Raw genomic sequence first — 62,693 nt, 5'->3', positions numbered from 1 at the left:
TTGGTAATACAACTTGTTGGGCGTACATTTTACCAGTGACCAAAGTTATTGCATTGTGTGTGTACCTGTGAGCATGACCTGTTTTGTCTATAATTAGCTGGACGAGGAAATTTCAGCCAGCCTTGACAGTGCAAATACTCAGTAAGTGTACTCAACAGTCTGCACTCATGGAGCTGGTTTCATTAAGGATATAGATAGGGAAGCAGAGGAAGCTACTTCAGCCTTGAGATAAAGTAGTGTTCTCCAATCAAGCTCTAAGAGAGCATTGGGCATGATGAAAAGTAGCATTGTATTTGTCATATGGCTGCTAATCCATTTTGTTTACAGCTTCCCCAATAGAATGGAACAGCATGAGCAGGTGTAAGAACCAAAGCCCAGCCCCATAACCCTCATAAGCTCCTACCATTCTCTAGCATTCAGTTCAAGACTGCCCCTTCCCTCATGCAGGTTATGTTAGGTTGCCCTTACCTGAGGTGCCATTTCTCCTTATGCAGAATTTGCATTACTTGTCATGTTCATATTTTAATTTGACACTTCCTTCCAATAGCCAGTGAACCTCTTTAGAAAAGGGAAAAGAAAGGTCCTCCATTCAATATGTTGACATATAGCAGGATCTCAATCAATATTTGTGTAACAAATTAACAACTTATATACATTACAAATTTTAAGGACATATGGATGCCTGTGTGTTAGGTGTGCCGTGTGAGTGCAACACTCGCCTGCCCCTCCCCCATTCTTTCAACACAAATAGTCAAAACCTAGATAAGGATTTTAAGGTTATACTTCAACTTTAGCAGTTAAGGTATAAAAGTTATTACTCAAATTATGTAGAAAACTTTGTGATAATTATTTATTTAAATAAATATTAAATTATTTATTAATATAATTAAACATTAATATATTGTAATAAATCTTAATATCAGATATTGTCTAATAACTTTATCGATATTATTAATAAACATTTTATTAAATATTTACTTTATAAATAATATATTTATATATTTATTTATATATAATAAAAGTTTTTATTTATCAATAATGAATTGATTTCACGAAACAAAGGTTCTTCTAATTGAAGAATGAACATTTTGAACTCATAAGTTGATAAATAATTATAAAATAACAGGTTTGACATTTCAAAAATCAATTTTTAAAGCCTCTATATTAAATTATTATTAATGCTGCCAAAAAGCAAGACTAAAATTTGGGCACTATTATTCCAAATATGTAATGTACTATAGATATCATAGTACAATGAACAGTAACTATCTAGGAATCACACATAAAAATATTTACTTATATACTTTCATCATCAGTATTGAGTTTGGTTTCCAGTTCTGTAATCTTGTGTCTTATTTTAAGCACTGAGAGTTGCACTATATCGCTATTACTGAACACATTTAGTTGATTATGATTCAATTAAAAATAACATGAAAAGAATAACACATGGTAACTCACTACTTCAGAAACACCATACTATGAAATATCACTCACTGATGGTCTGGTTGAGAACAAGGAATCAAGAAAAAAACACAGGCTTCTGATAACCTGGGTCCAGAAGGACACTCAAATGCACTAAAGCTCAAAGCTCTCCATGTAACCACTTAACACTCTTTATTCTTAAAGTTGACCCCAAAAAGTCTGACAGTTTTTGGTTATCTGGTTTCTCAAAGCCCAACAAATGAGCTGCAAATTACTACAGAAAGGAATAGCTAGGACAACAGGTAACAACTGGCAACCTGATATAAACAGAAAAAAAGAAGCACTAAAAAAAAAAATACATACGTAACACTACAGAGATAATCTATTTAGGACATCAATAAGCATAGTAGTTCTCAAAATATAATAGAATCATTTATTCAATACATATTTTTGAATGCCTATTATGTTAGAGGCATTGTGATAAGTGCTGAAGATATACCCAGTAAGAAGAGCTATATGCAGCAGCCAACTTCCACTGAATGTTTATCACAAGCCAATGCTGAGTGTTAAAAACATTTCATTTAGTCCTGGTAACAACCACATGATGTGTGAGATAAACATTTCTACTACAGTCTTAGATTTGAGAATACTGCAGCTTAGAGGTTCATTAACTTGCCCAAGATCATGTAGTTGCTGAGTGAATAGTGCTGGGATTTGAATTTGTGCAGGATTCCTCTAAAGTACTGGTACCTATACTCTACTGTTTCAGGGACTACAGAACCTGTCCTCAGAGGGCTTACAGCTTATTGTCAGACCAAGAATTGACTGAGCATCTAAAAGAGTGTGTTTGGAGCTGTTAACAGTGGAAACCAAAGGAAGCTATAAAGACCACTGCTTCCACACAGACGGGTCTACCCTCCTGTGGCCTACTGGTGGGGACAGGGGAACCTTAAAAAACAAAACAAAACAAAAGCTGCTTAAAATGTTCCAAAGTTTTAGTAAGAATGCTTATATGGAGTATTTTAAGAAGTATATATATAGGAGGGGCTTCATTTTTACAAAATGTCACCAATTCTTAAGTGCTTCTAAAGGGATGAACGGAGAAGGCAATGGCACCCCACTCCAGTGCTCTTGCCTGGAAAATCCCAAGGACGGAGGAGCCTGGTGGGCTGCAGTCCATGGGGTCGCTAAGAGTCGGATAGGACTGAGCGACTTCACTTTCACTTTTCACTTTCATACGTTGGAGAAGGAAATGGCAACTCACTCCAGTATTCTTGCCTGGAGAATTCCAGGGATGAGGGAGCCTGGTGGGCTGCCATCTATGGGGTCGCACAGAGTCGGACACGACTGAAGCGACTTAGCAGCAGCAAAGGGATGAAACAGCAGTATAATAACTGAACAAAATGTCTGGCAATTGAAACAGAAAACCTGAACCTACTGGAACACCAAAAGTGCACACACACATTTTAGCATTAGAGCATATGCACATAGTACACTCCATTTGACTTGATCCTGAAGGCAGTTCAAAACCTGCCTCTTTGTAACACCAAATGTACCAGGTCAATGAATCTGTACTGCTTTCAGATGTCACCAGCTCTGCCAGGGTATCAGTGACCCTGCAGCTGTCACATCGGCCTCAGGGGCTTCGACCTTGAGCCCTGGACCACCACCCCCTAGACTCCGGACTTCGCGTTGGTGGCGTGGCTGTGACCCCCACACCCGGCGGGAGCGCGCGCTGGTCTCCAACTCACTTCCGGTAACTCCAATTTAAGAGGGTCGGTGCTCACACTGTCAAAGTTGTCGCCTCTTCCTTCCAACATAGCGTCAGCTCAGAGGCCACCCACGCCCTGCCCTCACACAGCTGACACTAGACCTGAGGGGACACTCAGAAGCCGGGTGAGGGGCTCTCACAGCCGTTGTCGGCGGAACGGCCTCGCGTCGCGGCCAGGCTCCTCCTTGTGACGTCACAGGGCGGCGCCGCCGGGCTGGGTCTCAGTGCGGTTCACAGGTGTTAGAGGGCCAGTGCTGGAAGTTTCGAATTGAATTGTTTAAACAGAACGTGATGTAGTGGCATGTTAGACGGATAGGGTGTTTAGTGTCCGAAAGAACCATCCTGGGTTGTGGGCCAAAGATAATTGGCAGCATTTTGAGGCATCAATTCAATTAAATGCAATTGAAGGCTTATTTTGTACAAAGTGATGTGTAAGATACAAGTACGTGCACTGGCTTCCAAGAATCTAGTTTAACTGAAAAGTACAAAAGAACTCTCCTCACAGCATGTCAATAGTCATATGGTATGGCAAATTTAGTACTCCTAACTTCTGTGCCCAACCTGAGGCAGGGTGTGGGGAGCGAGGTGCTGGTCACCTCTCAGACACGCACCAGTGTCTGTTCTGTCTTGGTGGCTTCCCTTCTGGTCCTTAGCCACTGTTCTTAGTTCTTTTATAGACTGGGGAGGTGGGGGTGAGAGTGAGCTGGATGGTCGAGAGATAGTCACATATTTTCCCAAATCTGATTCACACATAAATTCATAGCTTTTGAAATGTCAAAAGCTAAGAACTGATGGGTTTATTCTCTCGTTTGTCTATAGAACTCCTGCTCCTTTGTGGGTCAGGAGAGTCAGAAATCCTCTCTGCCTCTAATGCTGCTTCCAGCATCACTACACGCTTCCATCTTCATGTAAAAACCCACTCCTCTGATACGCCATCTTGGGTGTGACACCATCCACTTTTCCCCTTGCTTCACCCAGACTTACTAGTCACAACATGTCTCCTTACTGACTAAAAAGGTAATCTTTCCACTGTCAGTCTTTCTTCACCCTTCAGTTTGCAACTCCCAGCACTTTAATTTCCACCCCACTTCCACAGTTACAGACTGAATCCTGTCATCAGTGTGGTTTTAGTTCAAAAGCCTTAATTTAAAAACTGCTGTTGATCTGAAACAGCAACCCACAAACAAGTGAACAGAGTAGAATGAAGTGAAAGGGACAAGTAGGTTTCTGTTGCTGACCTGTGCTCTAAGATAATTTTTTAAACTCCAGGCTCCATTAATTGTCATTCCATTTCTTAAATAAGGCAGAGACTGACTGAAAGCTATTTACTAATTCGACTTTATTTCCATTTCAACTAGAACATTATCCTTGGCCCTAGGAAAAGGCTCTGATTCTGTGTTCCTGAAATACAAGCCCATGAATACATTTGAGGCCAAGTAAAGCAGAGGCAGTTTATTCACAAAGTGCACTCTTTAGCTTCAAATAAAGTCTAAAAGTAAATAGCAATTGGAGATTCAGAAATATCAGAAAGGACTATAGTATGAAAACCAATGCCAATCTTTTAAAATCAAGAAACAAAAATAAAATGCCATTAGCTATTTTAATAACATGTTTGTAGCTTACAGGTCTGTGAATATGTCTTCTGCCAAAGTGGACACCATTATGCCATTCACGATGGATAAATGCCTAAAGTCTTCACATTCTTTACCTGAATTATGAATAAAATCTTTCTAATAATTTAATTCATTGGCTTTTTAGTATATACAATTTTAATGACTGAATCCCAAAATAAAAATTATTTACCACACATTAACTCAACTGTTTATATTTTAGTTTTCACTAAATTTTAGCCTTTTGGAAAAACTTACAGTAGAAGTGATTACATTTTTGTCCAACTGAGCTGATAATAATCACTTTGTATTGTTACAATACCAACCACAGTCTGAAATTTTCTAGGCTCCTAATAGATCAGTAACAGTATAAATCTAGAAGACTTAATTCTAGAAGACTTAAAAATCTGTTTGTAATCATTTAAAATCAAAAAGACTGTCCCATTTTCTAACAAAGAGATAAGCTACCAATAATTTTTATAGAAACTCATTTTAATTTTCATGATTAGTCTATTCCTTGTTTTGAAAAAGTCTTTTAAATGTTATGCAAGAATTCTTTTCATTTAGGATCACAGTTTTTGTTTAGCTTACATACTGACAATTCTGACAAGCACCCTAAAAAAAAGTCCACAATTAGTGCAAAAAGAGGAAACAACATTTTAAGTCATTCCTTCCCAGTACACATAGAACTAAGGTTACTAAGTGCCAATTTTATGTATATGTGAATATATATAATATAATGATTTCCTACTTCACTTTCTGAACGACAGCAAATACAAAAATAGTTTAACATTAGGTTTAATGAGGTTTATAGCACATCTATTATTAGTCTTATTTTAACTGCAAAAATATTTTAGCCACATTTAGAAAAAAATAAATTCACAGAGAATGTTAACTATATTTCTAAAGATCAGATGCAAGAATACTGATTCTTTTCCACAGAAGTAGAATACATGACATAAAGCTTATGAAATAGTCACTTTGTAGGAATGAATACATTTTAAAAATCCTGGTTAACCTGTGAGGATTATCACATTAGCCTATTTAACAAAACTGCATCCGTCTGTAAGGCTTTGGTATAGGCAATGCATAGCACTTCCATCACTTATCTTTCTTCTTTGCCCCGTTCTTCTCTGGCCCCTCTTTCTGCTCATCTTTCTCCCCTTTCAGGTTTGCACTTGCTCCTCCTCCTGGATTTTCCCCCTTAGAATTATCAATGATTTTATAGTCCTCAAGCAGTGTGTGTCCTGTTTGTTTTGCAGTTTTCTTCACCATTGCTTTGATGCCGATGTTGTCAATATTATAGGCAGTTACACCAACATTGATGGCAGAATCTACTGCGTTGTGCGTAGCTTCTCCTGCAGTATGCCCATATCTTTGAAAGAAAGATTAGAGAAAGCACAACAAAATTACAAATACAAATCAAAGTTTTCTGAATTAGTGTTAAATAGCTCACATGATTAGTATGTTATCCTTAGAAGCAAAATCAAAGATTATGTTTCAATTTAATGAATAACATAAAACACAGTAAAGAATAAAATCACACTGTGCACACACTCTATTTTCTCCTTCAGTAAAAATACTATGAAAATAAACTGAGGCTGAGATTAATGCAATGAAGACTGTTTATGCTGAAGAACAGAATGTAAATTTTAATAAAGGTTGTTAATCAGTCATTTCCTGTTTTGTCTCTTTCTGGAAATATAAGAGAATTTTAACTGAAACAACTATCAGTTCAGTCGCTCAGTCGTGTCCGACTCTTTGCGACCCCATGAATCACAGCTCGCCAGGCCTCCCTGTCCATCACCAACTCCCGGAGTTTACCCAAACTCATGTCCATCGAGTCAGTGATGCCATCCAGCCATTTCATCCTCTGTTGTCCCCTTCTCCTACTGCCCCCAATCCCTCCCAGCATCAGACTCTTTCCCAATGAGTCAACTCTTCGCATGAGGTAGCCAAAGTATTGGAGTTTCATTCAGCTTTAGCATCAGTCTTTTCAATGAATACCCAGGACTGATTTCCTTTAGGATGGACTGGTTGGACCTCCTTGCAGTCCAAGGGACTCTCAAGAGTCTTCTCCAACACCACAGTTCAAAAGCATCAATTCTTCAGTGCTCAGCTTTCTTCACAGTCCAACTCTCACATCCATACATGACCACAGGAAAAACCATAGCCTTGACTAGATGGGACTTCATTGGCAAAGTAATGTCTCTGCTTTTCAATAAGCTATCTAGGTTGGTCATAACTTTTCTTCCAAGGAGTCTTTTAATTTCATGGCTACAATCACCATCTGCAGTGATTTTGGAGCCCCCAAAAATAAAGTCTGACACTGTTTCCTCATCTATCTGCCATGAAGTAATGGGACCAGATGCCATGATCTTCGTTTTCTGAGTGTTGAGCTTTAAGCCAACTTTTTCACTCTCCTCTTTCACTTTCATCAAGAGGCTTTTTAGTTCCTCTTCACTTTCTGCCATACGGGTGGTGTCATCTCCATATCTGAGGTTACTGATATTTCTCCCAGCAATCTTGATTCCAGATTGTGCTTCTTCCAGCCCAGCATTTCTCATGATGTACTCTGCACAGAAGTTAAATAAGCAGGGTGACAATATACAGCCTTGATGTACTCCTTTTCCTATTTGGAACCAGTCTGTTCTTCCATGTCCAGTTCTAACTGTTGCTTCCTGACCTACATATAGGTTTCTCAAGAGGCAGGTCAGGTGGTCTGGCATTCCCATCTCTTTCAGAATTTTCCACAGTTTATTGTGATCCACACAGTCAAAGGCTTTGGCATAGTCAATAAAGCAGAAATAGATGCTTTTCTGGAACTCTCTTGCTTTTTCTATGATCCAGAGGACGTTGGCAATTTGATCTCTGGTTCCTCTGCCTTTTCTAAAACCAGCTTGAACATCTGGAAGTTCACGGTTCACGTATTGCTGAAGCCTGGCTTGGAGAATTTTGAGCATTACTTTACTATCATGTGGGATGAGTGCAATTGTGCGGTAGTTTGAGCACTCTTTGGCATTGCCTTTCTTTGGGATTGGAATGAAAACTGACCTTTTCCAGTCCTGTGGCCACTGCTGAGTTTTCCAAATTTGCTGGCATATTGAGTGCAACACTTTCACAGCATCATCTTTCCGGATTAGAAATAGCTCAGCTGGAATTCCATCACCTCCACTAGCTTTGTTCGTAGTGATGCTTTCTAAGGCCCACTTGACTTCACATTCCAGGATGTGTGGCTCTAGGTCAGTGATCACACCATCGTGATTATCTGGGTCGTGAAGATCTTTTTTGTACCGTTCTTCTGTGTATTCTGGCCATCTCTTCTTAATATCTTCTGCTTCTGTTAGGTCCATACCATTTCTGTCCTTTATCGAGCCCATCTTTGCATGAAATATTCCCTTGGTATCTCTAGTTTTCTTGAAGAGATCTCTAGTCTTTCCCATTCTGTTGTTTTCCTGTATTTCCTTGCATTGATAGCTGAAGAAAGCTTTCTTATCTCTCCTTGCTATTCTTTGGAACTCTGCATTCAGATGGGTGTATCTTTCCTTTTCTCCTTTGCTTTTGGCTTCTCTTCTTTTCACAGCTATTTTTAAGGCCTCCTCAGACAGCCATTTTGCTTTTTTGCATTTCTTTTCCATGAGAATGGTCTTGATCCCTGTCTCCTGTACAATGTCACGAACCTCCGTCCATAGTTCTTCAGGCACTCTATTAGATCTAGTCCCTTAAATCTGTTTCTCACTTCCACTGTATAATCATAAGGGATTGATTTAGGTCATACCTGAATGGTCTAGTGGTTTTCCCTACCTTCTTCAATTTAAGTCTGAATTTGGCAATAAGGAGTTCATGATCTGAGCCACAGTCAGCTCCCGGTCTTACAACTATAGGTCACTATAAGTGGTTTTGAGTTCTAACTTTACTAGACTCTAGTTAAGCCTTTCAAACTACTGGAATCTGAGTTTGTCTCTAAACAGAGATTCTACAACTTTCTCTCTCACTCCACTCCACACTACTGCAGACTCAATGGCCTTCCTGCTGTTCTTTGAACCCACCAAGCACACATGTAGTGGCCCGATGACCTTCGTACTGGCTGGTAACCACTTAAGACTACTCTCACCCCAGGTATCCACATGGCTAACGGCCTCACCTTCTTCAAGTCAGGTATAATCCTCTTAGCATTTAACCTATTTTAATTGCCTCATGCCACAGCCAATCAATCCTCCCTTAACAGCTCTTTCTTCTCTAACTTAATGCCTGTTTCTTCTACAGAACTGACTCACTGGAAAAGACCCTGATGCTGCGAAAGATTGCAGGTAGAAGAAGGGGATGACAGAGAATGAAATGGCTGGATGGCATCACCGACTCGATGAACAGGAGTTTGAGCAAGCTCTGGAAGCTGGTGATGGAAAGGGAAAACTGGCGTGCTACAGTCACAAAGAGTCGGACATGACTGAGTGACTGAACTGACAACTACAGAACAACTTTCTAAACACCAAAGCAAAAACGCCCACTGTTTTTGTTTTGCTTGTCTCACTAGAATATAAACCCCATTATAAAAGGATCTCTTTGCTTTGTTCATTAATGTATCTTAAGTACTTAGAACAGTGCCTAATACCTAATATTTGTTGAATGAATAAAATAAGTAAGCCCTGCCCTAGCCATCTAAGAGTTTCCTGGGTTCTCAAGTAGAGCAAAGGACTTGGGAAATTGTAAAACATCACACAAAGCAGTTACTTCTGACCATAATCAATACAATTGATGGTGTTTAATACCATTTCCATAAGAAAATACAACTTTGGGCGTACACAAGGACACTAAACCTTATTCTACTTTGTTTTACTCTACCTTTTTCTAAGTACCAGGCTTTAAAATCTTTTCCTGTCCATAGGTTTCCCCAAAGAGAGGACTGCTTAAACAACAAACAAGAACAAAAAGGCAAAATTCTACAGTCTTTTTTCCAGAACATAATGAAGTTTCCTAGATGCTTTGTGACCAGTATCTGGACATTTTTTCTTACACTGGATCAGATCTCCAAATTAACAAGTCCTCTATTAGGATCAGTCTGGCCTTCTGTGGTTTGCGAAGCTACTGGTTTATTCATGTTTTTTGTTTTTTTTCAACTTCAGTGCTAGAAATATGCAATAATCTTATAATGCTTCTGAATATTCCATTCACAATGTTAGTCAGAACCAGAGCACAGCAGAGCCTACAATCTGTCAAACCTTATGTCTATACCACTCTTGACTGGGGTTTTCACAACAGTTACCCAATGGAAAAGCTCCTGACTGCTTTTTGCCAGTTCCTGCTGCTTTGCAACCCCTCGGAATTCAACAGAATTGCTGATGTTGCAAAAGACATGGGGCCTTCTCACAGTCAATTAAGCCCCGGTCACAAATACAGTCATCACGTGGCAATGGCTCAGGGTCAATGAGAGGAAAGGGGCGGAGGCAGTTTCAGCACTGGAAGGGTGCCCCAAACTCCTGGTTGAGCAGGTCCCTCTCAGGGCTTCTCTCTCCAGGCCTGGGTTAACTGCAGTCAAGTGACATGATGACTGAAGAATGTGGCCATGTTAGTGTTTGGAGAAAACTACTAAACTGGGAGTCAGAAAATTAAGATTCTAATACCAAATGGGCCAACAATTAGCCATGTGACCCAGGTGAAGTCCCCACCTCTTTGTACCTCATAAAATTTCCTCTCCTTTATGAGACGTGTATGTGAAAGCACTTTGAAAATTCCATAGGACTAAATATATTTTTAAAGACCCTACAGAACAGTTTTTCAGAAGTTGTGTTTATTTTTTAAATATCTTCTCACTCATCACCTTTGCTTCCCAACATGCCCAGGAGCCAGGATTCCTGGCAGACATCCCTTTCTCCTCTCTTGCCTTAATAACTGTTCAGTTCTTCTCTTTATTCAGACTCAAACTACACTGTTAAAGACTCCTAGAAAGCCTATCTCTGGCCAAAAAAAAAAAAGCTTATTTTTTATTCTTCCTTTTAAAAAAGTTAACTATAATTAGCTAATTGAATTACATCTTACATACTGAATACTACCAATTTAAGAACAATAAAAAATGAATATAAAGAATGTTCTAAATAAGTCAATGGGATTCAGATGTCAATTTGAATGACACTTTTCAGGAATTTCTCCAGTGCATTCAGTAACATATAGCAAAATAGCACCCTGGCAGTGATTCCAGATTTCACTCATTATAGCAAAATTTCATCACAACTTTCTAATAAATCTGCCTAAAATTCAATTTACATGCAACCTTCAAAGTTATTCTTAGAAATATTAACCTTAAATATTTAAAACAGAAATAGCTTCTTAATAGTTCTCAAACACAGATGGGTTACAAGCAACCTTATAGGTGAAGCTAAGGAGTTTAAACTTTATCTTGAAATCAGTAGGAACGGTATGACCAAATTTGTATTTCAGAAGGATCTATCACAGGTTGCATTGTGAACTGTAAGGGTTTAACACTGAGGACCAGTTAGGAAACAAGTTTTGAGCTGGATGAAAAATGATGAAAATATATTCTAAGGTAATGCTCATGAGGCTGGAGCTAAAGGGATCAATTAAAAAAAAAAAAGACCTGTGGACTGAATGGGTGCAGTGGTATGCAGTTGGGATGTATGAGCCTGTAGATTAAAAGTTAAAAGGAAATATAGATCTAAGAGCTGCTGAGATATAGGTGATAATTGTGGCCACAGATGTGTGTGTGTGTGTGTGTGTGTATATATATATATATGATATCCACAAAGAGCAGAAAAGGGAGTACAGAGTAAAACCATACACAAAACCAATATTTAAGAAATGGGTGTGGAAGACAACCACCCTAAGAAGTATCTGTAAGACAAAACTGAAAGGTGGGAAAAGACAATACTGTTAGGAGATGTGTAAACAGCTGACCCACCAGTCTCAATAAGTATTAAATCTTGGATAAAGATCAATTAGGAAGAAAGGCTACAGTAAGCATGTGATTTGACTTTATCCACACACACACACACACACAAAAAAACCTGTGGAAAAAATCTTAAGATGTAAGAAAGACACGTCTTTCAACCTACAGGTAACTCAAAATGTAAGGCTAACATGGCACACATCAAAATCTGAAGCCAAAATGATAGAATTAATGATGGGTCAAAATCAAAATCAACAAAGTACAATTAAGCCAGAATAAACATAAAGTTTTATTTAGGTACAAATATCAACCGTCTAAAAATAAGACAAAGGTTCAGATTGTAAAGCAATTATAATTCAGTTAAGAAAAACAAGTTTGATATGGGTCAATAAAGTAACAGTTACTATAAAGACATACCCTTTGTCTTCTATTCCATATTTATCACATGCTAAATATGATCAAAACAAGGGAGACAACCCCACTGTATTCAATCTGGTTACAATACCTCTAGAATATTAGATTCAAGTCTGGGTTCCATATTTTGAGAACATTCATGAAGGAAAGATCTGGAAACCATACTATATATGAATTGTTAAACTGGGAGTATTTAGTAGAAAAGAAAAAATAAGCAAAAGACATAATGATCATATTTAAATATTTGTACAGTTACCATATTGAAAAGACCAAGACTGATCCTATACAACTCCTGAGTAGATGTGATATAGAGTTTTATGGATAATATGACATCTGCTAAAGGGGATACCCTCAAATGGATTTGAATTTCTCCCTTCACCCAGTGAAAATTTAAGGGAAACTTTAATTAAAATTTACTAAATAAACCAGTTAAATATTAGACCTTAAAAGAGTTAATTTGCTACAGGAAAATATTTTTACTAAGCTTATTCTTCACAAATATATGTTCTAAGATAAAATATTACTGAGGGGGAAACAAAAATGTACCTAACTTACTAAAGTTATATTATTTCCCTCTAAACAATTTAAAGTGGAAAAAAGGAACTTAAAGGTGAAAGTTAGAAGCTATGTAGAAGAGTGATGAATTATTTAGTAGACACTATACTGCAATCAGGTATAGTATGTTTAAAGTTACTCAATTGCTTTTTCCTTATTCCTGTAGGTCTTCTTGCTCCTAAATCTATATAACAAAAGTAGTAATATAACTGACAAAAATAAAGTCTTAACAAATCTTTCTTATACATTTACCTCAAAAACTTAGAAGGAGTCTATTTAATTATATAGGTCATTAGGTAAGTCATTCATAATGAACGAACACAGTCCTGAATTAGAATCAAAACCATAAAAGGCATGGAGAATATACTTATCTAATACAACCTGCCTTTAAATATACCTAAATTAAAAAAATAATAATTCTTTGTATTTGCTTATACTACAAGAAACTCGATATGGAAATTTATGTAACATATTTTTCTCTTAGGCATAGTGCAAATAATCAAGGCAGATTTGAAACAACTACTTGGGAGAGTAATTTCTCATAGGCAATAGAATACACATGTTCAAAAAATAGTAGTTTTCTTCATTATACCATCATCAGTTGGATTAGAGTAGAAAAATACAAATGTTACATCTGTATCAAATAGCTTTCATAGTCTAAATAGGTATAAATTCATAAATATAAACAAATATAAATTTATGTCAATTATGGAGAACTAAAATTCTTCAGTGATAAATATCACTGAATTATTACTGGTTTAATACCTTCAGTTTCTTCTCCTAAAAAGCAATTTCTACTTCTGGGCAAGATTATTCATAAGTGAGAAAATAGTATTACTTGGACAAAACCTGTTATTTCCACTGTCCTTCCTGTCTTTCCAAGTTTCTAATTAAGTTACTGCTAACACTAAGGTATCCTGATAATTGGAATCACAAATCTAATTAACTAAATCCTCACCTGCTTCTTTTCTGAAAAAAAGAACTGAATCTTTGGAGGAAAGGATAAAACTAGCAATATACACCATAACAGAAATAAATTAGCTCCAAATCACAGTAAAAATACTCTAATATCACATTAAGTTCTCCTCCCTAAGGACAAAAAATACAAAATCTACACTAAAACCTTGTACTTCCTAGTTGGGTAAATTTCAAACTTTTTAAAAGACTCAACTTAATTCAAGTACTTAGGTACATTTTTTTTTTTAAGGAGTAGGAAATGGACAAATCCAATAAAGCACTTCCTACTTACTCATGTGACCACCTATTTACCCAAGCTAGCACATAATAATCTAAAAATAATCCACTTTTGGTCTAAAAGACACTTCTGACTTTTTCCTGTGCTTGCAACAAAAAAAGAAACCATTTTTCTAATGACGACTAATCCATCAAAGTAACCTAAAAGGCATAACAAAAAGAGTATTAGATTAGAGGTCAATGCCAAGAGTAGCAAGAAGTCAGCTGGGAGACTTGGGTTTTACATTTCCATCAAAATTTCAGATCTACTCTGCATCTGCTTTTCCAAATCCTCTGGTAAAACTGACACTCTTGATGATAGGCCATGTTACTTTTACTCAAAGGTATGTTTGCCCCAGACTGAGCAGACCAAACCAACTTAGGCTGGAAATTAAGTTAGTAATTTACTAGTTAGCTAATTTACTATGATGGGAGGGAGTCTAAACGTACTGATGTAGTGCTGGAAAAGAATTCCAGATACTAAACTCACACAGATATCCCGTCAAGGAGAGCGGTGGCCCGGCACTGTTCCCTGACACTGCACGACAAAGACCTGGCTTACATCTCAGCTCTACCCCTTACTAGGGTCCAATTTTTAATCAGGTATTTAATGCTCTATGCTCTTGGTTTCTTCATCTATAAAATGGAGATAACAGCATTAAAAATTAAACACTACATATGGAAAGCAGTGAACACAATGTCTGATGCAGAAGTATGAACTCAAACGCTGTCAGTGAGTAAATAATTAACACATATAACCAAGAGCTGAGAACACGATTTTTTCTTCTAAATAAACATTAACTATTAAGCTCTAAACAAACTCAAAGTTAAAAAAAGCAACTCAAGTCCTTATACTAAATTTGAGTTTAGCCTTCTAGTACTTATAAAGACAGAATAAAAAGCTAAAATCCTGTTTTTAAGTCTCATCTTTAACACCACTTATCAGATGAGCTTGGATAAATAATTCAGTTCTATGTTTGTTCATTTCTTAATGGCATGTCTTATACCATCTGTCTGTTCCAATACATATGCACAGTGGTACATTCAAATAAGATGTGAAAATTTAATATTCTTCGTATATAGAAGGGACTAGTACTAACAAAGTGTAATACTTTAAATATAATTCAAGTTTTCCCCACCAAAATCACAGATAAATAAACATCACTCACAAGAACATGAAGGCATATAGAAACTCCAGGCATTAAAAATAATACGAATCTATTCTTTCCATTAATGATGAACAAATGTAACAATTAATAATACAAGGCAAAGTCACAGTAATACTATTGATTTCTAGAATCTTTACTCTTCTCCCTATTTAGAAATAGCAAGTGAAAAAAACTGTTTTACCAGATATTTAATAAAAAATAGATATACAATCATTTTAATTGTCCCCAGAGTTAAACAAATGCTATGAGATCTCATTATTAAAATGATAAAATTCAACTTACTTGTATCTGACAGTTTGTACAGTTTCTGCTGAAACATTGTTAACAATGCATTTAGCTGCACATTCCAATCCTTGCCAGACAGTTGAGAATCCTGAAAATACAATCAAAAGTAAATAAAATCAACCCTTGGCAAACAGACCTTCCTAAGTTTTCAGAGTTTTATGTTACCTTGAACGCTACTTGCTGCTACAACCATAGCGCCATCCAGGGTAGACTTTCCATTTCGGTCTTTTTTAAGAGATTCTGGAACAAGTTTGCTTCCGTGCTTCTTGACGTGTGGAGCTAATTCCTTTCCAACACAATTTGCCACAGTACAAACTCCATCAACTAATATAACCATTTAAAAGAAAAAAAAAAAACTTAGAAAAACATGTATTTTTCCCTTGATTTTACCATTCTCACTAAGCAAAATTCTTTCATGAGTAACTAAAGTTGTTTCATTGTACAATGTTACCATTCCTATTTAAAAAGGATGAAAACAAGGCTGGTTATTTTTTTAAACAAAGGCTATTGTTTGGTTTAAGGATGTGTTTGCAAAGCTTCAGTTCAGTTCAGTCTCTCAGTCGTGTCTGACTCTTTGCGACCCCATGTATCGCAGCACTCCAGGCCTCCCTGTCCATCACCAACTGTGCGTCTTAAATATAATGTTTCATCATTTTGCTTAGAAGAGAATCATTCACCTTTTCTATTTAAATGCAAGACTGGTAGATCCAACTATCATGTTTTCCAGCTAAGCGAATTTGTACTTTTTCTCCCTATCAGCAAATACTCAACTGAAATAGTAATAAAGTATTTAAGTGTATATGAAAGTAACACACCAAAAATCTGATTCAAATGCAGTGACTTGTCCTTGAAAGCATGTGTCATACTCCAGGATGGTAAATACACTTGGCAAATACATTCCCTTTCAAAGGCACAGATGCTCCCCTCTCCAACCCATCAAAATAACCTTTAACCAGTGCTTCTCAAGCTTTAATAAGCAAGTAAGAATCACTGAGACATCCTGTGAATGGGAAATACCCATTCAGTAGGTGTGTCAGTGCCTGACATACTTCTGACATATTTCTTTCAGGTCGGTGCTGCTGGTCTACAGATCCCACCACAAGTAGCAATGTAAAGCTGCTTTGTCCGAATTCTTTACCCTCAAAGTTAAACCATCTAAATGAGATTAGATTAATGGACTAAAAGAAGATTTTTAATTTAAGTAAAAAGTAGTAAAGGAATCTAAAGTCACTTTACCCAGAAACTGACTGACTTTGGCTGCTCCTCCAGTCGCCTGCTTTGCCATATAAAGTCCCTTGGTCACAGCTGGACTAACTTCCACAGGCTTTTCTTCTGGTTGAATTCGTTCTCGAAGTTTAGACGCTCCTTTCTGGATGGCTTTGCCAGTAAACTCAGCACCTTTGACCAAACCCCAACTCACCCAGGAAGCACCTTTTAAAAGGAAAAATAACTGGATAAAATTAGGACTGATTATCTGAGTTAGATCCCTGGGTTGGGAAGATCCCCTGGAGAAGGAAAAGGCTACCCATTCCAGTTTTCTGGCCTGGAGAATTCCATGGACTGTACAGTCCATGGGGTCACAGAGAGTTGGACACAACTGAGTAACTTTCACTTTCATACTTTCATTGTATACATTTAATACCTATACCAAGATTAAGAGGGGATTTCCAAGGGGAAAGGAAAATAACTTATTTTACGTTCAGAGTTATTCTGAAAGCTTGGGGTTTCTTGAAGCTTTTCACTACCAATTCTCCCAAGAGTAAAAAAAGAAAAATAAACCAAGAAGAACTTACACCAATATGACAATATGTAACATTCAAAGAGATCAGTTCTATTTTTAAGTATTTATAAACTGATCATTTAAAACCAGAACATAAAATAGTATCTTTCCAAGTATTCTCTAATGGGACCCACCCAAAAGCTTCACATAATAAGGGAAAAAAGTTATCATTACTGTAATACCTGACAAAATGTTGTGAGCCACTTTCTCACTCCATTCAGGTAACTCCTTTGCTTTTTCTTCTGAAACTGGCTCACAGGGTACAATGTGACTCAGATTAACTTCTTCACTTGAAGTTCCTTTGGTCTAAATGGTAAAAATGTTTCAAGAAGTGAAAATAATAAAAACTAAGATGAAGGAAAACCATAAGCATTTTGTAATAAAATACTAAGCCAATAAATACTAATGAATGAAAGTATTTCTAGCCAACCTAATTATTAGTACATTTTAGTACATAAAACACAATACCCATAACCACCATGAAGCTGAAAACTGTTCTGGTCTTATGTTAGGTCCCACTGATAAGTAAGATTTAAATACCAACAGACTTCCAATACAGCATTTATTAGATTATATTTAAATTGACTTTTTTCTTTCCTTGACTAGACCGAGTTCCTTCAGAGGGCTATCATTCCCCTAAATACCCATACGCATACAGTCTTTGGTAAGGTTAAAAGATGTGTTAAATAACTCAATCAGTAATGAAGAATGCATCCAAATGAACTGGTTTTAACAGACTTCAAGTAAAAGCAAATAAAAATACATAAACACAGAATCTGCCATTCCATTTGAATGGAAACAGGAAACACAGAAATACTTGCTAATTCAATGGCTAGGGCCAACACTCAAAATTTCAAAGCTAAATTTATTTTTTCATTCTAAACACTTAGCAGCAGGCTAACTCAGACCTCATAATATTATAGAACAACTTGAAACTCAAATTTAACCCAACAGAAATACAACCTGATTTAAAATATAAAACATTAAAAACAAAGACTCCTACATGTGGGGAAAAGCCACTCATAAATAAAACTTAAAGACAAAATGAACAAAATACTTGCAAGTTCTATCTTTAACAATGGGCCAATGTCCATAATATATAAAGAGTTCTTTGAAATTGAGAAGGACTGGCAACCCAGTACTAAAAATGGACATGACTAGACATCACAGAGAAAGGATATGACTAGACACCACACAGAAAACAAAATTCGAGTTACCCTTATACATCTGCTCAATTTTACTCACAAAAAGAGCAATGCAAATTAATATATTCCAGTATATTTCTCTCATCATTGCACTGCCAAAATACAGAAAGAGCAACCATCCACTCTGCTAGCAGGCTGTGGGGAGACAGGTGTTCATGTACCCCTGGTACCATCTGAACTGTGTAATCCTTAGGAAGGGTAATGTAGCAAGATCTATCAAAATCACAAATGCATTTATCTGTTGACACAGTAACCCCACCTCTAAGAAATTGATGAATTACCTACAGATGTATGAATCAATAGCTCTACAAAGTTATTCACTGATACATTGTTTGTAATGGCAAACAACCACACCAAATACCCCTCAATAAGAGGCTGATTAAATAAACTGTGATCTATTCATACAATGAAATACAACGTAAAAAAGACCAAGTAAGTTCTGGGACACTCTATATGATGCCACCTTTTAAAGAGAGAGAAATAATAACAGATTTTGTTTGCTTTTATCTACCTCAAAAAACCCAGAAAAGAAACAGAAGACACTAATAAAATTACCTACAATGGCAGAAGGAAAGGTGTGGATAGGGATGAAGGTGGAAGTAAAGCTTTTCGAAGGTATCTACCATCTTACGTAATTTGGTATTTTTTAATCAAAGAATTAAATTTTAAAAAATGAACTTCTAACTTCCATTTTGAATGCCCATGTCCTCATAAAGCTGTCTAAGATGCTCAACATAACCCACAGCGACAGTTGGTGTGTAAAAGTACAATATTCATGTGACATTCATTAATTCCAAAGACAATTACCAAGCACTTAACAGTTACAACAATAAACAATGCCAAATTGTTTACTATTCAATACTCACACAACGGTACTTTCCTTCTTCACAGGTTTGCTTACTTCACCTCAGGACTTATCTCAGCCATAATGCCCCCCAGGAGGAGCCTCCTCAATGGCTTCCCACACCACACATCTTCTTGGAAGGCACAACCGAGCCTTCTATACAACTTGTGTACTTTCATCTAACCATCATGTTGGGTAGAAATTCTCTCTTTGCTAATCTATCCTCTACACTAGATGGTAAATATTTGAGATGAGGAATTTCAACTTTTTTCTATTATGCTCAGTTTTCTCAGTTCAGTTCAGTCGCTCAGTCGTGTCTGACTCTTTGCCACCCCATGAATCGCAGCACACCAGGCCTCCCTGTCCATCACCAACTCCCGGAGTTCACCCAAACTCATGTGCATCGAGTCAGTGATGCCATCCAGCCATCTCATCCTCTGTCGTCCCCTTCTCCTCCTGCTCCCACCCCTCCCAGCAGCTTTCTAGCACTCAATAAATACTTACTGACCTCTAATCCAAATTCAACATTTGGTACATAACACAGAATCTAAGAAATGAAAGAAAAAATGCTAAATATATATTTTTAAAAGGCCATTTTCTCTGTTCTGCTGACTACATGAAGAAATAAGGAACTGAATAAAAATGGCAGTATAAGGAAAAGTATACCTAGACCCAAGATCTTGGTGTATATAGGAAGGTAGAAGATAATACAAAACAAAAAAGCATATGCATCATTAATGTGAATATAAAAATCTTTCCAATAGTTGGAAAAGATGTATCCTCCAAACACAGACTCTTGTTTAAGACAGTTTAAATAAATACTTGGAAAGGGAAACATTAACACTGGTTCTAATTACTTTACCAGTGATCACTCTGTGGTCTGCAAGTTGCTCTGCTTTAGTAAATGGGGATCTTATAAATAAACTGGTGAAAGGTACCTTTAGGCTAGAACACACCCTCATACCTTGTTGATTTTTCACTCACTTTACTTACCTTTTTCCCTCGTTTTCCCTTCTGACGCACATCTTTACTGCCTGGGTCCAGCTGTCTCACGTCAGTGCCACTGGCTTCCTTCAACTGGTCAGAGGCAGATCCTGATATTCCAGGGATCTGGAATTCATTTTCTCCTTCTGCCCGGTCCCAGTTGGTCTAGGAATAAAGGACTCCGTTTAGTTCAAATTCACATTTCTTCTAAGCTATGGTGCATCATGCTGCAGTAATATACTTATTCAAATGACAGTGTTTTACAACTACTTTTGCTAGTCTTTCTCTATATTTTTGTCTCATTACCAAATCTCAAACCTTTTTGAGTTCTCTGGTTCACGGGATAGGGCCTAAAGTAAATTTCAAAAAACAAAAAGGTATGCGAGATAAACTTACAGCAGTTGCTGGTGTAAGTGATCACAAAATCAGATGCAAATACATTTGAATTTAATTAAATAATAAATGTTTCAGGAAACACATATAGGACTAAATGAGTTTAAAGGAACTCATATCCAGTTTAATTACTCTGCATTGTTGGAAGGCTGCTTTTGTTTTTTCACTTCTGCACTCAACACTGAAGGTAATCTGCTTACCTACACTTTGCTGAATGAATGCTTAAGAGTAAAGACAAGTCAAAAGTATAGCGAGTAACTAAGCTTTTCTTTACTGTTGGAGTTCTAGGACAATACAGAAAACTAAAAATAACATGCAACCGAAAAATAAAACTGAACAGAGGACATAAACAACTAAACTAAAGGTCAGTTTAATTTCTTGCCTAGAGCTTGGAAATACAGGTCAAATGAATGTAGGGGTAAAGAGAATAACAGCTCCATAAAAAGTCTGGATTACTTAAAAATGTCACTGTCTTCAGCTAGGAAACAGCAAAGCTTAGATTTGAACCCACACCCATTTGACCACAGTGCTGTCTTTGTAAACTCTCCTGAGCATACTGAGGCTACACACACTTCCGTACGGGGGTCATAGGTTTTGTTGGCATAGCTTAAATACGTGGCATTTTAGTTCATACAGATTATCAGGTCATTCTCATATACTGTTCTTACAATCTAATGCTGAGATGACTCTCTGACCTATCTCTTACCTGGTGATCTGCTCCCATCACCTTTGCCCTTAAATGTTTGATATAGGTATGGACTGATTCTACTTTCTGAGATAAAAGGAACAAATCTTTCATAACTGAACTCAAAACTATTTTGTGAAATCCTCCCTGACCTCCTTTTACTTTTTTCCATCATCGATTACACTATACTATTGTTATTTAACAGACTATTAACATGCTCAAGAATAGAAGCTATTATATATGTATTTTTATAGCCCCCTCTGTTCTTTCTTACCATCCCATCATTTAACACAGAACCAGGTTAAATAATGAATTCTAAATATCTGTTGATTGAAGGAGAAAATAAAAGGTTTTCTATATATACTATATATGTATATATTACCCAGGCTATCAATCTTCTTTAACCTCTAATAACTGTCAATATGCACAATCAAAAATGGTTTCCTCCCTTGTCTTACATTAGGATGGGCAAGAACAGCTAAAGAAAACATCCCCATTATACTCTATTTCAACTTCCTAAAACAGATCAGTATTGGGCAGAGAAAATGGGTTAAATGAGGCAAGTTCACAGGATGACCAACCACTTTTTAAATCACATTTTGCCTTCGTTCATCATAAGAACAAAGACAATTTCCTGAGACAAAACCTGTTCCTCAAGACATACCCCTAAAACATCTAACACTATCCATCTGCTAATGCTGAAATTAACTTCCCTGGTGGCTCAGACAGTAAAGCGTATGCCTGCAACGCAGGAGACCCTAGTGCAATCCCTGGGTCAGGAAGATCCCCTGGAAAAGGAAATGGTAACCCACTCTAGTACTCTTACCTGGAAAATTCCATGGAACGAGGAGCCTGGTAGGCTACAGTCCATGGCGTCGTAAAGAGTCGGACACAACTGAGCAACTTCACTATCAATGCTGAAATTACCTCCACTTCACCATTGAGTCCCATTTTTGGGCTCTTTGAGCCCAGTTTTCCAACTGAGAAGACAGTGGTCATAACAAGAGCTAATACCCACATTACTTGCTAGCACTGATGTAAGTGTCTTAAGGCATTAACTTTTAATCTTCATCATAGCCCAATAAAGTAGATGTTATTATCTTTATTTTATGATAAAGAAACTAAAGTATAGGGAAGATCAACATTCAGGTAACTTTCAGTTATAGATCAACTTGAAGTAGACAGCTATTAACTGCAAGAGTTCAAATTCAAATCGAGACAATTTGATTTCAGAGACCACAATAATCATTATTTACAGCCAATTCCCAACGTGTATTAAATATTTGTGAACACACAAGCAAATTATATACTATTTCCTACTGATCAAACTGGAGCTTATTACAATTTCTTTGAAAGCAGGAGTGATTACATTAAAGTAGGTTTTCATCCTGAAGGTGGCACACAAGTTACCTGGAGCCGAAGGTCAGACATTTGTCTTAATAGATCCTCGAAGAGTTCTCTGTCATCTTCTGGTAATTCAGATGACAAGACGACCCCCACAAAGCATCCCGATGCTTGTAACATCGTATCAGGAAACATGTAGGCACCTACAGTACATTTAAGAACTGGAGACCTATCAGGAACTAGAGGATACAACCAGTCACAAACCTGAAAGGATTAATTAAAAACAAATCAATTAACAAAGTTTTCACTGAGGTTTTAAATATTGTTTGATTAGCAAATACACACTTTAAGGTTTGAAATGCATTTTATAAGGTTTTGTAGAACCATCAGCATCAACAAACCCCCAATAAAAATCAATCATTTGCTAGCCTGATTCCCCTGCAAAACACAGGAACTGTGCTAAAAATCTTACTGCTCCTCTAATTTAACAGTCTTAAAACCAGTGCCCTGAAATAGCCCACTGTTAACCGATAATGAGTCTAGCTTTAAAGAAATAATAGTCAAAGTAAATTAAGCTTTTCTTTATTATTAAACATCTCTGTGGAAATTAAATAAAATCAAACTGTTTCTAAGTACTCCACATGTATTTACTGATTTAATCCTCAAAACAATTCCATGAAGTTGGTTAGTGTCACTTTAACCACAAAAAAAATGAGGCACTGAGAGGTTAATTAAGTTGCTCAGAGTCAACAACCAAAAAGTGAAGCTAGGGTTTAAACACATGCTATCTGCCACTGGAGAAGCTAAACAATTATTTTAATTAGAAACACAGTTGTTTGTTTGTTTGTTTTTACTAAGTCCAACCTGATCTGATAGAGCAAGAATATTAAGTTACATTTATGGATTTACTATCTTATTTTGAAGTTAAACCAAAAGCTGCCCGGCAACATCATATGGGGAGGTCAGATTATCAACTAAGACTTAAACTCACCTCCTGGAGATCTAAATTCAGAAGAAATTAAGTTTAAATCAGAATATCCAAATGTATTAATTTCCATTATTCTTTCAGTGACCAGAATATAATTTTTCCCCTCACCAAGACATTTTCTAATATTAAGAAACTTGGAAGAATAATTGATTATCATCAAATATTGTGTGATGTATATGAGTCAAAGAGATGAAAGGTTTCATATAAACAATGGAAAATTCTGGTGTACTATCACATCTCTGACCAACAGAATACAAATATGTAGAGATCAAGCATGCAAGTCTGACTCTTTCCTAGAAAAGTGCTTAACAAACATTTTCAAATTCTTATTTTAGTGGATTATCTTTGTTTTAGTCATTTTAAAAGCCACTCTCCAGCTTTCATCAAAATCAAACTTCAGACAAGTTGCAATAACACTGATGGCTGTGTTTTCCCAAGTATGATATATAACCATCTGTAGTATGTGAAATGACTTCAAGTAATATACAGACTATTTAAATTTGAGTAGCTACATATTTCAGTATTGAAATATGTAGGGAAAAATACAACTTCTTTTCCTCAATTTCACAGTTGTTATTGCTTAGGATAAAGTTAAAAAAATAGACATTTAAAAAAATATGAATAACAGGTGGTGGATTTAACAACAACAAAAAATTGTAATGGTTACACTTAAATGATGAAAGTTAGGGAAAGGTTTCTTTTACTGTGTCATTATTTCTCTAAGACAAACTACATTCTGGTCACCTTAACTGAAATGGAGTATCCTCAAATCTTCTCAAATAAAATTTATAGACCTTTTTCAGGGCAGAGTATTATAGATTGGTGAGCTCACCCACCACTGCTGACTTCTCCCAGTTTCACTTTCACAGAGCAACTTCATATCCAAGTTCCATATGAATTGACTACAAATCTGACAGGTTTAAAAAGTATATTAAAACTAAATTCAATAAAAAAAAATAGTTTTTAGAAGCCACATAATTCTAGTCTGCCAACTTTAAATTAATTTCTAATTTCCTAAATAAAGCAATAGTGATTTTTAAGAACAAAAAATTCAGTAAACACATGGCAACTCTCTTTTAGGACACTGTTATAAATAACTGAACACATGTAAATGCGAGTCCCTTAAAAAGACTCAAATTTTGGGTACAATTTTACTTTTTTATTTAAGACTCAAAATAGGAGCTACTAGAAAAACAGAATTAAAAGCACAGAACAAATTTTTACTAAAGGACAAGTCATTTTAATGGTTGAGCTCATGTAATCAATAGAATGTTTCAAATTTTCATTCCCTGAACCTCCAGTAGCCCAGGACCCAAAGGTTTTTAAAATTCCACTCTTACAATGCCATTTTATTATCAGTTCAGCAGAAAATATTTTATCTTTTATCAGACCCCTCAGAATCAATAAGCCTACTCTTTTCAACCTTAAGGCTTCTTTTTAAAAAATAACTTATGATTCACTATTCTTCCTGTCCACTAATGAAATCTTTCTTCCAACAATGCTCCCAGATATCTCCTTCATACACTCCTAGTAAATCTCCAACTATGTGTAAACAACCTTCGTGTGAACTTTATAAAGTAAAAGCTGCATAAGAATTGAAAATATATTAAGAAAGAAAAAAAATGTAGATAACTAGTACTGTAGCTAAACCACATCACCTGGACTTTTAAAAGCACCTGCCTACCTGCCTTCTCAAATAGTCATCTCCCTGCCATGCAGATCCTTTTGTTATATCCAATGAATACTGAATCTGTACTTCCAGAAACCCATCTCCCCATACTAAAACAGATTGATACTGGACCATCACCTTCAGAATACCTCAGGAATTTCACCTTCAGAATACCTCAGGAATTCCATAAGTGTCCTAACCTCCACCTTTATTTAGCAACAGTCTTTGCTCTTGGACCAAGTGTATCCTGGTAAATGTATATACTTGGAAAGTTAGAATTGCTTCTCAGATGATCATCATCACAGTCTCTACTTGTAGACCATGGTTTCTTAATCTTGGCATGACTGGCATTTTCAGTTATTTTTTTTAACTGATAAGAGCTATCCTGTTTAATGTTTAGCAGTATGCCTGGCCTCTACCCACTATATATCCCAGGAGCAACAGCACACACCCCAGTCCCAGCTGTGACAACCAAAAATGTCCCCACTACTGTCAAAATACCCCAGGGTGTGTGGAGACGGCAGGGGTGGTTCCTACTAGTTGAGAACCACTGTTCTGGACACCAGGCTGCATCTAGCCCGGTCTGGCCCCTCAGTGGGGGCCTGACAACATTTGTGGAAATTTAAAGTTACACATTCACACAAGAGTTACACAAATCCCTTTTTGAAATTAAAGTTATTAGGTTTCTTCTTCAGATAAAAAACTAAAAGGATGAATATTCCAATCTCCTTTAGGTCCTGTCATCACAAATTTAATACTAAAACAAGACTTTATATCTAAAGAAAAAGAAATGTTGTCAAATACAAACGTAGATGCTGAAGGCACATAAATTTCATGAATTTAAAAAGGAACTAGAAATTATAGTAACCTTTTTGCATTCACTGTCTTGGACACATCATAAATATTATCAAATAAAAGTAATATGTTCTACACATATTTCAAATTTGTTTATCTCTTTCTTTGGCTTACCTGGAGAAATCCAGGAGGACGATTTAGAAAGGTATCAAGAGAATTATCCAAGAACCTCACGATTCGAAGGTACCCAGGATATGAAGGTGCACTAACCTCCCCTGCGGGATTTACAAAGAAAATTTGTACTCCGTTTGGTATCAAAATCAACTCATCTGCATCCACCCCTAAGGTCTCAAGAGGAGGTGGCTGAGAGTGATTCCTATAGAAGTTCTCCCCGACTGACGAGAACTCCCCAGATTCTGTTCCATAGGATACAGTGTAGTGACCCTCAGCAGCCTGGGGAGTGTAAGCAGGAGGTGCTTCGGACGGATGACTCTGACACGGCAAGGACAAAGTAGTAGGTGAACTACTTGCTTCTGCACTTGCAGTTGAAGTGCCGCCATTTACTTCACTGTGCTGAGGAAGTGAACTAAAGCTCTGAGGCTCTGGTGACTTTTCAGACATGTCTTTAGGTGGAAATTCTGGATACAACTTGGGCACCTCCTGAAGATCATTCCGTAGAGAAGTGGCAAGACCCTTCTCTAGAATTTCCAACCTGGTACGTACATTCTGTAGCGTTTCTTTCATTTTCTGTTGCATCTGCCTAGCAGACTCCCACTCAGGACCTGTGTACTCAGGATCCGTTGATGAAATGCTGATTCCTCTAAGCAGGTGTCCTATTCCTTGCTTATAGTAGTTCTTTGCTTCTTCCTTTTGACCTAATTCATCTGTATTCAGTCCTTTATTAACAAATACAAAGGCTTTCTTGTATGCTTCCTTGATGATCTTAATTTCAATAGGTTCTCCATCTTGGGGTTCTTGTTCCATTTCTGCAAAACAGGAAATATATTTTTAATTACCTTATTTAGATATTTGTTTACTTATTTAGTATCAATTCCTCCCACCTGAATATACTTCAGAGGACTGGAGCCTTGCTTGTCTTTGTTTACTGATGTATTTCCTAAGCCTATTTAGATGTGACATACAGGAAACACTCAATATGTATTTGTTGAATGGATAAATATTGCTCTTGCTTCTATCTTTTTAATTAAAAATTTAAGAGAATAAGCCAGAATATAGCTACTGAATAATTTTCTTGTTCCAGTTTCTTATAAGAAAGAAAAGTTTCCTATATCTTTTAGGTTGGAACAAAAGAGTCTCATTCTAAAACTCATTATACTTCTGGATTACAGCAGCTAATTAAAAATGAAGTTGAATCACATACTGGAGAGGACAGAAATGGGGGGGGGGGATGTACCTGAATGAAGCTTTAAAGTTACCTTACTTTCATTTAAAGGTGGCAGGTTTCTCACATGCAGTTAGCCCTCTTCTCTCCCCAAACTCCATTAAAGTGACTCACAAGATTATTTAAAAAGCATAACCATTCCTTTCAATGAGAAAGAGGCATGAACGGATACTTCCCAAATGGCCATGTGAAAAGGCATTCAACACGTGATTCTTTCATGGAAATGAAACTAAAACCCAGCTGACTACAGCTGACCCTTGAACAGTATGGATCCACCTATACATAGATTATTCTCAATAAATACAGTACTGTATTTTCATTTTATGGCTCTTTAATTAAGTGTGGGGAAAAGTTTGTGTTTGATTGGAGTCATCACAACATGTGGAATCAAAAGAAAGAGGGTCTGTGTCTTGATTCAATCCAAAGTGTTTCAGTTTTCTGCCCTTGTTATTTATCAATTCCTTTATGTCTGAGGCAGAGACAGTAATACAGAGATTTATAACTATGTGGTGATTGGCACCTCTAATCCCATTGTTCAAGGTCAACTATATATACTTATCAGGTGGCTAAAATTGAATACTGGCAAATGTTAGAGAAGATGGAAACTGGAACTGTCATATACTTTGCTAGTGTGAGTGAAAAATGGTACAGCCACTATGGAAGTCTGGCATTTCTAAGGTACATTCACCCACTCTATGATCCAGCAATTCCACTTAGAGGTATATAACCAAGAGAAATGAATGAATATACACACCAAAAATATGTACAATAATATTCAGAGCAGCTTTATTCACAAAAGCCAAAATCTCGAAACAATCCAAATGCCCACCCACAGGAGAAGGGATAAACAGTGGCATGTTCATATTATGCAGTAATACACAGGATTTTTTTTTAATTGATGCCCGCAATGCGGATGACTCACCAAGTCTTTGGACAAAAGAAGCTACACACAAAAGATTTCATACTGGGACTACTATCCTGTATGATTTTGAGGAACAGGCAAAACTAGTCTTTGATGACAGAAACAAAAACAATGATTACAGGTGCTGGTATAGACTTGAAAGGGACACAAGGGGATGACCTTATAGCATACGGAAATGCTCTCTATCTGGATCTGAGTGGTGATTACATGGGTGCAGGCATATATTAAAAATCTGTAAACTTAAGATTAATGCACTATATTTCACCTTATTATATCCATTAATAAAACAAATAATGGACCCAAAACTCACAAAAAGGGAGGGCGGAGGGAGTCAACAGTGCTTCGTTTCTGAAAGAGGCAGCAGATACCGCAACTCAGAAAACAGATCTGAGAAAGCGGAGGCCTACATTGTCAATCAGGAAACCAGAAAGGCAGCCCCACATATATTTCATGGTAGAACCTCCAAAAGGCACAGGAACTGATGAGATTCAGTCCTCCTTTGGGAGAGAGAGTAAGGACTGAATAAGGGATGGAGTCAAAGCTAATTTACAAAGTAGACCCTCAGATCTCTCCTAACCAAGCCCAAGAACACTATTTCTCTCCAGCCTGGAAAGAAGACTGGGTGCTTTAATTCAAAAGAGCATAAAAGAAAATACCTAATGTGTTCTTAAGTTTTCAGAAGAGATCTATATTAACTGTGAGAGGACTCAGGGTTTAATCAGCAATAAGTACATGGTAAACTAAGGAAATAAAAATCAAGACAATTATTAACCCCAAGGAAAACAAGATGCTGAGTTAGAAAGAAAAGTAATCAGTGTACTGCATGTTTCAATTTTGATTAATATCATAATAATATAAATAATGAATCCTGATACAAGCCAAATTATAATACAACCATCTTGAGAAGATGGGAAGATGAATGGATAGAAAGTTTATGTGCCTGTGGTACAGCATGGGAGACCTAAAATTTCATCTTTCCTACTAGAAAGTTAATGGACAATGCCTAACACTGAAAAATAAAGTAACAATATAAGCATCCTATTTATTATAGATTCAGACAGAAAGACCAGAAGTGGTAAGAAAACGGATACAAGCTTTGGGAGTAAGGGATGAGACCAGGGTGGTGGGATCTCTGATTTTCACTGCAAGCCTTATAAAAATATTTAATTCTTTCTATGTGCAGGATAAAAACAATTAGTAATTTTTAAAAATAAACTAAAGCTTTAGAGCAGCACTGTCTAACACAATTATAAATGTTAACTACATATGTAATTTAAAAATTTCTAATAGCCACATTAAAAAGTAAAAAACTTCAGTGATAGCATTTTATTTATCCAAAAACATCCGAAATATTATTTCACCATGTACCCAATATAAAAATTATTAATGAGATAGTTTTCCTTATTTTTGGCATTAAGTCTTCAAAACCTAGTGTGTATTTTATGCTTGAGGCATATCTCAATTTCAACTACCTTCATTTCAAGCCCTCAATACCCAGATGTGCCTACTACAGACACTGTGGTTTTATTTTCCTGTGATCTCAGTAAAAATTATAATGATAGGATAATTTAAAGGACTTAAGGCTCTTTTAGCAACCATCTGCACTATAAAGGCATCACCAAACTAGCCTAACTATACTTTCTAACCTGAAAAATAAACCACTGGTCAGTCACATACAGGGACTTCACGGTAGTTGAGAGAGAGTGTGTGTGTGTACATTTATATATATCTGTCCCCAATTTAGAAAACATCACATACAATCGAGTATCATCAGAGATCTTACTTGTCCCACCTTGAATCCCCTATGAAAACGGACAACCCCACATTGGAATCTGTCTTTAGAACAGAATGCCAGTAGAATGCTTTCTTTCCTCAGACATCATGGGATAGAAATTCTGCATTCCACCCTCCTTAAGATAAAAGCAGGCTTAGAGTTCAGAAAGCAAGACAGCAGAGGTTTACACAGGCTATGGCAAGCTGACCCAGGAATTTAACCAGCACTCTTTTTAAGTTTGTTCAAATGACTTACTTGAACACGGTCTTGAACAACACTGTGACTTGGAATTTTTTGCTCTGTGCTATAGGATAGCACATGTTCTTCCCTGATAGCTCAACTGGTAAAAAAAAATCCACCTGCAATGCAGGAGACCCCAGTTTGATTCCTGGGTCGGGAAGATCCCTTGGAGAAGGGACAGGCTACCCACTCCAGTATTCTTGGGCTTCCCTTGGGCTCAGCTGGTAAAGAATCCGCCTGCAATGCAGGAGACCTGGGTTCAATCCCTGGGTTGGGAAGATCCCCTGGAGAAGGGAAGGTTACCCACTCCAGTATTCCTGCCTGGAGAATTCCATGGACTGTAGTCCATGGGGTTGCCAAGAGTCAGACAGGACTGAGCGACTTTCACTTACACAGGACACCATGACTACCAAGGACGCCATTTACAGAGCTTTTAATGTGTGCTGGAGACCAAGCTAGATGTTCATTTCATTCAGTCCTTACAAACAACTCTTGAGACATTGTTACTGTTACCAGTACTTTGCAGGAGGAAGAAAAATGAGGCTTGAAGGCCTTAACTGCTTTAGATCACATGTTTCTGAAAGACCTTGGAGCTAAGAATTACTTTCATATTTTTAAAAGATTATAAAAACAAGGATATGCAACAGAGATTATATGTGGCCCACAAGCCTAAAACATCTTACCATCTACTGAAAAGAGTTTACTAACCCATTGCCTTAGATTACAGAATTAGATAGTCTGATTCCAAAACGAATCCTCTAAATCAGGGTTTCTCAATCTCAGTTTGATTCACATTTTGGGCTGGAAAATTCTTTGTTATGGGAGGCTGTCCTGATCACTGCTAAGTCACTTCAGTCGTGTCCGACTCTGTGCGACCCCAGAGACGGCAGCCCATCAGGCTCCCCTGTCCCTGGGATTCTCCAGGCAAGAACACTGAAGTGGGTTGCCATTTCCTTCTCCAATGCATATAAGTGAAAAGTGAAAGGGAAGTCGCTCAGTCGTGTCCAACCCTAAGCGACCCCATGGACACTAAGGAGCCCACCAGGCTCCTCCATCCATGGGATTTTCCAGGCAAGAGTACTGGAGTGGGGTGCCATTGCCTTCTCCGGTCCTGATCACTGGAGGATGTTTATCCCCACTCTGATCTCTATCTACTAGGTGCCAGAAGCAGCGACCCCCTCTACCCACCACATGACGATCAAAAATGTCTCCACGGTGGCTCCGTGGTAAAGAATCTGCCTGCCAACGCAAGAGACACAGGTTTGATCCCTGATCTGGGAAGATCCCACTTGAGGCGAAGCAACTGAGCCTATGCTCTAGAGCCTGGGAACCGCAACTACTGAAGCCCAAGTGCCCTAGAGCCCATGTTCTGCAACAAGAGAAGTCACAACAGGAACTAGAGAAGAGCCCGCAAGGCAACAAGGACCCTGCACAGCCAAACATTTAAAAAATAAATAAGTAAAATTATTTTTTTTTTAAATCTCCAGGCATTGCCAAAACGTACCCTGGCTGCAAAATCATCCCCTGTTGACAACCACAGCTCAAATGGTCTTTAAATGAGGGACTGTGTACCGAGGGGAACATGAAGATTTGTCAAGGAACATGTAACAACAACATATACAATTTTAAGAAAAAGGCTTTCAGATCCCTTCTCACTAAAACTGACCTATGGGCAACAGACCTGCAGTTTAGCTATCATGCTATTGCTTTTCCTCTTTCAAGCTCCTTTCACAATCTTCCCAGTTTGCAAAACTTTACCAAATATACCACACTCTCGTTTCTATTTTTACTATGGTGTATTTCCCAGCATGGAAAGGCAGAATTCATGGTAGAATGAAACAGCCCCAAAGTCACAGGTGTTGATTTCAATTTTAGGCATGACTCCCAACTATTCATCTCCTTAAGATATAAATTTCCACTAAAATTCCATTTTTATATTGAATTATCCTTTATCAAAATCCATCAGGTATTATGCTGTTCTATTACTACTTGTAATAATTCAATCCAGAAGAAAAGAAACTCCTAGAGCTATAGTCAAAGAAAAATTTTAAAACTTAGTTTCAACTTACACAAGTATTTTTATTAAAGACATGTATGACAGAGAATAAAAAGCTTTTGAATATAAATAAATTACATTAAAAGAATACTCAGGAGTGAGTAAAAGTAGAAATGGATAAAATCAAAGTACAATTTCCAAGAAAAAGGAACCATGTAAAATAGCATATATTTTAAAAACTGAGGGTGATGTATATAAAAGTGTAATATTATACCCCATGAGATACAGTTAAGAGTGATGAACCAATTTTATATTAAAATGTATCTATACTATGTGGGATACTGCATCCTTTCCAACCACCTGAGAGTATAATGCAAAACATTATAAACCAACTTTAAACCTATGCAAACGGAATTGTTTTACACAAATTATTTTGGGGGTTCACAAGTAAATTAAAAACACAGTTCTAAATCCACTCACTATGATATTATATTGCAAACATGAGACACACATGGTCTGTGACACTTAGAAGCACCGTAATTTACTACCTTTTATTAAGCTCTCTGGATATGCTCGGCACTGTTATATGCTCCATTTACTCCTCATATCCTTGGAGGGTTGTTCTGATTTAGAAAATGTTTAACAAATACTCAGCAGCTTGCTCAAGAACTAGTCAATGAGGTGGTAAATGGAAAAGATAGATTCAAAGAGTCAGGCTCAATAGTATTTGTCAAGAAAATGACCTAACTACAAAGTTAAACCTCCCGCTATATGAACAAGTAGTGAGCAGAGTGAAGGAGGTGTGAAGGGTAACTGAAGTGTTTCAGTTACTTAGACTTCAGGCTCAAGTCTTAAAGGGTAGATAGCATTTGAAGACAGAAAGCATGCACGATAAAGGAACCCTCGGTAGAAGCAGTATTACCTTGCAAACATCTTTATTTAAAACTTATTTCACAGAAGGAGCTGAAAGATTTCCTAAATGTGTCACTGGAGGAAGGGGGTGGGGGCTATTCACAGGGAAGACAGGTGTGTGCGCGCACGTCCATTTGTGCGTGGGGGGGAGGGGGGGTTCCATGGGTCAGCTGCTGCTGTCGTCTTCACTTTGAAGAGGAAAAAATATATATATATGGCAGTAGAACAGCCTGGAGATCTAGCAGATGAAATGTACTTGGTAATCTCATCACAGAAAGAAGAAACTTTCTACTAAAATATTACATTTTTATTTTGTGGTTGTTACGGGATTTGCTTTTTCTCAGTACTCTCTGAGAAGGTGCATTTCACAGAAAAAAGGACTATACGATGGTGACTTAAAAACAAAGAAGTCTCTCCTACTCCTAACCATAGTCAAGTGCTTATAAAGTGTCTTGAAAAGATAAAAACTATTATTACATGACTTCGCACTTTAATTTTTAAAGTTGAAAACAGAAGTCTTTGAAACGTCAATCTGAAGTATCAAATAAAACAATACCTACACCACTACATTCATTTTCAATCACAAATCAAAACCTGGCTCCAGATACCAATGGCGCATTTAACCTATTTTTTAAACGTTCTAATAAAAGTAAAATGCATTTATTTCATGTAACAGTGTGTGTGTGTGTGTGTGTGCGCGCGAGCGCGCGCGCACGCGCAAGCACAAGCACACTTTAAAAAAAACACTAGGAGCAAAGAAGTTCAATTCTGAACCAACCACTTTGTCTTTATTAGTTCAATCTCATAAACACTTGGGAGAAAGCAATGGCACCCCACTCCAGTACTCTTGCCTGGAAAATCCCACGGATGGAGGAGCCTGGTGGGCTGCAGTCCATGGTGTTGCGAAGAGTCGGACTCGACTGAGCGACTTCCCTTTCACTTTTCACTTTCATGCATTGGAGAAGGAAATGGCAACCCACTCCAGTGTTCTTGCCTGGAGAATCCCAGGGACGGGGGAGCCTGGTGGGCTGCCGTCTATGGGGTCGCACAGAGTCGGACACGACTGAAGCGACTTAGCAGCAGCAGCATAAACACTAAAAGTAGTAACAATCATGCTAACAATCAATATCACAAGAAGTCTTTAATAATATAACCATTCATCTCCCCGGAGAAGTCAATGGCACCCCACTCCAGTACTCTTGCCTGGAAAATCCCATGGACGCAGGAGCCTGGTGGGCTGCCGTCCATGGTGTTGCGAAGAGTCGGACTCGACTGAGCGACTTCACTTTCACTTTTCACTTTCACGCATTGGAGAAGGAAATGGCAACCCACTCCAGTATTCTTGCCTGGAGAATCCCAGGGACGGGGGAGCCTGGTGGGCTGCAGTCTATGGGGTCGCACAGAGTCGGACATGACTGAAGCGACTTAGCAGCAGCGGCAGTAGCAGCAGCATTCATCTCCCTAGAAAGCCCTTTACAAAATAAAACCAAGCAAACAAACAAAAGGAGCAGGAACTTTTCCCAAATATCTATCTGTAACTGCCTCTGTAGCAACTCACCCTATTTTGGCTTGCTAGAGGAACTATATATAGTGACATTTCACAAAGCCTCACAGGTAAGAGACAGCGCAGGAGAGAAGAGCTTCTTATTCCAAATACGTTTCACATAAAGTCACCAACTTAAGTCTGCTAATGTAAAAGAGAGCGAAACAAAAAGTACCTCCACTTATAATGGCAGGGGGGCCTTCTCATATTACTTTTGCGTTCGGAAATTTCAAAGAAAATTGTTGAATTCCTAAACATTTTGAGGCCACGCATTTCAGAGGCAACAACAATGAAGACAAGCTCATTAAATTACCATGCAATAAAGCAAATCTCGAGCATCCTCAAGAAACAGAGTAAACCAATTCATTTACAATTAAGAGAGTGGCGAACTGGGCCAACCCTACAGTAACGCAATAATGCCGCGTCACGAAACTGCGCATTCCAAGAGCAACTTTCTCCAGGCAGAGAAATTAAGTCGGAGGGATCTTCTGCAGTGCGCAGTCCCCCCCCAACCCCCCCGCCCCCGCCAAAACACGAACAACTGTTTTCGAAGGAGTAAAATCATGAGCTACCCACCCCCATGTGGCTGACTTTCTATAAAGAAAGGTTTCGGAACTTTCACTAAGCTGTAAGCGCCGGGTGAGGGTGAATAATCGGTAAACAGCGGGGCTGGGGAGGCCAGAATGGTCCATAGATGCTTCGGGAAGACCGCCACCCGAGGGGGGCAGGCGGCGCCCTCCAACCCAACAGTAAACAGGGAGGGGGCGTAGCGAGCTCGAAGGTTCCGCAGATACACGAGGTGAGGGTTAACTAAGAACTTCGCAAACGAATCCCTCCCGAAACCGCTCCCTTCCACGAAAGTTCCATCTCTGAGACCTGGATGGGAGCCCGAGGCCTTCTCGGCCCTTCCCACCCGGCCAGCGCGCCGCGGGCCCGGGGCGCCGACGCCACCCGCCAGCCTTGGGTGGGTGGGGTCCGCGCAGGGGCGACTCCTTCCCTCCCTCCGGCCGCCGCCCCACCTGTGCCTGCCAGACCGCCCGGCCCTTCGGTCGCAGCGCAGAGTCCGCTCCCTCAGACGCGGTGCCGCCGCCGCCGCCGGCCCCCAGAGTTCCGCGCGGACTGACCCGCGGGTCCCGGAGCCCCGCACGCCGGGGCTGACAAAGCCTGAGGAGGCGCGCGCTTCGGAGCGCGCCACGTCACGCGCCCGCGCCGCCCCGCCCGCCAGCGCGGCTCCCGCGTGACCCGAGCGCGCGGCTCCCGCAGCTCGGTCCTCACGTGACGCCCACGCGGGCCCGCTGCGTCGCGGACTCGTCCCCCGCCCTCCCAGCCTCAGTTTTGTCCGCTCAGACCTTCTAAATGGCCTCTGCGGCGAAGTCAGTCCACTTGGAATGTCTGAGTCACCATAAAACTCTAGAGGGAGTAAAAGATAAAGGCCCGAAGGCCAGGGAAGAACCACTTGAGCCAGCGACTCAGCGCGGACTCCCCAACTAGGGTCTCCCGGCCACGTCGACGGTCCGGCGCTTGCGCAGTCTCTTACTCTCTTGTGGACCCCAGGCCGCGGGAGGGAGTGGTCCAGAGCTGTGGGCGTTGAGGCTTGATGGTTAGGGGCAGCCGTGTGTGCTAAAAGTTTGTAGAAACAGCACGGTAAAAAAAAAATTAAGTTCCTGACTGCTAAGGTTAAATAGCAAATGTGCTGATTCCATTTATGATTATGGAAAGTCAAAAGGAAAATCAAAGTAAACATACGCTTCTTTAAATGTTCTTTAAAGTTAATAAGATAGTTTGTGTGCGTGGACAGGGAATGTTGCCTGATTTTCCAGTTCTGCAAGGATCAAGCCAGTGCAGCCGCCCCTGCCCCCTCACATGAGCCCCGAGGCGAGTTTAGGATGGAGAAAAACACAACAGCGGGTCTGTGCTTTGGTTACTGGTCCTAGTTAGTGAAGATGCCTATCTAAAGATGAACCCAGGCTCGCATCTTCTGATACAGAGAAAGGGACTAAGATCATGAACTTTAATCTGTTCTTTGTGATTAGCAGTAATCTTTTGAAGTTCCACGTTTTTTCCCCTTAAGGGGAAAAACACTCCACAAAACTACATATTCTGGTTTCTTTCTCCCTGATTCTTCAGAGCAGTTTTTCAAAATTATCTAAGAGGCTGTCTCCAGGGCAATAGCCTTTAGTAAGAGCCTGGTATAAAACTTAATCTTGAAACTTTTAGACTGTATGTTTTTCTTCAGTCTGCAGATGGCAGATTTTACAGTCTTGAATAGACTTGCATTAAAGTCTATGTATAGTGCCCTGAGCTCTTAAGACTAGCTAAGTGACTTGTTTGAGAATGGCAGTGACTTAATTCCAGATGAATTGTTACTCCGTTCAGTCAAACTTGGGCTTCCCTTGTGGCTCAGCTGGTAAAGAATCTGCCCGCAATGCGAGAGACCTGGGTTCGATCCCTGGGTTGGGAAGAGCCCCTGGAGAAGGGAAAGGCTACCCACTCCAGTATTCTGGCCTGGAGAATTCCATGGACTGTATAGTCCATGGGATTGCAAAGAATTGGACGCAACTGAGCGACTTTCACTTTCTTTCAGTCAAAATTAATGATAGGAAATATTGGATGACTATTGGGGGAGGCTTATAAGTTTAAAATTTGGTAGTTCCATTTGGTATTAATAGTTCTCTGAAATCTCAGAAAGATAACAGCCATCCATCCCAAAGAGAAAAACCTATGGGGGGGTGGGGGTGGGGGTGGGGTGGGGGTGGTATACATTAATACAGTGGTTTTAAATGATTTTTCTCTTATACATCTTAAAAAGAATTATGAGAAACTGTGACTATGTACCTTCTCCCTCATTTTTGATTGAGCATCAAAAATTTTCATCTCACTTAAAGAGTTGTAAAGGATACAAATTGTTTTCTAGTAACTTGACATTCTAAAATAAGAGATACATAACTTTTAATTGTAGCCAGTAGAGTCTAAATACCAGATAGTTTTATATCATCATCAAATTTTAAAACTATATTGACAAGCATTTCTTTAATAGAAGAAAATTTACACCATTCCTTTTCTTCTTTTTATTTATTTATTTAGCTGCACCAAGTCTTAGTTGTAGATCCTGTAGATCTGAGACAGGATCTTTTGTTGTGGCATGTGGGATCTAGTTCCCTGACCAGGGATCAAACCCATGCCCCCTGATTTTCAAGCACAGAGAGTTAGCCACTGAACCACTAGGGAAATAGCCATTCCTTTTTGCCCTAAACTCATGTTTCCATGGGGCTTCCCTGGTGGCTCAGAGGATAAAGCATCTGCCTGCAATGCAGGAGACTCGGGTTCGATGCCTGGATTGGGAAGATCCCCTGGAGAAGGGAATGGCAACCCACTCCAGTATTCTTGCTTGGAGAATCCCCTGGACAGAGAAGCCTGGCGGGCTATAGTCCACGGGGCCACAAAGAGTTGGATACGACTGAGTGACTTCACTTCCTTTCACTTTCATGTTTCCATATCACTTAATGAAAATTTACCCTGATATTTATTCTGGTTATCCCCAAAATATAAGCAATAAAAAGAAAAAAAAAGGTAAATTGTATGTCATCAAAATGAAAACAATTTGCTCTTCAAAAAACACCATCAAGAAATCGAAAGTACAACCTACAGACTGAGAATATATTTTCGAATCATCATATTTTACTTGTATTTCAAACATATGAAAGTTATTAGGTTAGTTATAACCTAATAATCAACAAGCTAAGTAATAAAATTTTAAGTGGGCAAAAGATTTGAATAGGTATTTCTCCAAAGATATACAAATGTCCATGAAAAGATTCTCAACCTCATTAATCTTTCAGGAAATGCAAGTCAAAAACAACGAGATGCCATTACTTACTCACTAGAATGGTTGTAATAAAAAGACACTAACTAGTGTCCTATAAAAATATGGAGAAATTCAAACCTCATGCAATACTAATAGCAATGTAAAATGATGCAGTCATTTTTTGAAAAAGTTTGTTTCTTAAAAGGTTATACATAGACTTACCATTACTATATGACCTAGAAACTCCTCCTATAGGTGAAATTCTATAGACATATGTTTTCATTTTACTTGGTTCAAAATATTGGGAGATGCTGCTGTTATAAAACTCTTTCCACACCTATATATTTATTAATAGTGTGTTTAGGTGGCTACAGTTTCTCAGTTTTCACATCTATAACTATTAATATTGAAATAGGATGTTGAATTCTGTCTAGTTCTGGAAATAGTTTACATATAATACAAACAATAATATAAATACTTGTACACACATACAAAGTGCACAAGAGGACTTGACAGAAATGTTCATAGCAACCTTATTTAAAACAGCCAAAAAGTGAAAACAACCCAAATGTCAATCAGCCAATGAACTGATCTTTGAAAATGCAGTATACCACTACAATGAAATATTCTATTCCCAAAGTTTCCACGACATGGATGACCCTCAAAAACATTATGCTCAGTGAAAGAAGCCAGACATGAACATAAATTTCTTTTTCAATGATTTTTCTTTGAAAGGCAAATATAAAGAGGCAGAAAGTAGATTATTGGTTACCGAGGGCTGGGCTTGGTAATGGAATTGACTGTAAATGGACAGGAGGTTTTTCCTTTAGGATGATCAAGATGTTCTAAAATTAGATTGTGATGATGGTTGTACAGCTCTGTAAGTACAATGAAATTCACTTGAATTGCATATTTAAAATGAGTGAATTTTATGATATTTAAATTATATTTGAAACAGTTTAAAAATATCTACTGGGGAATTCCCTGGTGATCCAGTGGTTAGGACTTCACATTCTCACTGCTGAGGGCTTGGGTTCAGTCCCTGGTTGGGAAACTAAGATTCCACAAGCTGCAGGGTGCAGCCAGAAAAAAAATAACAACTCCTTGATTGACTGTTATTTATATTATATGTGTTATACATTTGGATAAACATTTATTGAACAAAGAGTATATATTTATTGGAAATATACCCTGATAAGGTGATAGAGACTTCTTCAATTGATTCATATATTTGTGGATGACTATCATTTATTTTTAGAATGGGACAGGATTTAGCATCAGTTCTATCCACTTTTAACATTTAAAAATGTAAAGCTTGAGAAACTGCTTGCATAAACAAAATAAAATTAACAGAAGGAATTTTATAACAGCATCGTCATTCAATTCTTTAAACTATCAAATCTTATGCTGCATATCACTATGATACATCATGCAAATTTGTATTTTACTCCAATGGATCCTTATTCCATTTTTTTAATTAAAAAACTGAAAATCACTTGACAGCCAAAATATCTGTCACGAAGTTATAATGTTATTTACCTCCTCAATTTCCTGGACGAACACCAAAAAAGCTTTATTAACACAGACCATCTGGTACCACTGAGGTCCCAGTATCCTTAGTAATGCCACATTCAAGGGAGTGCCTGAATACCTCTAGTGGTGGCTGGGCACAAGGAGGGAACCCCCACGTCACTGCTGCACTCACTCAGAACTCCGCTTCAGCACCAGGTAACTGGGGCAGGAGGATCACTGGTGCCCCTGACCCTCCAGACAGAGAGCCCCCCACTGCCAGGTGTGGGGAGCGGGAGCCCACACCTAGCAGTGGCGTGGGAAGCACTCCTAGGTCTGGGAAGTGGGAGAGTAGGGGGTGGGAGGGTAGAGGGAAGGAGGGAGTGATTCTTGATTTAAATACCACCAACTCTCTGTGTTCTTGTGATTTCAGATCTTTTGGGGGAGTGGTCTGCAGAGTGCCTTATGCTGTTAAGGCAGAATTGACACTCAATAAGGCGGGTTTTAATTGCCTTACTGAAAATCCACAAAAACTAAACTCATATTAAAGTTTTCCTCTCTGTGTTTTATCCTGTATAACTTGATTAATTTTGTAGCCCTTTAAACATTACCACTCTATTTTAAGTTATCACCATAATGTGGGCTATTTGGTTAACTGTTAAGGTCCTTTATTTGCACAGGCTTCTTCCAAGGCAGCACTTGAAATGTGCTTACCTGTATGTTTTACTAAAATTTGCAGAAAGAAAAAAGAGTTTAGTCACAATCAGTTAAGACCACTGACTCTTTACACTTGACTTCCCTTCCTGTCCTTGGTGCTTACATGACTGCATCGCGTTTGAGATCTAGGCTTCCCTGGTAGCTCAGAATCTACCCCACAATTCAGGAGACCTGGGTTTTATCCATGGGTCCCTGGAGAAGGGAATAGCTATCTACTCCAGTACTCTTGCCTGGAGAATTCCATGGACTGGTGGGCTACAGTCAAAGGGGTCTCAAAGAGTTGGACACAACTGAGCAACTTATACTTTGACTTTCAAGGAGAAGTGGAGTTGGTTGTTGTTGTTGTTGTTCAGTCCCTCAGTCGTGTTCAACTCTTTGTGACCCCATGGACTGCAGCACTCTAGGCTTCCCTATCCTTCATCATCTCCCAGAGCTTGCTCAAACTCATGTCCATTGAGTCGGTGATGCCATCCAACCATATTATCCTCTGCTGTCCCCTTCTCCTCCTGCCTTCAATCTTTCCCAGCATCAGGGTCTTTTCTAATGAATTGGTTCTTCCCATCAGGTAGCCAAAGTATTGGAGTTTCAGCTTCAGCATCAGTCCTTCCAATGAATATTCAGGACTGATTTCCTTTAGGATGGACTGGTTTGATCTTGCAGTCCAAGAGACTCTCAAGAGTCTTCTCCAACACCACAGTTCAAAAGCACCAATTCTTCGGTGCTCTACCTTTTTACGGTCCAATTCTCACATCCATACATGACTACTAGAAAAACCATACCTTTGACTAGACAGACCTTTGTTGGCAAAGTCATGTCTCTGCTTTTGAATATGCTGTCTAGGTTGGTCATAACTTTCCTTCCAAGGAGTAAGCGTCTTTTAATTTCATTGCTGCAGTCACCATCTGCAGTGATTTTGGAGCCCAGAAAAATCAAGTCAGCCACTGTTTCCCCATCTATCTTTCATGAAGTGATGGGACCAGATGCCATGATCTTCATTTTCTGAATGTTGAGCTTTAATCCAACTTTTTCACTCTCCTCTTTCACTTTCATCAAGAGGCTCTTTAGTTCCTCTTTGTTTTCTGCCATAAGGGTGGTGTCATCTGCATATCTGAGGTTATTGATATTTCTCCCGGCAATCTTGATTCCAGCTTGTGCTTCATCCAGCCCAGCGTTTCTCATGATGTACTCTGCATATAAGTTAAATAAGCAGGGTGACAATATACAGCCTTGACATATTCCTTTCCAATTTGGAACCAGTCTGTTGTTTCATGTCTGGTTCTAACTGTTGCTTCTTGATCTGCATACAGGTTTCACAGGAGGCAGTTAAGGTAGTCTGGTATTCCCATCTCTTTAAGAATTTCCCACACTTTGTTGTGATCCACACAATGAAAGGCTTTAGCATCGTCAATGTTGTGCATTTAATTATGAGATATGTTTATAGTTGCTTCTGTGTGTGATTGTGTTATTGCTAGCCATCCTGTTGTAGCACTGACTTCCAGGGAAATTCCTATTCTGCTGGCTTATCTGTTGCCATTTAACATAAAGATGCCAGCTAAGGGTCATATTGCTCTATGAACGTGTCCTACAGTACACAGCATCAAAAGACTGATGGAAGAGAAACAACGTTTGAAATATATAGGGCTAGAAGCAAATCTATTTCAAATGATTCCAGTCATCAGACATGAAAGGATGCCTGCATGGGTGTGTGCTCAGTCATGTCCAACTCGGCCACATCACGGACTGTAGCCCACCAGGCTCCTCTATCCATGGAATTTTCCAGGCAAGATTACTGGAGTGGGTTGCCATTTCCTTCTCTAGAGGATCTTTAGTTGGTTTCTTTAGCAAATACATAAATATCTTTTAAAAAGAACCTATTAATTAAACTACAGAAAACAATTTTTTTAACATTTCTTACTAACCTGATTTGGCTTTGTTCTGATCAAGTTGATACTTTTTATATTATAGAGAGGTTAATGACATGCTCAGTAAAGTACCTTGTTTTCTATATATGTATAAATCGGAGCAGGCGATGGCACCCCACTCCGGTACTCTTGCCTGGAAAATCCCATGGATGCAGGAGCCTGGTAGGCTGCAGTCCATGGAGTCATGAAGAGTCAGACACGGCTGAGTGACTTCCCTTTCACTTTTCACTTTCATGCATTGGAGAAGGAAATGGCAACCCACTCCAGTGTTCTTGCCTGGAGAATCCCAGGGACGGGGGAGCCTGGTGGGCTGCCATCTATGGGGTTGCACAGAGTCGGACATGACTGAAGCGACTTACAGCAACAGCAGCAGCATATGTATTAATACATGTCTCTGTTAAAAAGCAGAGACATTGCTTTACCCTCAAAGGTCCATATAGTCAAAGCTATGGTTTTTCCAGTAGTCATGTATGGATGTTGAGAGTTGGACCATAAAGAACGCTGAGCGCCGAAGAATTGATATCTTGGAAAAACTCAAAGAACTGATGCCTTCGAACTATGGTGCTGGAGAAGACTCTTGAGAGTCCCTTGGACAGGAAGGAGATCCAACCAGTCAGTCCTAAAGGAAATCAGTCCTGAATATTCATTGGAAGGATTGATGTTGAAGTTGAAGCTCCAATACTTTGGCCACTTGATGCAAAGAGCTGACCCATTGGAAAAGACCCCAATTCTGGGGAAGACTGAAGGCAGGAAGAGAAGGGGACAACAGAGGATGAGATGGTTGGATGGCATCACTGACTCAGTGGACATGAGTTTGAGCAAATTCTGGGAGATGATGAAGGACAGGGAAGCCTGGTGTGCTGTAGTCCATGGGATGGCATGGCAACCTCCTCCAATATTCTTGCCTGGAGAATTCCATGGACAGAGGAGCCTAGTGGCCTATCTAGGGTCCATAGGGTCGCAAAGAGTCAGACATGACTGAAGCTACTGAGCAAGTACACATGAGTTCCTAAAGACACAGGCAAATAAGAGAGAAATAAATGGAAGAATAGGCATAGCATTTTGTAATACTGTTACTAGATTAGAAATGAGCAGAGATTGGCAACAGGTGGAATGAAAAATGAGAAGCAGTGCACACTCAGAAGAGAGGAGAAGGCAAGCAACCCAGTAGACTGACAAAAAACCTCAAAAGAAAAAAATTTACCTCATATTGCATTTGATTCTGTTTTGATTTGTGATTAAGAAACCTAAATTTCCTGAATCCTTAGTGTTGTTTGCCAAAAAAGAAAAGAAAGAAAAAAACGAAATGCATTGTGCTTTGTTTTTGTTTAATTTGAACTAAAAATTTTGGGAAATTTCCCTAAAATTTCAATATCCATCTTGCTTACATTGTCCAGAACAAGACAAATACACAATTGATGCTGAACAGAACTAAACTGGGGAAGGCGTAATCTCAGAAACAGAAGTGTCCTGTAGACTGTGAATGCCTTGGGAATGTCTGGACATTTGGATGAGAGCGTCAGATTTTCTACAAGAGGTGGAGATGGAGGCTCAAAGGAAATGTCAGTGCCCTTCAGTCTAAGACAATCAAGGATACATACAAAGTCTAAACTTCTATTTAAACACTGCTTGTCTTTCTGTAGGAGAAACCTGTGAGTGGAATGTGAGAGAACCCCTTGATAAAACAGTGAAGTTGTTTCATTTTCTGCATAGCAAAAATGGTGGTTATATTTAAGTACTCCATGTACATGTGTAAAGGTTTTCCAAGTTCTGTGTAATTAGGGATGACAAGCATAAAGGGAAGAGGGTATCTTTAGTGCTGGTTGGCTAGTTATATGTTAGCCCTTTCTCCTTCTTGAGTATATTACCTATGGGGAAGCTGAGAAGAAAAATGTGTGATGACTCAAAACCGATATAGTTTCATGTATTCTGGCATCTAGTATTACTGCTTAAAGTCTAGAAAGATTATCATCTTAGCGATTTTCAAAAAAAATTTTGAATGAGGCTTAAAACTTCTAATTCAGTTCTGAGAATATAAATACAATTGTTAAAAAAAAAGAACAGGAAATTAAAATGTGATACAGTGTTATTAACTAAAGTACAGAGTTTTGTTTAAATTACACAAAATGTCATGCTAGTGTCCATTATTTGTTTTCATATCTTATTCAAGATTCTGCATTGTATTTAGTTGCATTGAGCAGCATGCAACAAATTCTGGTAAATTCTCTTTTCATTTTTATACTGTTATTATACATTTCTATACTGTTCTAATTTTCCTTATTATGGCTTCATAAATACACTCATCATTTAAAAGTGGACATTTAATTTCCAAATGCCTGGAGTTTTTAAGTTATCTTTCATATTAATTTTCTCATTTAAATATTTTCTTCTCTGCAATCACCCCCTCTGTGTTTTTTCAGTCTTCTAACTTTATTAAGACTTTCAATGACTAAGTCAAAGATCTCTCTTGGTAAATGTCACATTGCACTTGAGAATATGTGAGTTGTTTTCAAATACATTTTGATATTGATTTCTAACATAATTCCACAGTGTTAAGAGAATAGACTCTGACTTTAGTACCTTTAGACCATGCAATTTTTGTACCTTGTTTTATGTCCCTGGATATGTTTCAGTGCCTCCTAGTTTATAGTCTATGGCACTTGAATAGAATTTGTATCCTACTCTTTTGTGAAAATTGTATAAATCTTAATTATGTTGGTTTGTTTTTTTTTTTTTAAAGAAAACTGTGCAATGAGTTGCTACTAAAATCCACTGAACACCAGGAATTCATTATTGGACATCCTTGATTGTCTTGGGGGGATTCCCCTTATAGAACAGCTAAGTCTTTTCTGGCAATATTCAGGCAATTTGAATGGAAAGATCTAGGTCCAGAAATTCCATCCTCAGCACTTTCATTACTTGGGGCAGATCCATCCTAGCCTGATTGTCCCCAGAACTGATGTTACAGCAGATGACACAATACTGGACACAGATTTGAATGCATCAGTTCACAGAGAGTTCAGAAGAAAAGATGCTATTCATGGGGAAAAACAAAGTCTGCTATTTTATGAAATTTTGTAAAAATACACCAAGGATTACATTTTACAATTTAAAACTTCAAACAATTCTATCCAGAAATTCTTTCTTTATTGTTCAAACATATTTATTTCCTGAACAGCCTGTGTTTCTTAGTCTTTTTTGCATGTTTGGATTTCTAACTGGTGATGTTGCTTTAAAAATAAAGTTTCTTTTCCTAAAGTAATGCAAACTTTAAACAATATTCATCTTCCTATAATACATCTGCAATGACTTGGTGTCATAATTAATATGTGAAGATAAGAAATCCAGTAAATTTGGATTATTTTCTTTTCCTACAGTCCCAGTTTGTCTGGAACACTTATTATTACCAACAACAAAGTTATTGGCTTTTAAAAAATCATATTCTGGATAGAGGGTGATCTTGAGGATGCTTATTTCTTTTAAAAGAGCCCGTTCTGCTCTTTTAAATTTCTTTAAAATTTAAAAAATTTAAAATTTAAATTTCTTTAGTTTAATTTGCATATAGACAAGTCTTGGGTTGTCAGTTCATAGCATAACTAAGCATCACTGATCTTTATTTAGTCACAAGGCTTAATTGTAACAGCAGGGTGCTTCTTAGGCAATTCTAAAGTAACAGAAATTAAAATACTAACAAAATTGTGTTTAAACCAGTCCATAGGAAACTGTGTATATATATTAAGCCTGCTCTCAGAGTCTATAAATTACTCCATCAGAGTAATTTAAGAGTTTTTGGAATTTGATTAACTCAGATAAAAACAGTTTCTATTAAATTTTTTGAAAAAAACAAATTTGGGGCTATAGTAATAAATATCTTTTTTGTGTAGACTAACTCTGTGGAAGGTCCTCTACTGGCCATTTTACCTACTTCATTTTATTTCACCTTCTATGAACCAGGAATAAGAAGGCAATTGTCAGATGAAGAAATGGAAGCTCAGAAGGTTTATACAATATATTCTGAACCACACACATGTAGGTAGTAGGTAAGACTGGCAAGGATTCAAACATAAGCACATTTGATAGTTCATGATTCTATGTTTATTTTTGGAACTAAATTGAAGAAACCCCTGAATTTCTAGTCTTGGTAAACTTTTCTTTACTAGGATGTTTCAGATTCTTCCAAAATATGTTACCCCTTGGGAATTATATAACCAACGAGACACTATCTTAGAGTAGGAAATGCTAACTTTTAAAAAATATATACTTATTTTCATTTACTCATTTGGCTGCTCCAGGTCGTAGTTGCAGCTTGCAGGATCTTTTAGTTGTGGCACGAGAACTCTTAGTTGTTGCATGCAGGATCTAGTTCCTTGACCAGGGATCAAACCTGGACCCCCTGCATTCGGAGCTCAGAGCCTGACAAAGCCAAGATTCCCAAAGATTGTTTTCAGAATTATTTTGTTGAAATTGACATTTTCTACTCCTGTATTTCAGTATGAGTAATTTCCTTATTATATCTTTGAATTCCCCCAAACAGTATGGAATGAGGTTCATTAACATTCAGTAATATCATCAAAATCTCAAGGCTAGTAAGTGGTAGAACTACAATTTAAACTGGAATTTTTGACTTTAAAATGTTAGCATTTCTGGGACCTTCCTGGTGGTCCCAGTGGCTAAGACTCTGAGCTCCGAATGCAGGGGGTCCAGGTTTGATCCCTGGTCAAGGAACTAGATCCTGCATGCAACAACTAAGAGTTCTCGTGCCACAACTAAAAGATCCTGCAAACTGCAACTACGACCTGGAGCAGCCAAATGAGTAAATGAAAATAAGTATATATTTTTTAAAAGTTAGCATTTCCTACTCTAAGATAGTGTCTCGTTGGTTATATAATTCCCAAGGGGTAACATATTTTGGAAGAATCTGAAACATCCTAGTAAAGAAAAGTTTACCAAGACTAGAAATTCAGGGGTTTCTTCAATTTAGTTCCAAAAATAAACATAGAATCATGAACTATCAAATGTGCTTATGTTTGAATCCTTGCCAGTCTTACCTACTACCTACATAAACATAGACAATTTATGCTCAAAGCTTCAGTTTTCACCTTTACATAACTGGGAAAACAATAACTACTTTGGAGGACTGTCGTGGCCAATAAGAAAGATAATGTATGCCACACTCTGTACCCTACAAAGAGGCAGCAGTTTGGAGTGGTTAAGAGCTCACACCCTAAAACCAGCTACCCGAGTTCAACCTCTGAGTCCCCACATCAGCTCTGTGATCTTAGGCAAATTTACTTTACCCATCTGTATCACCATTTTCTCACAAGTAAAACGAGGTAATGATAATAACTACTTGATGAGTTACTGTGTGTAAAGTGCTTAGGAAAAAAATTGTTCCATTAAATTAAATGTGCCTGGCATATTGTAAGCACTATTTAAGATGTTGTTAAATTTAAAAAATACTTTGAACATAATAGATGCTGAATAAATGGTAGCTACTTTACTTGGCAGTTACTTGGGTGATTTTAATATTATATATATATATATAAACACATGTATGGATGTGAGAGTTGGACTGTGAAGAAAGCTGAGCACTGAAGAATTGATGCTTTTGAACTGTGGTGTTGGAGAAGACTCTTGAGAGTCCCTTGGTCTGCAAGGAGATCCAACCAGTCCATTCTGAAGGAGATCAGCCCTGGGTGTTCATTAGCAGGACTGATGCTGAGGCTGAAACTCCAGTACTTTGGCCACCTCATGCAAAGAGTTGACTCATTGGAAAAGACTCTGATGCTGGGAGGGATCGGGGGCAGGAGGAGAAGGGGATGACAGAGGATGAGATGGCTGGATAGCATCACCAACTCGATGGACATGAGTTTGGGTGAACTCCGGGAGTTGGTGATGGACAGGGAGGCCTGGTGTGCTGTGATTCATGGGGTCGCAAGAGTTGGACACAACTGAGCGACTGAACTGAACTGAACTGAATACATATATTGTAAAAGGAAATGGCAACCCAATCCAGTATTCTGGCCTGGGAAATCCCATGGACAGAGGAGCCTGGCAGGCTACAGTCCATGGGGTCATAAAAGAGTTGGACATGGCCTAGTGACTAAACAATAAACAATACGTATACAATATAAAAACTAAAATTAACATTTTTGGTCTTTGGAGAAAATTATTTTATTGCCATTAAAGGAACATGTAAAACTAAATCAGCAGTCCCAGAATGATTAGTCTTATGTCTACCCTAATAAGGAGATCCAACCAGTCAATCCTAAAGGAAATCAGTCCTGAATATTCATTGGAAGGACTGATGCTGAAGCTGAAACTCCAATACTGTGGCCACCTGATGCGAAGAACTGACTCATTGGAAAAGACCCTGATGCTGGGAAAGATTGAAGGCAGGAGAAGAAGGGGACAAGGGAGGATGAGATGGTTGGATGGTATCACCGACTCGATGGACATGAGTTTGGGCAAGCTCTGGGAGTTGGTGATGGGCAGGGAAGCCTGGTGTGCTACAGTCCATGGGGTCGCAGAATCGGACACGACTGAGCGACTGAACTGAACTGAGTAAGTTCCCTGGAGTTTGGGAGTGGAGAGGAGATATGGAGGGGAAGGATTAAGCATAGTTTTCAGATTGGGGATTAACCAACTGGCTGTGCCTCCAGGTGCTATTACCGAGATAGGAGACACTGGAGAAGGACTGCACATAAGTGAACTACCAACTGTTTAGTGTTTCCCAGGAACCTCACACTGTGCTGGGCACTTTGTATATATATTATGCCATTTCCCTCTCAGGGCCATCCTGTGGGTACCACTCTCTCCATTTTATAGATTGGTGAAAATCTTTGAAGAAATATGCTGTGCCATGTAGGCAAGTGAATCAACTTGTCAAATGAAAAAGTTTTTTTTTTAACATAAAGTGGCAAGAGTACAGCCCACCTCCTCCCCTTGCCCTTAAATTCTGAAATTTAACATCTATATTTCTATTGTTGTGTTGGAACAGTCACTACTTTCAACCCAAAGTGACCCTTTTCCTATTATTCCCTGAAGTCCTTTATTTAATAGCTTCATAGACAAAGAACATTTTGAGATGCCATGCAGTCTGTAAAAGTTCACTAACAACTTGGAAATCTATAATTAGATTACTCTGCCCAGAAATATCATGCTGCTGCTGCTGCTAAGTCACGTCAGTTGTGTCTGACTCTGTGCGACCCCATGACGGCAGCCCACCAGGCTCCGCCGTCCCTGGGATTCTCCAGGCAAGAACACTGGAGTGGGTTGCCATTGCCTTCTCCAATGCATGAAAGTGAAAAGTGAAAGGGAAGTCACTCACTCGTGTCCGACTCTTCGCGACCCCATGGACTGTAGCCTACTTGCCCCTCCATCCACGGGATTTTCCAGGCAAGAGTACTTGAGTGGGTTGCCATTGCCTTCTCCGAGAATTATCATGAGAATTGCTGTATTTCTCTAATACTTACTTTAGGCACAGACATACTAACATGGAGCTAAAATGCATGTGTATGTGTGTGTGTTAGTTGCTCAGTCGTGTCCAACTCTTTGTGACCCCATGGACTATAGCCCGCCAGGTTCCCCAGTGCATGGGATTCTCCAGGCAAGAATACTGGAGTGGGTTGCCATGCCCTTCTCCAGGGGATCTTCCCAACCCAGGGATCCAACAGAGTCTCTGGCATTGCAGGCAGATTCTTTACCATTTGAGCTACTTGGGAAGCAGTATTGCATATTCACTTAGTAATGCTGTCTATTATCAACTTCAATACTAATATAATATAACTGGTTTCAACTGAAATAAAATAAAAGTATGTTTATACTCCAGTCTTTTGAATAATGCATACCATCTGCATTATCTCAAACTTCTGGAAAAAAATGCATTAATCTAAGCATAACCTCAAATAGTTGAAATAATTTATCTTTTTAAGAGAGATATTCCTTAATTTTCTGACAACAACAAAAAAATACAAGTCCTGAATCATATAACCCTTGATGTTTTCAAAAAAAGCCCCACCAGAGGAAATTTTAATTCATTTTTAAATTTTACTGTAGTGCAAATATTGGGTTGTTGTTGTTGTTCAGTCACTAAGTCATGTGTGACTCTTTATGACCACATGGACTGTAGCATGCCAGGCTTCCCTTTCCTTCACCATCACCGAGTTTGCTGTGTAGAACCATACAAAAGCACTGATACAAGCCCTTTAATATGGCTCCACCTAATCGTTCATAAAGAGCATAGTTCATATGATTTTGTTCCTAGACAACTTAAAAATTAATCTTATTCCACTGCTTTTTTGCATATGTGAGGTTATTCTCCCATGGTGGCAGGAAGTGCCCTCTTTATTAATTTTCTATTGATGATTATGAATGTGATGGAAGGGCAGGATTGGCTGGGCCAGGGCTTTGAATTCTTCAGCTTGCACAGCTTGAACTCTGAACTGCAAAGCCTTCCTCTGAAAGCTTTAAAAAAACCAGATTCAGATTCCATAGGTCTGAGGAGAGGCCCTGAGATTCTGCATTTCTGGCAGGTCCCCAGGGAATGCCAATGTTGCTAGTCCACAGACCACATTTTGAGAGCACAGCACTAAATCACTTCAAACATCCTTACATCCCCAAGGACCTGTGAGAATAGGACACATCCAAAGATGATTAAGGGCTTCCCAGATGGTGCAGTAATAAATAATCCGCCTGCCAGTGCAGGAGACACAAGAGATGCAGGTTCAATCCCTGCATCAGGAAGATCCCCCGGAAGATGGCAACCCATTCAGTATTCTTGCCTGAAAAATTCTGTGAACAGAGGAGCCCAACAGGCTAGAGTCCATGGGTTTGCAAAGAGTTGGACACAACTGAGCGACTGAGCACATACACAAAGATTATTAATGATTCTGTTTTTCTGAAGGCAACAACAACCCCAAAGAAAAACTAATTGAGTTTACTTTTTCTTTGTTAATTTTTCTATGGAAGTGTTTCTGTTTCTTAATGTCTGGGAATAAACCAAGTGTTGGGTTGAACAGGTGTTTTTCTCTCTCTCTTAGATCCACTCCCTTCTAGAATTTTCCCCTCTGGTCTTCTCTGCCTCTACCAGATTCTTTTCATTTTGTTCCTATAAAGACTTAGGGTTACTGTTGAGCTGAGACAGACTGTAGCAGGAATGTCACAGTTGTTTTAGCTTGTGCAGTTGGTTGCATTCTTTAGAACTTAGCCTGAAATGAGATTGCTGCTCAAGAAAACCCTAAAATAGTGTCAGCACACAATATCTTACTCCAAATTATCCAACAACTTTGGATCAGCCTTATCTATTAATAAATGAGTATGTCTGTCACTATCTGCAGTGAATATGTTGCAGTCAAGGCTTTTTTTTTTTTTAAACTTTTTCTAATTTTGAAATAAAAACAAAGAAGAAGATGCAAAAATAGTGATTTCATGGACTTTTAACCTAACTTTCCCCCCAAATAACATTTTGAAAGCGAAGTCGCTCAGTCGTGTCCGAGTCTTTGTGACCCATGGACTGTAGCCTACCAGGCTACTCTGTCCATGGGATGTTCCAGGCAATAGTACTGGAGAGGATTGCCATTTCCTTCTCCAGGGGATCTTCCCGACCCAGGGATAGAACCCGGGTCTCCCTCATTGTAGACAGGCGCTTTACCGTCTGAGCCACAACCATAATACATGATCAAAAATGAAATTTACACCAGTACAGTACTATTAACTCAACTGCAGACCTTAATTGGATTTCACCAGTTTTTATATGCACTCTTTTTGTGGGAGAGGGCAGTGCATAGTATTTTGAAATTATATAGATTCGTGTAACCACATCACAATCTGACTCATTCTTAAAGATTGGTGTCTCCCAGGATTCTGTTCTGAGCCCTCATCAATTTTCATTTTACACATGCTCCTTGGACCTTCTCATCCATAATTGTGAGGTTAACTATTTTTTGTATTTGGATAATTTTCAAATTGATATCCTCTCTCTTGAGCACTCTGGGTTTCCCCAGTGGCTCAGTGGTAAAGAATCTGCCTGCCGATGCAGGAGACACAGGTTTGATTCCCATAGGTTTGGGTCAGGAAGATCCCTTGGAGAAGGAAATGGCAACTCACTTCTGTATTCTTGCCTGAAAAATCCCCATAGACAGAGGAGCCAGGCATGCTACAGTGGTCACAGAGTCAGACACAACTTAGAGCCTGGACAACAACTCTTGAGCTCTCTAACTAACCATTTCACGACTTACTTCCTTCTGTACACTCACTGAATATTTTATTTTCACTTTAAATTTCAACATATCAAAAACTAAACCAGTATTCCTTCATTTTAAAACTAAATAGTCTCTCTATGGGAAATTAGCATGCTGCAGCCCAAGCCAGAATACTCAGGGATCACCCTAGACACACCCACCAACCGTATTCCACCTCCACATAATAGAAGCAGCTGACACTCCAGTGGAAAGTACCATGTGTCACACACTCAACACAGATTAGCTCATTTCACCCTGAATGCAACGCTAAGCCTTATCAGAAATGGCTCCAAGTTTCCCGAGGCCTGAAACGTGTATGGTTTCAGGGGTTGTAAAGAAAAAGAACAGAAAAGTACAAGTACCAAAAAAAATCCTGCAAAATAGGGCAATGTGGATGAAACCTGAAGACAGACATTATTATAGAAGTGAAATAAGCCAGTTTCAGAAGGACAAATACTACATAATTCCACTTCTATGAGATTCCAAAATAGTCAAATTCATAGAGTCAGACAGTAGAATGATGGTTACAAGGGGCTGGCAGAAGGGGAAATGGGGAGTTGTTAATCAACAAGTAGTTTAAATTATGCAAGATGAGCAAATTCTAAGGATCTACTTAAGACATTGTGCCCATGATTAACAGTACTGTGTTGTACACTTAAAATTTTGCTAAGAGGATAGATCTTATGTCAAGTGCTCTTACCACAAGAAAATAAAATAAAAAAAAAAGGAAATCACAATTACCAAAATTAGTACTTATAACAGTGAAGAGTCCTGAAAACTGACCTTTGTTAGTTTCAAAGATGCATCTCCCTTTAAGGCAGCTGCTATTCTTATTTCCATTGTACAGGAGGCACAGGAAGGTTAAACATTTAATTTGACCAGAGTCCTCTTGCCATGGGAGGTCCTGTGATCTCCCAAACACTAACCAGCCCCCCTTCAGTTCATTCTTCGTGCTGACTCTAAATGGATCTGTGCATAGGACCCGGTCTTTCTCCTGATTAGGAGCTGTACCTAGTTCCCTATTACCTTTTTTTTAACCTATTTCTTCTGACTTTTTATTTATTCATTGAGATTTTTTAAAGTCTTTATTGAATTTGTTACACTGCGGGTCTGGCTTTATGTTTTGTTTTTTTTTTGGCCCCAAGGCATGTGGGATCTTAGCGCCCCAACCAGGTATCGAACCCACACCCCCTGCATTAGAAGGTGAAGTCGACGCCTGGACTGCCAGGGAAGTCCCTCCCTATTACCTTATGCAGGCACGATGTCTGGGCTGTCTCTTGCAGGTGATGCTGAACTCTCTCTCCACTCTGCAAGCTTTCAACCCCTTTCCACTCACCTTTCCTGCTCCCAGGACTGTTGTCTTACTATCCTCTTAACTACCTCTCAATGCTCTTGATCATTTTTTCAAAAGCAGAAATAGCATTATTAGTTATTTTTAGCTTATAGGGTAATACGTAGTTAAATTAAAAATATATACAGATAAATGCAAAAAAAAAAAAAAAAAGCACAAGAAATTAAATAGGAGCCACCAGACCACCACCTCATTATCTGAGAAGAACCATTATAAATAATTTAGTGTATACACTTTCCATTTTTCCTGCACATTAGTGTTTGCGTGCATGTGTGTATGTGTGCGTACACTATTCTATAAAACTGGGATATGTTACTGTGATATTACTTTTTTTTTCCATCTTTATCAGTCTGCCAGTTTTCCCCACAAATGTTTTTTTTTTGTTGTGGTTGTCTTAATGGACAACACTGATCACTAAGAAAGCCAAGCATCTCTTCATGTGTTTCCTCTCCCAAGAACTGCCTATCAATATCTACCCACTTTTTACCTCTTCGGCACCAGAATCTAGCACAAGCCTGCAACAGAATAGGTGGTTGATGAATATTTCTGGAATGAGTGGACTAAAGACACATCACCTCGCTTTATAGCCCAGTGTTTTGGAGGTGAAGTCTCACCCTCTGATTTCTTTACTCCCTGCACAGGATCAACAGCCAAACCTTGTGAATTCTACTTTTGAAATGTCTTTAAACCTCCCACAACCGCTGACCTAGTTCAGACTACTGTCATTTCTTACCAGGATTTTTGCAATAGCCTCCTCTGTCTAGTCTCTCTAACCCAATTCTTTCTCCAACTATGACCAGAGTTTTCTAAAACGTAATTTGTTCATGTCATTCTTTTGCTTAAAAGCTTTAATATTGCCTGGAGAATAAATCTAAACTCTTTACAAAGGCATCCAAGACCTTCCATAAAATCTGGGTCACACTTTCCGTCTCAGCCTCAGCCCTCTTCCCTTCCTCTCTTCACATCTGTGTTCCAGCCACATCACACTTTCAGCTGTTCTAGGATAGCCTTTGCATTCCACCATTCTTTGCTTTTCAGATCTATTTCAAATGTCAGAAATACTATGGAAGCTCATCCTATCCCTCCACCAGAATTATCACACCACAATCACAACACCACCGCCACGAACACCCTTGTCTTGCATACCTCTATACTTCCTCATTGTTTTATATCTCTCTCTTTATTCTAATTTCCTGCCTGCATAAGAATTCTGGATCAGCAATTTTAAAGCATCAGTCAAATATCTGAGTATCTATTATGTGTAAAGTACTGATCCCATTTATGATACTCAACTTAATTTTCAGCTAAAATTTGAAATGCAGCTGAGTTCCAAAAATAAATTAGCTATAAAAGGCTGAAAACTTACATGGACCTTGGAAGGCCCCACAGGGTCCTGCTTTATTCAATCTCCCCCCCCCCACCACCTTTTTTTTTTTTTTGGAATACTTCAATCCTGAGGGGACCAGGGGTGGGACAAGAAAAAGAATGCAGTCTTGGATAAAGAGGCTAAACTCTGTAAGGGAACCCATAAACTCTGTAAGGGAATTTGGTTTTAGGAGGACTCAGTTTCAAAAACATTACCTCCCCACAATCTCTATGATTCTCATCCAAGATATTTTACTTGTCTTTATTTTTAAGAATTTGCTCATAGAAAGTTATTTCTAATATGTCATTTAAATGCCTTGCCTAAAAGATTTGCAAATCAAAGTGTTACAACCTAAAACATCTTGTCAAGATAATCAGTTGGTTACTATGTGTCAAATTTAATACTTAGAGATATTTAATATTTAGACAAGTCCAAGTTGTTAATATATTAAGGATATTTGTTTTAATTTTCCAATCAGTTATTTAATTCAGTTCAGTTGCTCAGTCATGTCTGACTCTTTGCAACCCCATGGATTGCAACACCCTAGGCTTCCCTATCCTTCACCAACTCCCAAATCTTGCTCAAACTCATGTCCATCGAGTCCAGGATGCATATTACTGAAGCTAAAATATAAAATCTTAATATGTTGCATGTAAGTTTTTTGAGTACAAATAAGATGATTAAGAAAAAAGAAATTGCAGAATTTGTTTTTGAAATGCTCTGTTTTTTTCTAAGTTAAATCAGCTATTGATTTGCTTCCAAAGTAATTTGCCTCCCATCTTTTTTTTTTCTTCCAATGGTCCACATATTTTTCACTTCACTATTTATTAAGACTTTAAATAGCAAGAGGCACAGGCAAAATGAAAAAATATATATATTAATTCATTTAGTCACTTAAAAAAGCTATCATAGAAGTGGTAGTAGGAAAAATAATAGAATTGTCAGGAGTATTGCAAGGGAAAGTTTATCTGACACTTGAGTCTTATACTCCTCAGAGTAACAGGTATTGGGCTCTCATAGTTTTAATATTAGCAGATGCCTTCTATGTTATATGATGGAATATAACATAATTTGTCTCAAAATCCTATTGTTATCTCACTGTTCCTTTTTTGTTAGCACTGAGTTTTCATTTTCAACTGGAACCAAAGTCATCCCAGTTTTGAAGATTGTCTGGACTCTGACTTGGAACATTTCCAAATCCAAGTTACCTTCCTTCATGAGAATACAGAAGATCTCTTTGCCCAGACTCAGAGACACATATGGATCTGGTTTGCTGTGCTTTATTCCAGGGTAATCCTAACATGACCCTATATACTCTTAGAATCTTTACTCCTAAAGGTACAAAACGAAGGATTCAACTCTCAGGAACTTATCCTCATCTGACAAATGGGAACATTTCCCTATGCTTTCCACTGCCAGTTTCCCTCATTCCTCTTTCACATCCATTCAGTAATTCACCGAATATTCATGGACCTCCTAATGTGTTCAAGGCCGTGAACTCAGCACTGTAGGAATGACTGAGACACAGGTCCAGGTCTGACTCTCCAACCCGTTGCTTTGTAAAGATGTTGCGATCTGGAAAGGATGGGACAGATACCCATCCCTTAAAAACAGTCTCCCCTTACATACCTTCTGAAGGAAGGAGGGATATTGTGCATAAATAAAATAATAGTGGTTAATAATTATAATAAAGTTTATTCTTTAACTCACTCAAGAGCAATTCTCCCTGGGCAAGTTGCTTAGGATTTCTTTACAGAATTGAGGCATGCTTTCACAGAAGGATGGTGGGGGCTATAGTTGGTGCCATGCCTGGCATGGAGGAGGGAAGAAGTAGAGTGAAAAGGCTCTTTCATTTCCTTGGCAGAGCGAGCCTTGCAGCTGGGGCCATGGTCTGCTCTACTGATCCATGGCCTCCACAGAGAGCATGTGTTCCTCTAAGGATCTGAGTCTTAGCCACCAGCCTCTGGAAGCAGCCAGGAGATGCGGAAGACAGTTAATTAAGCCATTTAATTTCATAGAATGTGGTTAAATATTTTATTTTTCTTTCAAATCAAGAATATCTACTCAATTTGAACACTTACCTGTGGTCCCTCTTCCTCAGAACCCAAATTATAAATTTCTGTTTCACAGGTGTGTCAGTAACTCCTTACCCATCAGCTTGCTCATCTGTAAAATGAGAAGGTACCAGATGTTCCCAAGGTTCTTTACAAATGAAAATAAATATGATTTTTACATCAACAGATTTTCCAGGGCCTCCCATTTGATAAGAAAAAGAATATATAAAACAATTTGCATATTTTCTTATTGACCTTTTTCTATCATTTTAAGATTGTTGTTGTTCCCTCGCTAAGTTGTGTCTGACTGTTTGCATCCCCATGGACTGCAGCACGCCAGGCTTCCCTGTCCTTCACTGTCTTCAGGAGTTTGCTCAAATTCATTTCCATTGAGCTCATGATGCTATCTAACCATTTCATCCTCTGCTACCCTCTTCTTCTTTTGCCTTCAGTCTTTCCCAGCATCAGGGTCTTTTCCAGTGAGTCAGTTCTTTGCATCAGATGGCCAAAGTATCATTTTAAGATCACTGGTTGTTATTTACTGACACCACTTTCACTTTTATTATTCCCTCCATTCATGGATCAAAACAAGCAAACAATTAAAGGTTATTATCTTCTAAGATTTTAAACACACATGCACACAAACACACTATGGGTAGTACAACATGGAAATGAAAGCCCCACCAAGATTTAACTCTGCTGCTGCTGCTAAGTCACTTCAGTTGTGTCCGACTCTGTGAGACCCCATGGACTGCAGCCTACCAGGCTCCTCCATCCATGGGATTTTCCAGGCAAGAGTACTGGAGTGGGGTGCCATTGCCTTCTCCAAAGATTTAACTCTAGTGGTTCTCAAACTTTAGCAAGTATTGGAATCATCTACCTAAAGAGGTAAGGAAGAGTCCCAGAATGAATGTCTCTAAAAAGTCCCAGGTGATACTGATCGAGGTACCAGTCCAGCTGATCCAGGACCACACATTTAGAACCACTGTTACTGAGCACAGTCCCCTCAGAGACACAGCCCCTGCGTCTGTTCTCTTCAAATTCCTTAAAGTCATGATGTGTCTCAGGCAATCTTTTCTCCCTTCTATTTCTCAGTTGTCAGAAAGTCCTGAGGATGGTAGTGTTTTCCTTCATGTCAAAGCACTTTCCACCTATTTCTAATCCATCGCCTACTAATTTCTCTGTTTCCTTGAAAGAATTTCAAGCCACTGTAAAGCCTGCATTTAACATCTAGCATGCAACTTTTATGAACTATCATAAAAGCATGAAATATCAATAACCTCAGATATGCAGATGACACCACACTTATGGCAGAAAGCAAAGAAGAACTAAAGAGCCTCTTGATGAAAGTGAAAGAGGAGAGTGAAAAAGTTGGCTTAAAACTCAACATTTAGCAAGCTAAGATCATGGCATCTGGTTCATCACTTTATGGCAAATAGATAGGGAAACAGTGACAGACTTTATTTTGGGGGGCTCCAAAATCACTGCAGATGGTGACTGCAGCAATGAAATTAAAAGACGCTTGCTCCTTGGAAGAGAAGTTATAATCAACTTAGACAGCATATTAAAAAGCAGAGACATTACTTTGCCAACAAAGGTCCGTCTAGTCAAAGCTATGGTTTTTCCAGTAGTCATGTATGGGTGTGAGAGTCGGACTATAAAGAAAGCTGAGCACTGAAGAATTGATGCTTTTGAACTGTGGTGTTGGAGAAGACTCTTGAGAATCCCTTAGACTGCAAGGAGATCCAACTAGTCCATCCTAAAGGAAATCAGTCCTGAATATTCATTGGAAGGACTGATGCTGAAGCTGAAACTCCAATACTTGGGCCACCTGATGCAAAGAACTGACTCATTTGAAAAGACCCTGATTCTGGGAAATATTGAAGGCGGGAGGAGACGGGGATGACAGAGGATAATATAGTTGGATGGCATCACCAACTCAGTGGACATGAGTTTGAGTAAACTCCAGGAGTTGGTGATGGACAGGGAGGCCTGGCGTGCTGCAGTCCACGCGGTTGCAAAGAGTTGGACACGACGGAGCAACTGAACTGAACTGAACTGAACTGATGAAACTTTTATTTTTTGCAGCAGATCAAGAACTACCACTAGTGTATATCCCACAGCCACTGTGGTCTGAAACTCTTTGCAAGAACTTTTGTGCTGCCCAGAACAGGAAATGAATGGACAGACAAGAGGACACTCAGGTGAGGGCAGTAAGGCAGCGTGTGCAGTGATTCAGTGTGTGCTCCTACAGGTACAGGGTCTATACAAGTCTCCATCTTTGCTTTAAGCAGGATAGGAGCCCAAGATTGTAGAAGGAAGCAGTCTCTCTAAAAAAACTTATTTTGTGGTATTTGGGTAGACAGTCTTTATTTAAAAAGAAGCATTTTATGTCTACAGGACTAACTACAGGAAATATCCTTCAGTTAATGCTTCTTCTTCTTTTTCTTCTTTTTTTATTTTTTTGGCTGTCCCATGAGGGATGTGGGCTCTTACTTCCCCAAGCAGGGATCGAAACTGTGCCTCCTGAAGTGGAAGTTCAGAGTCTTAACTGCTGGACCACCAGGGAAGCCCTGATATTTCTTTAGAATCAATGTGATCTCAGATCTCTGTCTTCTAAGAGGGATCTAGAGAATAAATTACCCTGGCAAGTTTGTGGTATAGCAGAGGAGAAGGAAGAAGGGATGTTGATTTGCATAAAATAAAACCCGTAACTTTACCAAAAAAGTACTTAGATGACTTAATTTCTTAAAAGGCTGATATCATATGCTAGAGATAATGGTACATACTCTTTTCATTTACCATCTGCCAATATAAGGAGTCAAGCCCGATGTCTTGTTAGAGTGCCAGCATTTAAAGAAAATAACTCTAGAGACTTATTTAGTGGCCCTTTTCAAGATGATGAATCAAGGCCCACTGCTTTGTTATGTGCTCCTTTTTTCCATTCCCGCCATCCCCCCGCACCCCTCCCCCCCCCCCCCCCCCCCCCGCAACTAGTCCATAAGAGGAGGAGGCCAGTGGGAGCAGAGAGAGCAGAGAGTTTTCCAAGTTCAGGTCACCCAGTGGGCCTCCCAGGCACTGAAACATTTCTTTCCCATTCGTGGCGGTTTATGACATACTTAAAAACTTGCATGTGAGTTTGCAGTACCCGGTGGTGGTGGTGGTGGTGATGGTGGTGTGTGTGTGTGTGTGCATGCATGGCACTCATGTGTTTGGGTGGGTAAGGGTCACTATGCTTCAGGACTTGACCATCTTAGATGTTGCCCTCTATCTCAGGGTTTCAAAATTATTTCCCTCTAAATGTTTCTGAATTAAAACTTTCTGTCAAATTTAATCTTCTCAGTAGAACTTCAAACTTCCCTTTAGAATGGTTTAAATCTGTCAAATAATTTCTTTTTCAAAGCTTCTCACTTGATGACATTCTTAACACCACATTTCCAGAAACACTTTATCATATCTAACTGAACAGATTCCAATGTCACACAAAACTTATTCAACACATCGCTTTGACTTTAGGCGCTATGTTGTGAATTATTACTGTGCTCAGAAGGGATAGAATTACTCTATGACTTCTGTTAGTAAAGACTGACCTAAATATTTATTTTTCTAGATTTCTTGTATTTTATTTTATGCTTTAATTAAACTGAGGTACTAGAGTGCCCATTCCTTTTATAAGTGTGAATATCCTCATTTCTATTGCCATTTATAATACAAAAATCGATGCTTCCTATTTATTCACTCTGGCCAGGGGCATTATTTATTTATAGAACTGATAATGTTATATGACACTTGTAAACTAATCTGTATCAGGGTCTTATTGTTCTAAATTTTGCTTTCCATTTAACTGCAATCTTGAGCTAGTACAGATGTTTGTTTTTAGCTTTTCATTAGGTATTCAGGTCAAGAAGATAACAGATCTCCTATTTGAACCCTGTGTGATAGCAGAACTTCTCTGAGGAGCTTCTAAGAGTTGGATCCCTTCAAGACTGAAACTGCTGTTCTTATCACTTTGGTAAATCTAGATTCAACCTTTTTTTTTTTCCTTTGGTGATTTGTGATGTAGTTGTGTACATGTTTGCCTTGGAAACGAACAGAGATCATTCTGTCGTTTTTGAGATTGCATCCAAGTACTGCATTATGGACTCTCCTGTTGACCATGATGGCTACTCCATTTCTTCTGAGGGATTCCTGTCCGCAGTAGTAGATATAATGGTCATCTGAGTTAAATTCACCCATTCCAGTCCATCTGAGTTCGCTGATTCCTAGAATGTCGACATTCACTCTTGCCATCTCTTGTTTGACTACTTCCAATTTGCCTTGATTCATGGACCTGACATTCCAGGTTCTTATGCAATATTGCTCTTTCCCAAAGAAAGGCAATGCCAAAGAATGCTCAAACTACCGCACAATTGCACTCATCTCACACGCTAGTAAAGTAATGCTCAAAATCCTCCAAGCCAGGTTTCAGCAATATGTGAACCGTGAACTTCCTGATGTTCAAGCTGGTTTTAGAAAAGACAGAGGAACCACAGATCAAATTGCCAACATCTGCTGGATCATGGAAAAAGCAAGAGAGTTCCAGAAAAACATCTATTTCTGCTTTATTGACTATGCCAAAGCCTTTGACTGTGTGGATCACAATAAACTGTGGAAAATTCTGAAAGAGATGGGAATACCAGACCACCTGACCTGCCTCTTGAGAAATCTGTATGCAGGTCAGGAAGCAACAGTTAGAACTGGACATGGAACAACAGACTGGTTCCAAATAGGAAAAGGAGTACGTCAAGGCTGTATATTGTCACCCTGTTTATTTAACTTATATGCAGAGTACATCATGAGAAACGCTGGGTTGGAAGAAGCACAAGCTGGAATCAAGATTGCCGGGAGAAATA

At 38.7% G+C, this 62,693-nt stretch overlaps 1 protein-coding gene across 4 annotated transcripts; it reads right to left on the bottom strand.

The window, feature by feature from the left end:
• Positions 1-4,515: 4,515 nt before the first annotated feature.
• SPART (spartin) lies at positions 4,516-36,490 on the bottom strand. Of its 4 annotated transcripts, none has more exons than XM_055542357.1 (10): positions 36,186-36,490; positions 26,222-27,033; positions 22,662-22,859; positions 20,183-20,338; positions 19,698-19,736; positions 17,323-17,446; positions 16,597-16,791; positions 15,526-15,684; positions 15,358-15,448; positions 4,516-6,178 (listed from the first exon to the last, which is right to left on the bottom strand). In XM_055542357.1, exons 2-10 carry the CDS (start codon positions 27,029-27,031, stop codon positions 5,905-5,907), a joined length of 2,046 nt encoding a protein of 681 aa, XP_055398332.1. In that variant the 5' UTR covers positions 27,032-27,033; positions 36,186-36,490; the 3' UTR covers positions 4,516-5,904. The 4 variants fall into 4 exon arrangements, with proteins under 4 accessions (XP_055398332.1, XP_055398331.1, XP_055398334.1 ...); XM_055542356.1 differs by lacking the exon at positions 36,186-36,490 and adding an exon at positions 35,856-36,063; XM_055542359.1 differs by lacking the exons at positions 16,597-16,791; positions 36,186-36,490 and adding an exon at positions 35,856-36,066.
• Between the last annotated feature and the right edge of the window lie 26,203 nt (positions 36,491-62,693).

Source organism: Bubalus kerabau, chromosome 12 (genome assembly GCF_029407905.1).
Source record: "Bubalus kerabau isolate K-KA32 ecotype Philippines breed swamp buffalo chromosome 12, PCC_UOA_SB_1v2, whole genome shotgun sequence".
Lineage (NCBI taxonomy): Eukaryota > Metazoa > Chordata > Mammalia > Artiodactyla > Bovidae > Bubalus > Bubalus kerabau.
Note: the sequence above shows the minus strand (reverse complement) of the source record. Positions and strands in the feature narration are given on the sequence as shown.

Bases quoted from the DNA above. Each gene is read 5' to 3' on its own strand.
- SPART (XM_055542357.1), bottom strand. From the start codon at position 27,031: ATGGAACAAGAACCCCAAGATGGAGAACCTATTGAAATTAAGATCATC. The intron at 19,737-20,182 runs GTAAGTAAAGTG...TTCATTTCTTAG, and splicing joins AGGGAAAACGAGGGAAAAAG to ATTCTGTGTTATGTACCAAA. The intron at 17,447-19,697 runs GTCAGTAAGTAT...TTTACCATTTAG, and splicing joins ATGTTGAATTTGGATTAGAG to ACCAAAGGAACTTCAAGTGA.